Source organism: Ochlerotatus camptorhynchus, unplaced genomic scaffold, assembly GCF_037179485.1.
Source record: "Ochlerotatus camptorhynchus isolate MF236.1 unplaced genomic scaffold, CSIRO-AGI_Acam_v1.1 ptg000361l, whole genome shotgun sequence".
Lineage (NCBI taxonomy): Eukaryota > Metazoa > Arthropoda > Insecta > Diptera > Culicidae > Ochlerotatus > Ochlerotatus camptorhynchus.
In genome coordinates this window covers 1,451,477-1,523,565 of record NW_027040849.1, presented here as the reverse complement: position 1 = coordinate 1,523,565, position 72,089 = coordinate 1,451,477, and the positions used below count along the sequence as shown (strand labels likewise).

The 72,089-nt window shown below is 39.7% G+C and overlaps 2 pseudogenes; one reads left to right on the top strand and one right to left on the bottom strand.

Annotated features, from left to right (window-relative positions):
• The first annotated feature begins 25,821 nt into the window (after positions 1 to 25,821).
• Positions 25,822 to 30,903, top strand: LOC135709626 (uncharacterized; annotated as a pseudogene).
• Positions 30,904 to 30,954: 51 nt separating this feature from the next.
• On the bottom strand, positions 30,955 to 32,127 carry LOC135709625 (uncharacterized; annotated as a pseudogene).
• Positions 32,128 to 72,089: the final 39,962 nt, after the last annotated feature.

The following is a 72,089-nucleotide window of genomic DNA, read 5'->3' as shown; positions in this document are numbered from 1 at the left end:
ACCAGAGCTGAGCCAAAAAGTTGAGCACGTTTCTTCGGGACCTACTAGTCTTAGAGTTACCTCTATGGTTCTATCTCTTTCACTCTACTCAAAATAGAAATGCATAAAAAATACAAAACGATACACTCTTCGCACACTGTCAAAGATCATTGCACACAAAATCAACTTTGTTCAAATCAAAACAAAAATAATAGCCCATCTGGTGGCTGATTATTATTATTATTTAACTGTATTAGGGAGGCTTTCAGCCTTGGGCTGGTTCGCCTCCATGGTGGCTGATGGCACAAGCTTCTATGAAAATTCAATTACAGCGAACCACATTATTTTTATTGATTTCATCGCCAGTTAGTCGCCTGTCACTTCGTTTGTGGTGAAAGTGTGCATTCAACATACACATGACGATATTTTGGCGTAGGACTACGTCTGTGATTTCTCTATGGAGGTACATTTTGTAAAAATCTAAAATGGAACATGCAACAAAATTATGAAAGATTTTGAATGTTAATAACTCAGCTGCCCCTAAACCAATTTCAATAATTTTATCACCAATCGATCAGAAATATTCATACGCATCTTTTAAATTTAAAACATTATCATTTTACAAAAGGCCACTATTGAAAATTCTACGAATGTGCAACTTTTGCTATGATATGTAAACTAATCACCGATTGCCTGCGAAAAGCCATTTCCTTAACACAGATTTCAATGTTGTATTCCATCCGGTCTCACCAAACAGTGTTTATTCAATCACCTCGTGGTGACTGGTGATGTTCTCCAATTCACAACGAAAGGCTGACTGCAAGCAGCGAGCTGCAGCCCACATGAGCATCCATAGAAAGAGGAAGAAGCCGCACCGCTATTGATCGGAATCAGTAGCTCTTCGTGAGTTTCTGTGGGCCATCAATGTTAAGCGCGTCATACTAAAGAGTATAAACAGAGAGAATCCCGCTCAAATTCCTATACCTACACAAAAATCAAGCTCCTGCTGCAATTTATAAATGAGATGTATTATATAAGATCACGTAGTCCTACGTCACCATTGCTTACAACCCCATAGAGCTGTCCCTGTAGTTTTTTGAAAACATTTCTTCTAAGAGTTATGTATGTATGTCTGTGAGTGAAATTTCAACTTCTGATATTGATCGACGCCGGTAGAGAGTACTGTAAATTCAATATTTGCGGAATCCATTGTGGAACTATGAGAAAATTATCTGTGGCGGTTATCAAAACTTGTTTGTGTCAACAAAACAATTTTGACACATGCGCAGTGTTGCCAGTTACTTACTTTTGCCACATGCGCAGTGTTGCCAGTACAGTTTACTACAGTTACTTGCCAGTTACATGTGCAGTGTTGTCAGTTACTTACAAATTTTACACCATGGGTACCAAACAATGCCTGTTAGTCTGCCCATATGTATTTTTGGTAACCTGTGCTGAGTAACCAATCCCTTGGAGTTGACTATATCATCAAACACATTTACAGAAAGAAAACGACAAATACAAATAACAATAACAACATTACATTTATGTAGTACATTTATGCATTTCTAATAATTTACCTAAAAATCCGTAATGGTCTTTTTACAATGAACACCGTAAGGCGTTTACCGAGTTGTACCTTAGAGGTAACTCTAAGACCAAGAGGTCCCGAAGAAACGAGCTCAACTTTTTGGCTCACTCTGGTACTCTCTTCGGTCCCAAGCTAATCAATGCACCCCTCGAAACATAGGAAAATCCACGAACCCCTCATTTTATCTGTCAAACTTTCATAGCGAATCAAAACAAAGGTAGTGTAGTACTAGAATTTATACTAAAATAGTGTACGTTAGTCGATTTGCTTGGGACCAATAGGCTAGTCAAGTAATGAGCCAATTTAAAATCGTTAGTTTCGAATTGATTGTTGGTTGTACCGAGTGCTAAAGCTTGAGTCATCCTAATGAAATAAACATGTTTAGTACCCAAAATGAAGGTCATTTATTGCATTTTAAAGGAAAAATAGCGAAAATAATTATTCCGATTTGGTTTCGATGAAATCTCGAACTTCATCATATTTTGGACACCTGAGCGGTCGTTTTGTTCTGCCATCTCTTCATCACTTTTCCACTCTTCTTCGACTTCTGTTTGGAAATTGCCCAATATTTCTCAATTTGGCGGAATTAAGGGCAGTTCCCAACAAACAATTGCCTATTGAAGAAACGACTTCTTGACGATTTTATTCCACTTCATGCTTAATAATACTTGTTCTATTTTTAATAATAAAAAAGTCCGGAGATGAACCAGCCTGCGGCTGAAAATCTCCTAAATAGAGATAATAATAATAATTTTTAATAATAACTTCTGTTCAGGCTTTGTTCACACAAATTTGGAGAATTTATTCAACCACAACACAAAATATTTGGTGTTGAAATAAGGTATGTTGAGCAGCTTTTATTCGACTTACAAAAGTTGTAACAGAGCTTATTCGATCAAATTTTTGATTATTCAGCGTTTACTAGACATCATTACTTCCTTAAACAGCGATGGTATAAAGGTGTATATATAAGCGCTTGATTATCATGTGAAATAATGTTTAATTAGACAGTATATCATACATTTACCAAACGATTATTCAACTACGGAATAATTAATCCGAAAATAAGAATGGGACAGAGGCATGGTTGTTCTCTCGTTAGTGATTGTTGTTGTCATTATTTTTTGTCGAAGCACGCACCCTACACACACACATAGATCCTAGACAATTTATTACATACATACATACATACATACATACATACACATACACACATGTCGTTAGATAGGATTCGAACCATGACCTTCCGATCACCAGCCGCGTGCCTTACCATCTGAGCTATCCTAGAATACATCATATGGGCAGCTAAATAAGTAATAAAAGCTTGAATCTAAAAACCTATCAGCACTCCCAGCCGTAACTCTAGCTAATTCAAGGAGATGTGAGAATGATTAATTCCTTCATAGTTGTTTAACATGAGACCAACGTTCCTTCTCCATCTCTCTCATTTCGATGGAAAGGATGCTATTCTTTTCGATAGATCTATGAATTGGTTGTCGTTAGTAATACGATCTATGATTACGATTTAAATTATTTAGGCGTAGAAAATAAATAATAAAAAGGGTTGAGACTGGGTTGGAACTCGCGACCTTCTACTTGGAAAGCAGAAACGGTAACCACTATGCTACCAATTTCGTTTTGTTGTTAGTCTGAAGCAGTGTTGTGGAATAATGAATGAATACGCTGTTTGTAACGCATTTACAAAGCATGAAATTAAAACATGGACGCATAGTGGTATAAGAGCTATTCTGCTGACTGTATTCACCTTCATTCATCAATATTGTTAAGCAATGCAATGGAATCTAATAATGGAGCTAGAAAACAATTATTAGACTATAATAAAGCATGTTATTAAATCAATTTAAAACAATCGAATTAAAGCGTCACTGTATGTGCAAATTACACTTATTCAGAATGTTATTAGATCAAACTTCTGGTGTTGAATCAGGAAGACAGTCATCATTTGTATAGATTTTAATAAGTATATTAATCAAATCAGAGCAATCAGCGGAATAAAGGCGCATCATCGATCTCAATGAGGTATTCTGAGCACATAATTTGACAACCCGTTTTATTCAGCATTGTAAACTGTTATAAAGCATTTATTCAATCTATATGCTTATTTGTGACTCTGAATTGTTTGTTGGGCAGTGTTGTGGAATAATGAATCTAATATGTCGTTTATAAAGCATTTACAAAGCATTCAATTGAAACATGAACGCATAGTGGTATAAGAGCTATATTGCTGACTGTATTCACCTTTATACAGCAATATTGTAAAGCAATGCAATGAAATCTAATAATGGAGCTAGAAAACATTTATAAGACGTCTAATAAAGCATTTCATTAAAGCAATTGAAAACAGTCGAATTAAAGCAACAATGTATGTGCCAATTACACTTATTCAGTTTGTTATTAGATTAAACTTCTGGTTCTTAATCAGGAAGACAGTCAACGTTTATAAAGCTTTCAATAAGTAAATTAATCATATCAGAGCAAACGGCGGAATAAAGGCGCATCTATCGATCTCAATGAGCTTTTTTCAGCACATAATTTAACATCCTGTTTTATTCAGCATTGTACACTGTTATACAGAATTTATTCAATGTGTATGCTTATTTGTGACTGTGAATTGTTTGTTGGGTTGGGTTGATTGAAGTCCTTAAGCGGCGCCGGTGGTGTAGTGGTAAGCGTGATTAACTCTCACCCCAGCAGGCCTGGGTTCAATCCCAGTCGGCGCCACCAGGATGTTCTGAGGCATAACATCTCTGGAAGTAAAGCCTTTGGTCCCTGGTTCATGAGTTGATGGGTCGATAGGTAGGGTCCAGGTAAGGGAGTTGCTTCCCTGGCGTCGGTATCATTGGTGCTCAGCACGGAATACAAGATCGACGGAAAACAAATCATGGGGAAAAGAAAGGGATTGATGTCCTTTTCGAAGAAATCTACTCCGCTGTTTCGATAACACTGTAGAACTTCTCCGCTATAGTGGCAGCTTGCCAATTCAGGCCAAAACTTTACAAACTCAATGTACGGAAGAATTCGTTTTTTCAGGTACTCCTGCTTGTACATTTTGGAATCCATAGTCTTGTTTGTCACGAAAACCTGGCTTTTTTGTACGCAGCTATAAATACCTTGCCAGATCATAAGCTTTCTTGAAAATTTATCGGCAAAAACTAATTTGAACTTGCTAGGGACATAACCTCGACCAGTGGCCTTATATTTTGTTTTGTTCGGGAAGCTGCCCATAATGCATCTTCACGTACGTTTCAACGTCCACGAGGATGCATCCTTCGTACTTTGTAAGAACCTCATTGTACAACTTCCGGGCACGTCTTTGGGTCACTAGATTCTGCTTCAGTGTCCTATTTGGTTGCTTACTGGCCCGAAGAGATCGAAATCCTTTTCGCTGACGAATCCTTCTGACGGTGCTTTGGCTGGCATTGAATTTCTTGGCTATATCATAATCCGACAGCCCTGGGTTTGCCCTAACCGTTCTCAACACCTTCAAATGCAGCTTCCGATTCTTAGTTCCACTACGACGCTCGCTTGCTTGATCCTGCCGATCGATAGTATGCCGCTCACGGAAACGTTTGAGAACACTCCACATGGTCAATTTAGGCAATTTCAACGATATTCCAAGTGGGTGTTCAAAATTAGTTTTCGGCTTCCATCAAGTATAACTTCTTCTAAACCAAATGAATCGTGACGAACTTTTCAGCATTGAAAGAGGAAACATTTCAAAACAAACTGCTCTCAAAACATTTCAGATCCTAGCAGCACTGCAGTAAAATAAACAGTGCGTCCAGATATTAAATGACTCAAGCTTTATGCAAAAGTATATTTAAGTGACAAATAGCGTTAACAAACCAAACTGTAAAATTACCGATCTGTTGGGAATCATTTTACAGCTGACGAAAACCGTTAATCTCGGTTATCTTATTACCGACCGCGGTAATCTGAATTGAGTGTGTATGTACCGATGGATTTGATAATGAGCTACAAATTGTTTATATTTTTTCAAACATAGAACACTGCTTCTTGACTCCAAATTCGGCCTACGGGTTTCAATTTCGTAAAAACACAGAAGAAATGGATTCGCTTGAAATAATTCTTTTGTAGGCACTTTGGTAGCCAATTTGTGCTGAAAGCTTGTTGCATTAAGGTTTCTATCAGTCTTCACCTTAAACTGATTTACAACGGAGCAAAATGCAGTGCTATTCCACACACTAGCATGACCGATGATTACCGCAAACACGGCAGAATATGAATTTTTTATCACTCGTCCCGAACAAAAGACGCGTTGTTTCCTGGCTTGTTTACAAAATTGTCGTCTGAAAAGAACTCTCCCCCACCCGGTTCCGAGTTCCGTACCTTCATACATCAAGTCTCCGAGAACAACCTGCCAACTGTGTCATTCTGCGTCGTTGTCGACAAACGGACGTACCAGTAATATCCGTAACCTTTCACTTAGCCCCGATGTGCATGCCACGTGACGTTTTCCGTTCCTTTTCACCGTCCCTTCTGTCCCGTGTCGCGTGTCCTGGTCATAATTTCCCATAAGAAGCAAGAAAGTGACGTTTTCCCTTTCTTCCCGTCGTGGTGGACCCCATCTGACTCGACGGAAGGAGCCCAAGTATCACAGCAAAAGTAGCAACAGCAGCACTTTATAAATTATAAATGTCACACCAAGCTGTGCTTCCTCTTCGTCTTCGTCTCAAGACGAATAACGGAGATCGTTTGTATTTTGCGAGACAGGGGACCACCCCACTCCAGTTGTCGGACCACTTCAGAGCGGTCACTGCATGATGGCTACCATTTCGTCCTGTTGATCCCGTTCCTACTCCGCACTGCTGACTACTTATTGCTTTTCTCCAACGTAGCGTGTCAATTTTCTTGCTCAATGTCCTTCTTCTTGTCGTCTGTGTCCGATTCGTAGATTCCGGTGGGAAGGGTACGTTTCCGTTAAGCACGTCGTACAGATGGGAGACAGGTCACTGATTCTTGGAAAATAGATTCTAGCTTTCCGGAGGATACACCTGTTACACAAAGTGAGTACTCTAATGCTGCAAACCACAGAGTTTCAATTAATTCCCACGAATGCTAAGACGCCTTTATTCTCTCAACCAAAATCCAATTCACGCAGTATACCTCAGAACAAACGACTTTTGGTATAAGCCAGTCTCAGCCCGGATCTCCCACAAAGCCACCGCGCAAGGATAGTAACAGTCGGCGGCAGGTGGGGAAAACTCACTCCAACTAGATTCATTCATCCGCAGCGCCAAATCCGAGATAATTATTTTCACGTTCCACCATCATCATCGCCTTCTTACCTGGCCGTGTGGCGCGAGCAAGCAGCGGCATTGCGTCGTCGTCGTCGTCGTCGTCGGAAAAGACCTCCAACAAGTTTTTCCCTCACCTCTGGTTGAGTCAAATCCACCCCAGACTGCCGAGTAGTAGTTCTATTTTCGCCGCAACCTGTGTAATTAGCGTGGCACAGTTATTTGTATTTATCTTGAAACTTTATGAAAATTTTCCTTCCCTTCCTGGTGGTGGTTGGAGCGCGAGCGCCGCCCCGTTGGCCCGGGTGATGTACTAGCTTTAAACATGGGTGCTCGAATTATCTGAAGCGTAAATTTGAATTCAATGGAGTGAGTTGTGGCAGCTACAGCAACAAGCGAATGATTGCACCTTAAGTTTTGAGTTTATCGCATAGAACGGGAATGGTTTTTTGCTCTTACTGCATGGTGGATTTATTGTTGAACTATATATAAACAGTCCAACCTCTAATTAATCCATCTGTTGTTAAAATGTGCCTTTCGCACAACTTACCGTTTTCAATGCTTTAAAAGATAATCCATAGAAACTAAATTTAAGACTTCATTCTTGGCGGGCTGAAATCAAAAACTCTCAATTAACATGAGGCTTCAAGTGTATTATTCTGAAAATCTCCAACCATACAAAAATTAAAATCTCGATGCTCACTTATTACCAAAATTCTTCATAATGTCCCTCGGATTTTTTATTATATTTAAGAATTCTGGTTCAACAACTATCGAAAACAGAACTTATTTTATAAGAACTATTACGTTTGTGGTATTCCGCTTGATGGTTTTCCCGGAATTTTTTAAAACCCAAAAATGCGTTGCTTTGATACTATTCATCTATATTATTACAAATGTTCTTCCATGAAAAGATACAAAAACTTATGCGCGAGATGTCTTTTTGATAACCCGAGTGTTACACATAATAAAGTCAACATTTGCGGCTCCTGCTATGCATTAGTGGAAAAAATCAGGGCTTTTAAGAATTATAAGGCTAAAGCGAAGAAATAATGTAAACGTTTGAAATATCCGGTGTAGATGTGATGTAAAACGAATTTTGAATATTTTATTTTTGACGTAGGGCTGAGATTTCTATATGGGGGTACACTTTGTGAAAACCGAAAATGAAACATGTAACAAAATTATGAAAGATTTTGAACATTAATAACTCAGCTGCCCCTGGACCAATTTCAATAATTTTATCACCAATCGATCAAAAATATTTCTACGCTGATGACTTTCAACAAGAAACTATTGAAAAAGTGGTATTGTCAAGCATTATCCAATGTACAAATAAAAAACGATAATTTTATCACTGTTTTCATGAAATAAACGTTCTTTCCAAACCCAGTCGTCATAATTGAGTACCACTTGGTTGCACATCATTCTGCTTTAACCTGAAAAGATATAAAAGAGCACTGCTGATGCTGTAAAGCTTCGGCTCATAGCACAGAAGGTCCCCGGGTTCGACGGAATATTCAACCTAGTGTTGAAAAATCTCAGCATGAAGGTTCACTCTCTGTTGGCTGCTGTCTTCAACAGATGCTTGGAACTGCACTACGTTCCAAGCATCTGGAAGACAATGAAAATCATACCTATCCGCAAACCCGGGAAGGACCCAACGCTAGCTTCAAGCTACAAACCGATCAGCCTCCTTTCAGCGCTGAGCAAATTGTTTGAGAAACTTATTCTCAATCGTTTGCTCAAGTTTGTCGAGGAACACAACATTCTCCTACCGGAAAAGTTCGGGTTCAGAAACGGACTTGTGTACTATACAAGCTTTGTAACTACAACTTTCCTTTAAATCTGGTTAAAATCACCCGTAATTACCTCCAGCAAAGGTCGTTTAAGGTATCGTTGAATGGTTGTCTTTCAGACACGTTTTCCATCCCAGCAGGAGTCCCGCAAGGCAGTCTGCTGGGCCCCTCGCTTTACAGCATTTACACTTCCGACATTTCTCCCCTCGGAGACGGTTGCGTGTTCTTCCTGTTCACAGATGATACCGCAATAACCGTCAAAGGTAGGATGCCTCGCGAAATAACAAACAAGCTCCAACGATGCCTTAACGCCTTTGCTGATTATGCCACCACGTGGAAAATTAAAATCAATCCCTCCAAAACACAAGCGATCATGTTCCTCCATCGGCAATCGCCGAAACTGAAACCGGCTCCATCTTGTACTGTAATCATGGATGGCACAAGGGTTGAGTGGTCCACCGAAGTAACCTATCTCGGGATGTTTTTTGACGAAAAGCTCCTATTCCGGTCGCATGCGGAGAAAACCGTAGTCAAGTGTTCCGGCTTGGTTAGGTGTCTGTATCCGCTAATTTGCCGTAGATCCCGTCTCTCAAGGGTGAACAAACAGGCTTTTTACAAACAAATAATAGCACCTGTGATCCTCTACGCAGCTTCGGTGTGGGAATCATGTGCACAGACTCACAGGAACAAAATTCAGGTCGCTCAGAATAGAGTGCTGAGGATGGTACTTGATCGTCCCTTTGACACAAGAATTTCAGACCTCCACCAAGAGGCAAATGTTACAAAACTAGATTTCAAAATTGATGACATTAAGACTAGGTTTGTGCAGAAATGCAATACATCAGAACATGCTTCGATAAGCGATTTGTATATAGTAGGTTAGGTGTATATAGTAGTTATAGATTAGTTGTAGTTGTGAATAGTAGTTATAAACTACTTGTAGCCTCCTTTTTAAAAATCAAAACAAACCAATCACACCAAGGTGGTTATACTCTTAAACAGGCCTGGTAGGACTAGGAACTGTAATTAATAATAATTGAAATTTCACAAGAACTAAAGTTGAAAAAACGCATCTGTGTCACTTGACAATTCATACATGTAAACCAAACTAATACAAGAAATAAAGATCATTTAAAGTAAAAAAAAAACAAAAGCTTCGACTTATTTTCGCTTCTGACGGCGTGGTAGCAGAAGCATCAATAGCAGCAGTAGGAAGGTGGTGACAGGTTAGGTAGTCCACTTTTCTACCTAACAAGCCAAGTAACAATTACTGGTCGTGGCAAAGGAGGAAAAGGTCTTGATAAAGAAGGTGCCAAGCGTCATCGCAAGGTTGTTCGTGATAACCGCCATCTGTCGCCTGGTTCGCTGTGGCGGTGTCAAACATATCTCCGGTCTGATCTACGAGGTGTGCTGAAGGTGTTCCTGGAAAATGAGATCCGCGATGCTGTCACCTACACCGAACACACCAAGCGTAAGCGGCCGTGGATGTCATCTACGCTTTGAAGCGACAGAGACGCACCCTGTACGCACTGGCGTGCACAGGGTGGGGCAATTGCCCCCCCCCCCCTCCCCTTTTATAAACAAGATTTTTATTTCCACACTTACAAAATTATGATATAACCACACTTACAAAATTATGATGTAACATAAATGAATAACTCTGGTGAAAAAATTGAATCACGCTAAAAATTTGGAGGTGCACCTTTAACTGAAAATTTCTGGTGGAAAGTTCGCAACACTGTGGTGAATGTAGAAGCAAGGTTCATTCATTTTTCTGGTGCACAATTTGCATCGTTTTGATGAATGCAAGCTTCATTGAAGATTTATGGTGGAAAATTTGCACCATTCTGGTGCATGAAGAGGCAAAGCCTGAAAATTTCACCATAAAGTTGCATGGTGACACAAACTTCACTGACAATTTTTGGTGCACCCTTCTGGAGCAGCATGCTTTATTAAAAATTTCTGGTGCAAAATTTGTATCGCTCTGATAAATGAAATGAACAGATAATTTCTGGTGGAAAACTTGCACTGGTCTGGTAAATCAAGGCACAAGTTTTATTTAAAATTAAGCTGTATTGAAAATTGCTGGTGGAAAATCTACACCGTTATGGTGAATGGATGGACAAGCTTTTCGGAAATTTTTTGGTCTTAAATTTACATCCATTCAGCAGAAAAACAAATTTTGATAATAATTTCTGGTGTATAATTTGCACCATTCTGATAATTGGAGGGAAGTTGCTTTACTGAAAATTTATGATAAAAAATCTGAAAAAAGGGGCAACCAGGCATGGAAAATCATTTGCATTCATTTACATTCATTTGCCCCTAACTTTTTTCATCAACAGAATTCTACAAAATGGTGCATAGAACTTTTGTAGGTTTTGTTATTAACTACAACTTTTGTTAACAACTCAAATCCGTATTTCTTATGTATGACGAACCAGAGCGAACAGAAGCCGCTTTAATTTGAGATGCATAAGAGATACATATTTGAGTTATGGGCAAAAGTTGTAGCTAATAACAAAACAAACTAAAGCTCTATACATAATTTGGCGGAATGCTGTTGATGAAAAAAGTTAGAGGCAAATGAAAGTAAATGATTGCATGAAATGAACGTAAATGATTTTTCATGCCTGCCAGCTTTATTTGGTGAAAGACCTGCAACATTCTGATGATAGGAGAAGCAAGCTATATTGAAAATGTCTGAAGTGTAAAAAGGAAATTTGCACCAATCAGAAGATTGGAGAAGCAATTCTTATTGAACATTAACGGTGGAAATTTTGCATCGTCCTGGCAATTTAAATTTTCTGGTGTTAAATCTCCTCGGGGCAAGTTTGTATTGAAAATGTATGGTGTAAGATTTGCAACAATCTGCTGTTTGGAGGGGCAAATCTGAATTGAAAATTCCTGATGTAAAAATTGCACAGTTCTGGTGAATGGAGGGGCAAGTTTTATTGAACATTTCTGGTAGAAAAACTACAACGTTTTGGTGACTGGACGGACAACTTAAACTTGACTTCCGAGAAGAACCTCAAGGGTATTGAATTCTGAGGACAGTTCCAAAATAAAAGATTTCTTGGAATGATTCCATGAAAATTCTACGAATAATTTCAAGTAAATCCTGCACATAATTCCAAGAAAGTTTCGAAAAGAATACCGTGAAAATCAAATTTTGGGTGAAATTCCAAAGGGATTTCAAGTTAAATGTCAAGCGAATCCCGAGGATAACTTCTTGTTCATTCCAAGAAAAAATTCTGAAACTCGAAAGGAATTTCAGTTCCAAAGTGTTCTGAGAAAAAATCATGAAAATTTCTTAATATAATTCCAGTGGACTTTTGAGAAGACTATCAAAATAGCTCTTAGGAGAGTTCTAAAAAAAAACCGGGAAGAACCTCAAGGATATTGAATTCTGAGGACAGTTCCAAAGAATTTCTGGGGAGTATTCCATGAAAATTCTGCGAATAATTTCAAAGGGATTTTGAGGAAAATTCAAAGGAGTACCGATAATTTATAGCTCATTCCGGGAAGAATTTTTGAATAATGAAGAAATTCTTCTGAAATTCTAAGGAAATTTAAGTTCCAAGGTGTTATTGTAAAAGTCAAGAAGAGTTCCAAAAACAATTCCAGAGGACTTCTAAGAAGAATTTCAAAAGAGCTCATATATTTCAAAAAATTTCAAAAAGAACCTCAAGGAATTTTTCGCAACTGGATTTTTTTGTGGATGGACTTTTTCGCAACTGTACAAACTTTAAAGACAACTTTTGGATTCCCTAATTCAAAAGTGGCTATAGGTTTTCCATTGAACCTTGGTCTATTGTTGTCTTACTAAGAATTCGTCTAAGAATCTTCTCTGAAAATTTCAAGTCGTTTGTTACCCTGGTGAAAAAGTTTCAGCTGTCTATGTGCGTTGCAATAAACTCGGGTTTGTCCTTTATATCATCTTTAAAACATGTTGAATGTTCGGCATCATTTTCTGTCACCCCGACTGGCGGTACATTGGGACAGGGTTGACATCCTTCACACAAGTCTGTACTCGCTTGTAAAAATAGTTTTGTGCACTTTTGATCCAATCGTTACATATTTTTTTAACCTTTTTAATGATCCTATTAGCCTTGGCATTTAGGTCAAATTTGAAAAAAAAATAGAACTACAATTTTCGCTGAAAACGACCAAGTTCAACGTACTTGCAAAGGTAATATAAAGTGTAACTGCAACAGCATATAGGGCTTACAAAACCTTTAAATAATAGAAAACAAACTGAAACGATGCCTTCAAGATTTACAAAAATGTACTGCAAAAAATTTCAGAAATGTAATTGAAGAATATATTTTCTTTGGTTTATATTTTTAACCTGTAAAGAAGAGCATGACGCAAAACATTATTACAACATTTTTCTATCAAAATATTATTCGGACTGTAACTTTATGTAACTTCCAAGAAATTTTAGAAACTTCAAAGCTATTTTCAATGTTGTTCTGGATTTTCAGAGCCAATTCTACACAATCAAACATTTCGCTGCCGGTATTTTCGGACGATCCAAGTTGTCCGATTCCAGGGTTCAAAAATTGAAAGACAGCGACCGAGTTGCTGGGCAAACACAATCGTAGTGATACCCATGTTGGTAGTATGGAAGCGTGGAAAATTTTTAAAACCAGGAACTTTGTTTTTTCATTGCTTTGCGCACTGTTTGAACCTTGTACTTGTCGACGCAGTTTGCATATGAAAGGAGAATGCGATTCTTATTGGTCATTCATGTCGGTTTGTCGGTGCTATCTATGTTAAAGCCCTACTATAGCAACTGTTTGACGAACCTTTCATTATCGACATCGTCGATGGGATTAAATTGCCAATTTCCATTGGCTGTCTGAAAGCAGTTTGCACTGAAGAAGATGAACCACCACCAGAGCAAAAAATAAATAAAATTAGCTAAATTGAACAGTAGGAAAACAGTGGTGGGTGGATAGCACCATCCACCACGCACTTTAGAGTACTCCCAAGTTGAAAGCACCATAGAAAAAAATTGCCTCTCCTTAACAAGATTCCTGTGCACGCTAGTGTCTGTACGGTTTTGGAGGTTAAATAATCATCAATTTTAGCAACAAAACGGCCCTTTTCAGGGCCAGCAATTTTATTACAGTAAAGAGTTGGAATTGAATTTATCTGCGCCTGTCTGTCCATATTCAGAACCACACGCCCCCAACTACCACACAAAATGCTCTCCAGACTTGTAATCGTGTAACCAAACTTGGAAGCAGGGGTCATCAATCAACTTTCTCTTTGAAACAATTACTGCAAATTTGGTACGCCTACAATTCAAAAGCGGAAAGAGTTAAGGTAATAAATGATCGATCAATTAAAAGAACTAAATCACATCTGTTCCGTCCACTAGCGGTCCTACGACAAGCTTCCGTTCGTGCCCCTAAGCACAGACCCTTCTTCTTTTTTGTCCCCCTCCCCCCTCGACTGGTGCGAGCATCGAGTGACAAAAGAAAAACTTGTGATTTGTTCTGGCTTAATTTTTCTTTTTTTTATATATATATATATTTCCCATAAAATAATATTAAGGCCACAGCTGAGAAATTTTTAATAAATGCATTACACCACTGTTTCATTACGAATATATAGCAAGATTAGGGCAACATTTTAATGCTTATCGGTTACTCAGGTTGTATATATTTTTTTAAATTTCCACAGCGTCAGTAATGCGATAAAATATGAACAAAATTTCAAGAGATGCCATCCATTCCGAGATTTATCACCCACAACCAGTGTTGCCAATTCATATAATTTTCCACCGGTAGGTCTATAACAATGAGTATCTAAAATAAAGATGAGCTTCTTATTCGGGACAACCTTCAGTTGTTGAAAGATTATGGTAATGAGTTGATGAGCTTTGATAAATGTGCATGGGGAAACTGACTAACGTTAGCTGAAAGTATGCTTGCATCTCACGCGTTGGCTGTGACAGGCTTGCGTTAAGAATACATTCCTCAATTACTTTTATGCAGCTCAGTGTATTTCATAAAATCATGTCGCAATTGTTCAAACAAGTGAATTTTGTGTCAATTTACGTTAACGTTTTTCATTTGTTTGTATTTATCGTCGCTAAAGCACTGAACTTTGCTAGTGTGTACTAGCGAAGAGTTTTGTCTTAACACACAATATTAGCTACAAGTTAATTACATTAAATATTAACATCAACATTAGAAGATTTCATCGTACTTTTTTTTAAATTAGCACTAGTTACAATTTGGTTGGTAAACGGCTGGACAATGCGTACCATTGATACTTCACCTATCTGCAGGTATAAAATAGACCCCACTAGCTGTCCTTAGCCTCTTGTCCAGTAACTCCTATCCCTACCTCCCCGCGGTGCCGGCTGGAGAACGAGTAACCATAGGGAAGATCGGGTTACCAAACCCGGTGGGACAGGGAAGAGGGGGACTCTTCTCTCCAGCAGGGTTGAAAATTCTCTGGGAAGAATCACCCGGTTGCGAGAGATATCATCCACTCGAGAGATTGTTAGACTCAGCACGAGAGAGTGAGAGAGTTGACTGTTCACTGTTTGTCTGTTTATACACTCACTTCCGTGAGAAAGGTGGCAGCGCAAAGGTGTTATTGTTTCTCCAAAGATTCCGGGAGAGCTTTACGTGAGTGAGTGAAAACATCAATGTATACAGCCTTCTCACAGGCATATTCGACGTGGCTGTTGAAGTTTAGCCGATCATCGATCATCACTCCCAGGTATTTCAACACGCTTTGAGGTTATAGCGTGTCCCTGATGGTAATATCTGCCGCTGTACCGCTTTACAGTTACTGGCCAATAGCACTTCCGTTTTGTGGTGGGCTATCTGCAGCTTCGCTCCTTGCATCAAGTTACCAATCATGTCGATCACCTCGATCGCCAACACTTCCACCTCTTCCAGCGTCCGCAAATCAAATGATCTCAACTCCTTTGGGCAGCTTCAGCGTTAGCACGCCGTTGTAAATCCCGTTCCAGAGCGTTGGACCAAGGATGGAGCTTTGTGGAACTCCTGCTGTGATCCTAATCAATCTCTGTCCCATGTATGTATGTCGACTAAACTAAAGCAAATTTAAATAATGATGCGCTGATGCACTTCCCGTATTCGCATTTCCAAAATGTATACATTATTATTTCATCAAATTTTAAAATAATTGACTACATACTGTACTTTAATAGAAAAAAATAACCTTTAGAAAATCGTTGTATGCAAAAAACTGACAACCAAAGTCTTCACCACGCACCGGGGTGATTCTCCCCGGTGAAGCAAACGAACTCTCTACGGTGCTCCCTAGTGATCACTCATACGCTCCGATGTGTTGGACTGGTGGAGGTGCGAACGTCAGAAACTGTATTTGTTTGCGAAGTGGGAGAAGCGGTAGAAAGTGAAAAGAAAATAAAAATCTCTCGGGTGAGTTTGCTTTTGTCATAGTGCGAGGTGTCTTGTCTACTGATCACCCTGCTTACACTGGGGGAATGGCATCCCTGCTCTCCGGAGAGTGCAGTCTTCGAGCGTCTGTTCATCATGGAGGTGCGGCTCAAAACGGCGTCTGTGCGCTCCATGTCAGGAGCGGCTGATCGACGTCCTGGTGCCAGCGTGAGACTCTAAACAGTGCTGTGCACGATGGTCCCCCGGCGAGACAATGGGGGTTGGTGCAGGCCCTACAAGCCAGCCGTAAAAAAACAAAAGTACTGGAAGCAAGCAATGTAAATACGGACCGAAACAATCGGCATAGACCCAAGCAACGGAAACGGACTAACGATTGGAAACTCGGAACATGGAACTGCAAGCCTCTCAATTTCTTGGGAAGTACCCGCATTCTTTCCGATTTATTGAGGGTCCCCAAGTTCGACATCGTAGCGTTACAGGAGGTTTGCTGGAAGGGATCGTTGGTACATACGTATAGGGATGGTTATACCATCTACCAGAGCTGCGGCAATACACATGAGCTGGGTACAGCTTTCATCGTGATGAGCGAAATGCAGAAGCGTGTGATTGGGTGGTGGCCAATCGATAGCAGAATGTGAAAGTTGAGGATCAAAGGCCGTTTCTTCAATATCCGCATAATCAATGTGCACAGCCCTCACTTAGCAAGTGACGATGACGATAAAGACGCTTTTTACGCGCAGCTGGAAGGGGAATACGACAGCTGCCCAAGCCATGATGTCAAAATCGTCATCGAAGATCTTACCCAAGTAACAATCTAAATGCTTAGAAGATTTATTCTTATTTTATCATTGTTTTATCATAGCATCCCTTCCAGCCTGTGGTTGCATTACGGTTTTGTGTGCTTGTCATAAAATCAGGCCGTCAAGTCGTCTATAAAACTGTTTTATGACTACTAAATTAAAACTCAGACTTCATAGTTTTAACGGTAGCTGTAAGGTGGTTCTGCATCACTACTTATAACTGAAGAATAAAACCAAAACAAAACATACAATTATGTTTTATGTTACACTTTTTATGACCGATATAAAACTTGAAGCAGTCTTAGACCTTCATTAAAGCTTCATTACAACTATCATCTTTATCAGAGGCCTATGATTCACAGATAAGAAATATACTGCTACAACAAAAAATACTCTGAAATTTTTTGTCATTATAAAAAACAAATCTATTCAGAGATATGAAATGAAAATCCCTTCAGTGCTTCTGAACACGATGAAGATGAAACGATCGACAATATGAAACTCCTGGAGGAACTACAGTTATACGATCCCTACATAAGGCACAGTGCGGTGAAGGAGCTCTTAAAAATATTGAACAAGCGGTTTTCCGATACACTTCCGAAAGATCCACGAACCCTTCTTAAAGCAACGCCGACAGTTTCACTAAATCCGTTTGGAGATGGCCAGTATTGACATCACGGCTTTAAACCTTGTATTGAAAAAGCTTTTAGTGGATCCAATAAGCATTTCTTACATCTTGATTACAAGCGAAAATAGAAGGATCGCTTGGAATGTTGACTTTTTGACAGGTGGTCATGGTTTTTGTTTTGTTTTGATTCGCTGTACCGAATAAAACCAGCAAGCTAGTTATATAGCTTGAATATAACTTAACGCTCTCAATTTGGACTACGAAATGCTAAGATACAACCATTAGGTTTATGTTATGCTATAGAATACCAATCTAGGAGAATATGTTATATTGAGGTATTTTTAAGGAGTAGCAAGTTATAACGAAAAAAAATGTCGCCGTATGAACAAATTTCACACAGTATGAATAATTACGCTATAATTGATAGGCAATAAAACACTTTCATACATCTATGTATAATTAAATAATATGTGACTGGTTATTGCTCAACAGTAGTAACAGTTTTGTACTAAATAGATAATCTTTGAATGACTCTTTAATGCATGGTGTTAATGCAGACAAATTAAAAATATCCCTATATTGTAGTATTCATATGGCGCACTAAATTTATGCTCCTGTTTGGTATAATAATCACCATAAATATTGCACGGCATGCTGTGAAGCATATAAAGATTGGTTTAAAATTATAATAAAGTCGTCTTATTTTCAATGTACAATAATATCAGCCATTATTACCAACTGACAAGGATCATGATTTCACATCAAACATCGAAAGAATAAAACCACAATAAAATATTTCTCAATATTAACTATCATCCAAAAACCCCAACTTAAAACCTTCAAAGTTGTCAAAATGTTTTGCGTATCATGTTTTATCAACTTCTTCAGGAGCGATTTATGCGGTTGTAATATAGTTTTATGGTAGTCATTAGAAGGCTGTTAAAACTTTCTGACCTGGAGGAGGTTTTATGTTTTCATTTTTAACAATCACATCTAGAATGTGATAAAACTGACATAAATCCTATGCTCCTAAAGTAGTTCGCATATCAAGTTTTAATGACTGCATTAAAACTGGGCCAATTGGCCATGACATGGCTGTATTGCGGTTCTCAGGAGATTGATAAAGCAATGTGGTCGTCAGTGAAGGTTTTATAATTTGGTTATATCAACTGCTATAAAACTTAAATAAAACAAAAATTGTTGCTTGGGTAACGCTCAGGTCGGCCAGGAGGAGGAATTCAGACCGGTTATAGGAAAGTTCAGCGCTCACCAGGTAACGAACGCTAACACCCTTTTTTTATACAGGGGGGAATTTGCTCCCAGACACCTGAGAAGATAACTCCGGGTGTGAAGATCTTACCCTGTGCTCTAGGCCCTTGCCCTCCCCGGAACCGCCCGAAAGCATTACATCATGGGAGGGGGCCGGTTGCGCTATGGCGCATCACTAGTGGTGTGTCAGACGTGACACTCGCTTACTGCACAGTGAGCAGCTGTGCAGGGCCTTCCTCTTGTTGTTCGCTGTTAATTGTTCGCCTGAGTTCTAGAGCAGACGTGATAGCCAGCCAACTGTCCACGGCCAAACAGGACAGATGTGACCGCTTACCAGCACTCTAAGAACCCGGTGTCACTCCTGCCTTTGCACAACGAGGGTTTGTGCAGGGCTTATCAACCTCCTGGGACGAGCTGGATGGGGCTCCAGCGTCCTTACTCTGCTGTTGTTCGTTTAGCCGCAATATCTCTCCCTTGGGTTCGATAACTAACGTTTCCAGGGCACACCACGAGGAGGCGAACTACTTCATGCCCCACGCTAACGGCCTTAGACTCATCGATTTCGCCGCCTCTAAGAGCATGGCCATACGTAGTACCTACTTCCAGCATAGCCTCCCATATCGGTACACCCAGAGATCACCGCAGCAGACAGGACCGCAAATCGACGGAAGGCACTTCTCGGACATTATTGACGTCAGGACCTATCGCGGCGCAAATATCGATTAGGACCACTACCTTCTAATGGTCAAGGTGCACCAAAAGCTTTCCGTTGCCAACAACATTCGGTACCGACGCCCGCCACGGTACAATCTGGAGCAACTGAAGCTGCCTGATGTCGCAACTGAGGGAGATCTCACCGAAGCCCTTCTTGAGGACTGCTGGAGCAACGTGAAAGCAGCCATTAACAGCGCTGCTGAAGGCGCCGTTGGGTTCGTGGAGCGGAATCGACGGAACGATTGGTTCGACCAAGAGTGTCAGACGGTTTTGGACGAGAAGAACGCGGCGATGCTGCAGCAAGGAACCCGTCATAATGTGGAGCGATATAAACAGAAGCGAAGACAGCAAACCCATCTTTTCCGGGATGAGAAGTGCCGCCTGGAAGAGTTGAAGTGCGAAGAAATGGAGCAGCTGTATCGTTCTCAAGAAATACGCAAGTTCTACAAGAAACTCAACGCATCCCGCCAAGGCTCTGTGCCGCGAGCCGAAATGTGTCGGGATAAGGAAGGGGGTATCTTAACGGACGAACGTGAGGTGATTGAAAGGTGGAAGCAGCACTACGATGAACATCTGAACGGCGCAGAGGTGGAGGACCAAGACGGCAGGAAGAATGGCTTCGTCGGTACAGTGGATGAGGGGGACATGCCAGCTCCCACGATAGGTGAAGTTAAGGATGCTATCCGACAGCTTAAGAACAACAAAGCAGCTGGGAAAGATGGTATCGGAGAGGAACTTTTCAAAATGAGCCCGGATAAGTTGGCCACTTGACTGTACCGACTGATAGTCAGGATCTGGGATACAAAACAGCTACCGGAGGAGTGGAAAGAGGGAGTAATATGCCCAGTATATAAAAAGGCGACAAACTAGAATGTGAGAACTATCGAGCGATCACTATTCTTAACGCGACCTACAAAGTGCTTTCCCAAATCATCTTTGGCTGTTTATCACCGCTAGCAAGTAGATTTGTGGGATGTTATCAAGCCGGTTTTGTGAACGGGCGATCGACAACGGACGAAATCTTTACGTTGCGGCAGATTCTTCAAAAGTGTCGTGAATATCAAGTCCCTACGCACCACCTATTCATCGATTTCAAGGCCGCTTATGATACTATTGATCGTGAAGAGCCTTGGAAGATTATAGACGAGAATGGTTTTCCCGGAAGCTGACCAGACTGATCAGAGCTACGATGGATGGTGTACAGTGCTGCCTAAGGATATCGGGTGCGTTATCGGACTCGTTTGAAACTCGCAAAGGACTTCGACAAGGTGATGGTCTTTCCTGCCTCCTGTTCAACATTGCGCTAGAAAGTGTTATGAAACGTGTGGGCTTTAACACGCGGGGCACGATCTTCAATAAGTAAAGCCAGTTCATCAACTTCGCTGACGACGTGGACATTGTCGGAAGAACGTTTCAGGCCGTGGCGGAGCAGTACACCAGGCTGAAACGTGAAGCAGAGAAGGTTGGATTAAAGGTGAATACGTCGGAGGCAAAGTATCTGTTAGCTGGAGGAACCGAGCGGGATAGGGCTCGCATAGGCAGAAGCGTGACAATCTTTTTTTTTTTTTAATTCTTTATTTAAGAGATTTTTAGCCTTAGGCTAGTTCATCTCTATGCGTGACAATCGTCGGAGATGAGTTCGAGGTGGTGGATGAATTTGTGTACATCGGATCATTGGTGACGTCGGATAACAACTGCAGCAGAGAAATTCGTCGGCGTATTATTGCCGGAAATCGTGCTTACTACGGACTCCACAAGACCCTGAGGTCGGGTAAACTTCACCTCCGTACTAAATGTACCATGTACAAGACGCTGATAAGACCAGTAGTACACTAAGGGCACGAGACGTGGACGATGCTCGAGGAGGACCTGCAAGCACTGGGTGTTTTCGTACGACGAGTGCTTAGGACTATTCTTGGGCGGAGTATGTGAGAACGGTGTATGGAGGCGAAGGATGAACCACGAGCTGGCGCAACTCTATGGCGAACCCTGTATCCAGAAAGTTGCGAAAGCTGGACGGGTACGATGGGCGGGACACGTTTTAAGAATGCCGGACAACAATCCCGCAAAAATGGTGTTTGCCTCGAATCTGGCCGGTACAAGACAGAGAGGAGCACAGCGAGCAAGGTGGATAGACCAAGTGGAGCAGGATCTTGGAAGTGTGGGACGGTCAAGAAATTGGAGACAAGCAGCCACGGACCGAGTGAATTGGCGTAACATTGTGATGCAGGTTTGTTTTGAAAATCTTCGCTGTCACGTACGAGCTAAATGAACAAATAATAAGTTCATTATACATCGACGAATATGCATTTGTTCATATTTATCAACGCTTGAGTGTCGAACCCAACATTGTCAAAATCGGAAACGATCCTCAATAGCAAAAAAATCAATTTCGGTTTGGGCAGTTTTTATTTGATATCCAAAATCATCCATCCTCGAATGGACGAAAACAAATGTAGACTCGAAACTCAGCTGTTGCCTTGATCAAGAGAATGATTGTCATGTCAAAATTCAAATTCATTCCGACTACCTGGTTTATCTTTTAAGGGGGTATTCCCGATCTTTTTTTTTTTTCAAAAAATCAATTTTTTTTTTTCACGTTTTTTTGTACTTTAGACTATATACTTTCATCCCCCCAAGCCGTTTTCCGATCAACGAATTCGGTGTCCAGGCATAGCTGACTAATGGTAAGAACCCCCAAAATGGTTTTAACTAAAGTCAAAACTTTAAACGCGTTTTTCTCGAAACCACATTTTTTTTATCGGGCGAAGATTTTTCTCAGAAACTATAAGAGATATTGACTTGAATCTTTGCGCATTTTGTTCCTTATTAAATTGTTTGGAGCTTCTCTCACTTTCAGCCAAAAATATTAACATTTAACATTGTTTGAAGCACCTTAAAGCTGCAAAAAAGCGGACTAAAAATCGCCTGTTTTTTCATATGGCCGCCATTTTGTTAATTTGCAAGATTTTTTACAGCCAACGGGAGAAGCTCCAGAGAATCTTATGCAGATTATTAATTTCATCACGAAATCTGTTTCAGATGAAGCCGTTCCAGAGAAAAGTCTTCGCCCGTCCAGGCGTTTGCGGCGAACAGGGGTCTGTTTGCCGCCATTTTGTGACGTCAATAATGTCTTTTTTATGTCAAAAAAAAAATTATTTGTAAACTTTAATGTTCAATAAACAAGAATCCCAAAGAGTTAGGCGCATTACTATTCATTTTCCTTGAAAAAAAAAAATTGAAAAACAGGCCGAAAAAAGGCAAAAGATTGGGAATACCCCCTTAAGGTTGCCTTCATTTGCTGGTAATTTTGGGTTATGGTTATGCTAAAATATCGTCGGAGGTGGAACTGGTTTTCGACTGGTAATCAAATTTACTCATCAAACGAAAAATTAAACCATGTGTCATCAAATTCGTATCAATTGTATCACAAATCACCCGATGCTAACCCGGCAAGCATGATTAAAATCCATTAGATTTATTATCGTTTGAACATGTCACTCGTTGCATCACACAATCATGCCACATTGTCCGCGTCCCCCACCAAAAGCAAAACAAATCAAGCACGCATATAGTGCCATCAGCTTTGGTGTCCACATAAATCCAGCTCACCACACCACCTCAGAAATTCCATATCCTCTATGTCATTTCCTGATTTGCCGAATGAAAATTAATTTAATAACATTCAAAATTCATCTACGTTAATGCCTTTCGCTGCCACATCTGTCATGCCGACCTCTGAAAAGCTCGCATTATGTCACGAAAATTTCCCTATCCCAATCCATGCCTTCCTTTCCCATACGGATCGAAAACTCGGTTCCAAAATAGAAAACAATTTTTCGCCATTAATTTAGAGCTTATTGAAATGAGTCCCTGCCCGACTGAAACCAAAATTGCTCCCTTTCTCGCGATTCCAACTTCCTCTGGATGCTGCATACAACTCTACCCCTGAGAAGGTAGTTTCCTGCAATTCAATTAAAACAACTTCCGGCCGTAAAATTGTTATCCGAGCAGGAAAAGCCACACACATACAAAAAGTTCAACGCTGACATCCCCACGCCGTCTGCCCACCTATCTTTCTATTTGCTCTAGTTCCTAGACATGCTGGAATGGAGGGGGGTGCTAAGCGAAAAATCAGGAGCTCATTTGGGAGTAAATTCGCTCCATAGCACATTGACTGGCGCATCAGGTTTCGAAAAATCCGATGATAACCAGACCTGGAGACCGACCGGGAGGGGGTGAACCGGAAAAAAGACATTTTGAAAAGTTCAACCGGAAGCTAGCCATATCGTCGTTCGGTTGCCGGAGGGGGGCAGGCAAGAATCCCGAAGTAAAAGTTCGAACGAGAATAGATTGTTATCAAAACATGCCTTCCAACCGACTGGGGGCGAACCAAGGAGGAAAGTTTAACAATGGAATCATTTAAAACGGGGTTGCAAAGTTTGAGGTTCGATCGTTTTTGGTTTCCCTTGGAACTTCTATCTGATATTTTTTATAAAATTGACCGACATCACTCAAATCGGTCCAGAGGGAGGGGGGGGGGGGGATCAACTCATTCCATAATATAATTAATACGTAAAAACAATTTGTTTCATTTAATGATAAAGCAATGCCGATTTCGTATAGGGCTGAACATTGTTTGCCTCTTCATTATTTTGTAATAAAATTTGCATCAACCTTAATATTATAGACATTTAAACGAATACTCGAAAACTTAAATCAGTCTTCACTTTTCAAAAAAAAAGCATTCAAACATCTCAAAGGCTCTTCACAACCTTGATTACAAGTATTCGTTCCGTCTCCCATGTGGCCTCACTCAATTCTCTAAACGATCCAGAGCACATCCCTCCCACAACCAAGTCAACCAATCCAGCTCGTTATGAATGGAACTACTTCACTCTGACAGGTGTCATTAGGAATCGATTGAAATGGCGTTTATTACCAAACTTCTCCGGTTAACACACAGCCAGACCATCCGACAGCAGTTGGCAGTGGTGTTGGGGGAGATTCTGTGGCCTTTAGCTTCCCTAAGCGACTGACTGACTGCCAACTGCTGTCTGAAGGTACGGTGGGGCGACCTATTTAGCGAAACAAGGCACATACATCTAGTGCTGGTGGTGCTACGTTTACAGAAGGCAAACTTGTCGGATGGTGGCCCGGAGAGGGCGGTCCACCACCATTGATACACGGCTCGTTGATTTTCGGCCTCGTTTTCACCACCGAACTTTACACACCAGTAGTTACTTGGGGCCGGCTACTACTACAACAACAATTTGGTAGACTACGGCTCATGGAAGCTCCCGCTGTTGGATGGAAACACATGACTCGAATGAAGAAAGGTTAACTTCCGGAAAGTCTGTGATGCGTGTGATTCTGGCACAGATGGAAATTTGAACGTATTTTGCAATCGTTTAGATGTCAATTTGAGAACATGGTTGACGCTTTTCACTCTAAAGGATTCAGTTCCAGATAACATAACAAAATTAATTTTTTGAATCGACCTTCTCCGATTTGTATGAATCATTGCGTAATTGATTGTCAAGCATTAAATTTTTGACGTAAGATTACGTCTTTCGGCAACATATTGGGGGTGCAATTTAAAAAAAAAACCTAAATCGTCCGCGTTACGAAAAATGGTCAGGTTTTGACCACTTATAACTCTCTCAATAGCGGATGGAATTTAATTCTACACAAGCCAATCGATTTAAATGTCAGCTACAAATCTGCTAAAAGGATTTTTTTATCAATTTTCAAAGGGTCACTATTACGGTACGAATTTTTGTGTATTTTTTCTCGGAAAATGATTTAAAATGTCTCAAGCATTGTTTTCCGAGAAAAAAAACATGGCTCTCTTAGTAATAGAACAATCTCTTTTGCTTATTACAGCGCTCCTAGTGGATGTTTTCGGTAGCTTTTGACGTCTATTTGTTGGCCAACAACAATTAAAATAACAGTGTATTTTATCAGTTCATAAAACGCTCTTATTTTGGAGACATTCACCATTCAAGAGGCGCCTAGAAAAAAAATCGTACACAGTCACCTGGAAAATCGTGATCCGCGTTCAAGCTGGCTAAAGTGTTGAATTTGCCTACAAACTATTATTTATTTCACTCTTATTCGCTCATGTCTCACTAACTATTACACTATTGGGGTATTTCCCCAAAATTTCACGCGGCCTATGCCTGACGAAAGGAACGGCCGCGCTTCAAGCAAAGACCGTGGTTGGGCAGCCTGTCAAAATTTTGTAAGCAAACATTGAACTTTTGCGCCTGATGAGAGTCAATATTTATCCATCGAGCACTTTGATTCAAAATTAACATCCTTTAATTAAAAATATTTTTAATCATGCAAGTGTTAATACAGTTTATCATTGCCTCTACGCGTTTTATTTTCTCGGAATGAACCGTGCTTCTCTGGCAAAAATATTTAGTAAATAAAAATCCATCATATGCCAATGGATACGCACGTACGAGCGCGACGGAGTCTTCTCAAGAAAGCACCGAACACAAGTGTATCGACGTTTTGGAACCATGCAACGACAATGGCTGCTGGATTTGTATTACAAGGAACCTGTGATCTTCATAGATGAAGCACGAGATCGCTTCCAACAGCATTTCAAAATCTTTATCAGCGCTGCTTCCGTCATTCGGATTTTGAAAACTGCTGGACTGACATGGAAGAAGATTGAAAGACGAAACATTCAAATTCGGAAGGTGGATATTCTCTGGTATAAAACTAATTAATCGCTATAAAACTATTTTGATGACAATTTCGATATATATATTTCATATTATCAGGTATGCTGACAAGCTAGAAGCTTTCAAGTGAGAGCTTCACCAAATTGTTTTCATCGACGAGGTTTCATTCGATTCTCGTGACATGCTGCGGAACTACGGATATGGAGTTAAAGGAAAAAAAAAGGTCATCTATCGTGGTGAATTTAACAGGCGCCCACGGGAATCCTACTTATGCTTTCTAGGACAAACAGGGCTGCTGGAATCGTATAGAACAGAAGGTACTTTTACTCGTCAAAAGTTTTTCGATTGCATCCGGAAGTTTGAAATTCAAAGTGGAAAAGCAGAAACGTATCCAGGGCACCATTCTGTATGGATAACACTAGTTTACAGCATTTTTGAACTCGGTAAGGTGATGATCATTTCCAATGCAAAATCCTACGCTGAATTCAATGCCGTGGTCAGAAAAAATTAAAGTAGAGCCATTTTTGAGATATACAAAAATTTTGATTTTTTGAATTTTGGACAAAAGTACGATAACTAAAATGTCAATATCTTTGGAACTAGTGCACCAATTTTAAATCTTTTTTTTATGAAAATGAAGCTAAATAAATTAGCTATCGATAGCTTACTAGAATATTATGTCTTAATTAATAATTCAATTTTGAAGTCATTTAAAAATTTACAGCATTTTTTTTTTATTTTTCCTGCGAATTTTCCATAAAAATCTTGTTTTAATCAACATTTTTAATGGGATAACAGATTCAAAAAATCATTCCATAATTTATTCTTAAAGTCCATTCAAAACCGGAGAAAATGAGCCTTTAATGGATGAAATCGGTTGAAAATTTTCGAAGTTATGAGCATTTTTGTAAAACACTTAAAAATGTTGCTGAAACACTACAGCTTTAGAGTTCCTTTTCTAGGTGTCGTTGTAAGCATCCAAATCGCATGTTAAGTTTTTATGGGAGATTCTTTTCTCTACATATCAATTTGATTAAGGCATATCAGGATTTAAAACCGAGTTGATACAAAAGAAATTTATTTAGGTTTTATTAAAAATGATTGAGAATCGAATGACTTTGTCTTCGATGTTTTGAACTTGTTTCTCGAATCAGAAACCAACAATAGTCACCCATCATTGCTTCATCCCAAAACCCTTGGTAACGACGTTCCATCATCTTCATTTGTTGGTGAAAACGTTCGCCGTGCTCATCACTCTCGTCACCAAGATTTTCCGGGAAAAAATCCATGTGAGAATGTAGGAAATGTATCTTCAAAGACATATTCACACCTGTGTTCAGTGAAATAAAAGGATTTGAAATTAATTATATGTAACAAACACAATATTTTTGATTTATACCTATTTTCTCATAATTTTTGAGCAATTCATCGACGGCTTCCTCATAATCTGGGCTTCTGAAATTTCCTAAAAAGGTTGTGACAACACGCTGGAACGATTTCCACGCTTCTTCCTCATCTGGTGTCAAAACTGTATTGAATGCGGAATCATTGAGCAGTTTTTTGATCTGTGGGCCTGATTTCAAGTACTGGAATGCCGGCCCTTTTTTTTTGCAACGCTTTGACGAAATTTTTGAATAGCCCAAGTTTTATATGTAGTGGTGGAAGTATTATGCGAGGATCATTTTTAACGTTGTCTTTACCAATTGTGAAATTATCCCGTTTTGGCCAATCTTTTCGGACGTAGTGTTCCTTACGAGCTCGACTGTCCCATTTACACAAAAAACACATATATTTTGTGTATCCCTGTTGCAATCCAGTCAACATGGCAACCACTTTAAGATCGGAACAAATTTTCCAATTGTGTTGATTGTAATTTATCAAATTGAGCAATAGAGCCATTGATTCATACGTTTCCTTCATATTAACGGCATGAGCTAATGGAATAGAAGGTTTCTCATTCCCTTGATGCAGTAAAACGGCTTTCAAGCTCAACTTGCTGCTATCGATGAATAAACGCCATTCAGCTGGATCATATGGCTCACCAAACTCTTCAAACAAGCCGTTTACGTCATGGCAAAAACATGCCTTGTCCTTTGTAGAATAATATTTGTCAAATTTCTTGTGACGATTCCTGTGACAAGAAATTTTGACCTCCTTGCTCAGCATGTTGTGTTCTTTCAAGCGTGATGCCAGCAATTCGGATTTCTCCTTCGATAAGTCGAGATCTCGCACCAAATCATTAAATTCGGATTGTGTAAACAGTTTTGGGTTTCTTTCCAATTCCACCTCGAAGTCTTCCTCGCATTCCTCCTTGAATTCCTCCTCACTTTTTGTAACGGTCGATTCAACAGAGGGCGCTCGTTTCCGCTTTGGATAAACAGGATACGGGACCGAACTTGAATGTGGAACAGGTTTTGTCATAGAAGCCACTTGTTTTGTTTTGTGACGTCCTTGTTGCTTAACTTTTGTCAAGCAGAAATAACAATCCGTTGCATGACAAAACGGTCGACGCCATATGGTGGGCATGTCAAAGGACAAATAGCGACTGACAGATAACAAATAAGTAAGTTAGTAAGTAAGACATTAACACTTATCAAAAATAGATGAAGTAAGATAATGTCGATCAGGAAAGAACAAAGCACTACCATGCTGTACATAAATTGTTTATATGAAAGTTATTCAAAAAATCAATTTACCTTGCGCCTGACATCCACCTAGCCAAGCACGTTTTGCACGAACTACATAATACTTTTGGAATCCACGGTTCGTCAAAGTCTCCAGGATCAATTTTAAAATAAAGCCTGTATGCAGTTTGCAACGAAGCAGTGAAATCGACCGATTTTGTAAATATATAGTTGCCACACGCGTAACAAAACTTTTGAGGATCATTTTTACACTTGAATTCACGTTTTGTCGTATACATCCTTAAGCAATGTTAAAGAAAGAAAGCTGTCAAATTGAGTTGGTTGCGTTAGGTTCTCGCCGAGCGGCCTCACAAACACTAGCGTAAATTATATTGTTGAAAATATCCCATTTAATTTTGCGTGACAGCTGGTAGTGTTAGTGAAATGCACCGTATGCGTACACGTCCGCAGAAAGGCTTACTGGAAGTGGTGCATGAACCTAGGAGCGGGACAACGGCCAATCTTGGAACATTCAATTTCCATGATTTTACAAAAAAATTCATAACTTCGACAATTTCCAACCGATTTCATCCATTAAGGGCTCATTTTCTCCAGTTTTTAATGTACTTTAAGAATAAATTATGGAATGATTTTTTGAATCTTTTTATCCCATTAAAAATGTTGATTAAAACAAGATTTTTATGGAAAATTCGCAGGAAAAATAAAAAAAAATGCTGTAAATTTTTAAATGACTTCAAAATTGAATTTTTAATTAAGACATAATATTCTAGTGAACGATAGAAAATTTATTTAGCTTCACTTTCATAAAAAAAGATTTAAAATTGGTGCACTAGTTCCAAAAATATTGACATTTTAGTAATCGTACTTTTGTCCAAAATTCAAAAAGTAAAATTTTTTGTATATCTCAAAAATGGCTCTACTTTAAGGGGGAAGTACAATTAGAAGGCCTAAAATGAGGCATATCTTTGAGAGTGGATTGCGAGTAGGGAAATAAATTAATGTTAGCGATTCTTTATGTATGTTATTAAGGATTTAATGAAGATTAATTATCAGTGACATTTTTTTAAAATTTTGCTATTTAGCCCAATTATTATAAATAATGTGAAGTCAATTTTTTAAAGCAGCACTTCGCGCCGTGCAGTCCCTACGTCCATGATCACGTCTGAAACAAAAAAAACAGGACATTAAATTTGAAGGTACAGCGCACAACATGAATTAATTCGTATGTAAAAATAATGTTTTTTTCACAAAAAAATTTGAAGTTGAAAAAAAAAATTTAAAAAACCCTATTTTTTTCGACTTTGTTTATAAAAAAAAAACATGTTATAACAAACAAATCTAAAAAATCTTTCTATTCATGTTGTGGAGAATTTAATTATGAACATAAAACAGAAAACCGGAATCGATTTGAATGAAAACTCTGACCTGTACATTGCACGGCGATTTTGAAAACACTACTTTTCAGTAGAAGCATTTAAAGTTCAACTTTGACATGTTCAGCCATTTGACATGCACTCACTGAATTGCGTATAACTTTTTAAATAAGTTTCGGACGGCTTTATGCTTTTAAAGGCTCATTCCCAGATACATATAGAGTAAATTAAGCCAACAAATTTTTTTCGAAAAAAAAAATTCTAATTGTACTTCTCCCCTTAATTTTTTCTGACCACGGCATTGAATTCAGCGTAGGATTTTGCATTAGAAACGTTGGTCAACCACTAAAGTTCACACTTTTTATGTTGTTTTGTAAACTAGTGTAATGGATGGTGCTAGAATACATTGTGATAAAAATATCATAATATATCTTCGATCCCTGGGCATTCTACCCATCTTCTTGTCTGCATATTACCCGATGTTCAATCCAATCGAGGTGATCTTTGGAATCTGCAAAAAGCACCTGAAGAGAAACTACGTCGAAAACAGTAAGAAGCCGTTATCCACAACGATTACCGAGACATTCGTCAAGTTTGAAAACTATTCGTGTACAAAACTTTTTCATAAATGTGGGTACATTTTCGGAGGCAACTTTGACCCATATATTGGCCTCGATCAGCCACTGAGCGCATTTGGCTTTGAAGACAAGAAATAAACGCATTCTGTGAATATTTGCAGTAAAACACATGTTCTGTCAAACTTTATTTCAACTAAGCATGATCAACATCCATTACGTCCCCAACTTCTTCTGCAACTCTTTGACTTACAGTTGATTCCTGGGGTGCCAAAGAAGTTTGCATACCCTTCAGCATGTCTTGGCACATATTTAGCTTCTCGTTCAAACCTTGAGCCAACAGTTTCACTTCAAAAGCGAAGTTCATAAGTTGTTCCGCTTTATCATACAACACTTGAACACCGGGGGCGAGATTGTCTACGATGTTTTGAGCAACCACCAGACCTTCACGCACACATGCTGATCGGCTTCCTTCAGAGATAGGAAGGGACGAAAACATACCCCTCATTTCCGCTGGTGGCAACTGTGTCATCAACCCAGTCTGAAGATGAGCTGGAGATGCGTGAATCCAGTTGGCCCACTGAATCCATCCAGAATCGTGGCTTCTCAAGTGGGAGTTTTGCTCTTTCAAATGTTGGACCAACTCATCGAGGTTTACGTTGCTTGGTGCTCCAGCTCTGTCTGTTTCACTTGGTTGAAAAAGGCATTTGTTGACTTCTTCCCAGATAGCCACAGAACTGACGGATTGGGAGTAGGCGAATGCAAACACATTGATAGTTTTCTCTCTCCAGTTTAGCATGATTTTTCCCTCTCCTAGCTGGTCCAATTTAATCATGGTCTTTCTTTTTGCGTCCCGTAGGTAGACGAAGTTATTGATATCGCGAATATCTGGATCTTCTTTCGCAGACCACGGAACTTTGATCCCGTCAACTTCATTCACATCAATTTCCCGGCAGAGATGTGGTTTGACGAAGCTCCATGTGCACTCAAAGACATCTGACAGACTGTCTCCGGATACTTTTTCGGGAACGTTTGTTTTTTCGTTGATGCATACACCTTTTTTTGCCTCGTATACTTCTTCACGAAATAATTGGCCAGAAAGTAGAATCGTTTTTGCTCTACTGCTTCCTCAGTTAAATCTCCTGCCTCTCGTGTTGAATCATCAGTTGCGAATTCACTCTGACTCAAAAATGGGTTTATCGTATAGTTGACAAGTGTTGAGCAGTCTGGAGCATCCGACTTGTTTGAAAGTTCGTCTTCGGCAAATGGGTCCTCATCCTGGCCAGCATTATACAGCGGGTCCTCGATTAGGTATTCCACTTCTTGGTCTACTTCCTCATCTGAATCCTTGTCTCGCTGGTCCATTGCTAATGTCCTGTCTAATGTATAAAACTGTGAATTAAATACGAGAGTTATCTGATATGTGATAGAAAGCAATATTTATTAATATCTTACCGTTAATCCCAGCCTCAACGAGATAATTTTCCTCAAAAACATTCGAAACCGAGATCGAATCAGATTTCTATTTACATTTTTGACAACTGTTTGTTTTGGTTCTCAGCATCGAAGCAAGGGTTGCCAGTGGCTTTGAAATATTTTATATTTACTTAATAAATTGTACTGGTGACAAAAAAAAACAATCCGGCAACCTTGATGCGGTGCTTGGTTTCAAAGCTGTGTTCTTTGAACAAGTTTCAGAGAATGACCCAATATTTCATCCTCTCAATGATTCACTTACTTCTCATTCTTAGTCAACTCAATTCTCAGAGATCATTGTTGAATATTTTTCACTGTGCTTACACCCATCACATCGCTTCGGTTTGACTTGACGATTAGAGATCGTACGTGTCACTCACTTGACGGGCGGTTGCGGGGGAGTGCAAATTTCTGAATGTGTTTAGTTTTCCATTGCTTCCGTTGCTTCCCACACTGCACATAAGCACACGCCCATGACACAACGACGACGCCGCCGACGACGTGGACGTCCCCTGTTTGTGGCCAAACAATGAAGAGCAATTTGGGGAAAATATAAGAACCTCGTGCTTACAAAGAAGACGGCAAATCAGCACACTCATGCACTATCGCGCGTATGAAGAGACCCACAAGCAAGCACACATGACCGTTGCCACACGGAAACCCATCAGCAGCAGCACCGATTCGGCCGCGTGGATGGTGCAAAGTACAAAAACAGGAAATGGTAGGTGACAGTTATGTTTGCCTTCGCATTTAAAGGATTCCCGTCCTAATGCGTAAATGGATGGTGCGTTGGCAAGAATTGCTACCGCGTGTCTGCTGCTGCTGTACGTACCTTCCATACCAGGCACAGATTAGCGGATGGAGAAGTTGTCAACCCTTAAATAGGGACACGGCGTGGGGAAATGGGTCGGTCGAGCCGTTTTGTGTGCAATATAGGACGAACGGGAAGTACGTGATTATCAGACGAGACTTTGACAGATTACATGGTTAGCACATTATGGACCCGGTTTGGTGCGAAAGGAAGGGTTGTATCGCTGGTTGCTATCGCTATGAGAGTAGGTTGTGTGATGTGCGCTGGTGGGAAAATACATTTGATCCCCCGCAAATGGCAGTTTGAAATGTTGCAACCATAATGCAATGCTGATTCCTGCGGTTGACAAATGTCATTTTTAATCGAATAACCGATGACCTTCAGCAGGTGACGACTTGACACTTACTAATATAGAGATTATAGGTTGTATTGGTGCGATGTGTGAGTGGAAAAGAAAATGGTTCTGTAAGGAATATGCACAGCAAAAAAATAATTTTGATATCACGTCAAAGTGGATGCACTACAATCATGTCGAAAATTTCATGTAATTTTTATGACCACATAAATAAACAAATGCAGTAAAAGCAGCGTAATGTCAGTTCATGCATTGTATTAATGATAATTTTGTCCTTTTTAGCAAGTAATATTACACCATATTTTCGACATGATTGTAGTGCATCCACTTTGACGTGATATCAAAATTATTTTTTTGCTGTGTGGGATCAGTAAGATTATGTCGAAGAGTTCACCAGTTACAAGTTCTAATGGATAACTTTCGCATTGCTGCTCGTTACCACTCACTACAAAACCTAGACTGCTTATTCGATTTTAGCAATTGAACACATGAACGCCTACCCAACCTTTTAAAACTTGCTTTTTTTAATGGCTGTATCTAAGTTCGGTGAACTTGTTTCAATATGCATTTTGTTTATTTCTCATTCAATCTGGGTTAAAATTCAAAATAATGTAAAAAAATGGGCTAGGATGATATCATTGCTGAGATTTAACCCCAGACACTCATCAAAACACGATTTAGGCCTTAATTGAAGAGATAAACGCAATTTAAGCTCTCAACGTGATTAAATATGTCGATCACAACAACATCCTACAAATAGTGGTTTAGGCCTTAATTAAAGAGATAAACGTGAGTTAAAATTTTGAACCCTAAGACACCCCTCAAATTTAGATTTAAGGCCTTAAGAAGGTAAACGCAATTTAAGATTTCGATCACCAAAACTCCCCCAAATCGTGATTGAGATCTTCATTAAGGAGAAGAACGTGATTAAAGATATCGAACCCCAAAATACCCCTCAAATCGCGATTTAGGGCTTAATTCGAAGATAAACGCGATTTACGATTTCGATCTTCAAAACACCCTCCGAATCGTGATTTAGATCTTAATTAAGGTGGTAAACGTGACTGAAGATTCTAAACTCCTCCTACACCCCTCAATTCACGATTTAGTCCTTAAATAAGGAGATAAACGTGATTAAAGATATCGAGCCCCAAAACACCCCTCACCCCCTTGCGATTAAGGCCTTAACTGACATAACACCAAGGCTGCAAAATGCGAGTCGACGCATGTTGACATGGCTGGTTCTCAGCAATGCAATGATCAATCGTTATGATTCAGCCATCATTCAAAAGGTATGGTTATCTTCTTTTTTTTTGTGGAACAGGTAGACATCTAATTGAACCTATGGTTGGTCAACCGGAACGGAAAACCCCGGAAAAGTCCCGAGCAAAATTCGTGTCGATTCATGTTGACTGGTTCTCGGTAATTTGATTAGCACATGTTAAGATTGAGCCACTACTTGAAAGGTATGACTATCTACTTTCAAACGGAACAGACAAAGAACCGATTGGAGTTGTGGGTGGCCAATGCGAATGATAAACCACGTGAGATGGTGGCTCTGTGGAAATTCGGATTCACCACCGAGAAAATGGTCAATTCTTAAAAGTAGTCCTAAAAATCCACGATTTTTTTCCTAAATTGCACACAATCATAGAGAAAATCTACCATCACCATGTCGATTCTGCTGCCGGGTGGCCAGAAAACTGTCCACTGGATATCCGGAATCAGCGGGAAAATAGTCAATTTCAGAAAGTAGACCTAGAGAGCCGCGATTTTTTCTAGCTTGCATATAATCATTGGCATAGAGGAAATATGACATCAACATATCGATTCTGCTACCGGGTGGCCAGAATACGGTCCTCTGAATACCCAGAATCACCGGGAAAATAGTCAATTCTAGTAGATCTGGAGATCCGCGATTTTTTAGAAAATGTGAAGGTGCGATTTAGGCTTTCATTAACGCGATAAACACGATTGAAGATTTCGATCCTCAAGACACCCCTCAAACAGCTATTTCGACCTTAATTTTAGAGATAAACGTTATTTAAGATGTCGAACACCATACCACCCCTTAACACTCCGAATACGATGCCTCCGAAAAACGTGTAACGGCAAGTTTGCAATGGCACAACTTAGCCATTTCTTAATGAATTTCAAAAATTGTGGTACCTTTAGAATTCCTAGGGTATCTGGATGATTTTGATTGCAAAAAACTTGAAAATAGAGTCGTCTACTTTTTTAAAAAGTGAAAAGAGTTGTTACACGTTTTTTTGAAAGGTGTGTTTGTAGGGTTTTGCAAGTGGCGCAAGATCTGTAATTTAGATTAATGGGCACAAATGTTCACAATTAGCCAGAAAACAGTCATGGTTCCTATATATGGATCCTGGAGACAATGGAACGGCCCTCGAAAAATCCGGAACATCCGTAAAAATGGTCAATCTATGATCCTGATCCTAGAGCTCTGCGGTTTATTTGAAAACATTAGGAACTGTGATATAAACAAATATTTGGGGTCATGACATAAACATGTACCTGGATGGCCATGGGACCGTCCTCCGGAAGATCCGGAACATCCGTAATAATGGACAATCCATGAAACTGATCCTAGAGCTCCGTGTTTTTTTTTTTTAACATTAGGATCTGTGATATAAGAATGAATTTGGGTCATGGACCAAGATGGCCATCGGACCGTCCAGCGGAAGATCCGCAACATCCGTAAAAGTGGTAAATCCACGATCCTGATCCTAGAGCTACGCGTTTTTTTAACATTAGGATCTGTGATATAACAATGAATTTGGGTCATGGACCAAGATGGCCATCGGACCGTCCAGCGGAAGATCCGGAACATCCGTAAAAGTGGTAAATCCACGATCCTGATCCTAGAGCTCCGTGGTTTTCTTGAAAACATTAAGAACTGTGATGATAGAAAGAATTTAGGCTTGTGACATAAACATGAACCTGAATATCCATGGGACCGTCCTCCGAAAGATCCGGAACATTCGTGAGAGTGTAAAATTAACGAAACTGATCCTAGAGCTCCGTGGTTTTCTTGAAAACGTTAGGAACTGTGATATTAGAATGATTTTGGGATCGTTACATAAACATGGACCCAGATGGCCGGAACGTTCTCCGGAAGATCCGAAAAATTCCGAAGTTTTTGAAAAAAAAAACACTAAGAACTGAGATGATAGAATGAATTTGGGGTCGTGACCTTGATGGCCATTTTGGGATCGTGACATAAACATGGACCCAGATGGCCATCGGAACGTCCTCCAGAAGATCCGAAAATTCCGTGAAATTTATCAATGTATGGAACTGATCCTAGAGCTCCACGGTTTTTTCGAAAACACTTGGATCTGTCATATATAAATTAATTTGCAGTCGTGACATAAACATGTACCCAGAAGGCCATGGGACCGTCCTCCGCAAGATCTAGAACATCTTTAAAAATGATCTATCTTCAAAACTGATCCTAGAGTTCTACGGTTTTTTCGAAAACATGTGGAACTGCGATATAAGAAATATTTTGGGGTAATGACATAAATATGGACCCAAATGGCCATGGGGTCATCCTCTGGTAAGTCCAGAACATCCGTAAAAGAGGTTAATCAATGAAACTGATAATAGAGCTCCGCAGTTTTTTTCCCAAAAAGATTAGGAACTGTGATATAAGAATGAATTTGTGATCGTGACTTTAACATATACCTAGATAGCCATGGAACCGTCGTCCGGAAGATCAACAACTTCCGTAAAATGGTCATCCATAAAATTTAGAGGTGGAAGCATTACTATGACGAGCACCTCAACGGTGATGCAGCAGAAAACGAAGGTGGCACGGCAGCAGACCTTGGAGCACGTGCAGAAGACGACAGGCTACTGGCCCCTGATCTTCCAGAAGTTGAGGAGAAGATCGTTCGGTCGACTGAAGAACAACACAGCAACTGGTGTAGATCAACAACCAAGTGAGCTATTAAAATACGGTGGTGAAGTACTGGCTAGAGCGCTGTACTGGGTAATTGCCAAGATTTGGGAGGAGGGGATATTACCGGAGGAGCGAAGCAAGGTGTTGTATGTTGTATGTAGGTGGATCGACCAAGTAGAAGGCGACCTGCGGACCCTTCGCAGACTACGAGGCTGGCGAAGTGTGGCCATGGATCGAGTAGAGTGGAGATGACTTCTTGGGGCAGCAGAGGTCAACAAGGCCTTAGCTTGATTGGTAAGTGTCAATTTCGTCAAAAGGCGCTGGACACGAATGTTGCTGACATGGAAGCAAGTTAGCGGATATCGGACGAGAAAGACCTATTCAGCGCTTTACACACTAATAACGAATTCGTTTATTATCGGTGGTATTGTTAGTGCGAAACCGAACTTTTTGTCAGTGCAAACCTCAACCTGAGGTAGAGATCAAAAACAAAAGATCAAACTGACGTTTGCCAGAAAACAAGCAGATACAATCTTGATACCCGATCCAGGTTGGAACTGAACAATAAACGATTTCGCTATAAGTAAGTAACAATAGTGTTGATCTAATTTCCCATCAGGGAGATGGAAAGACAACGTTTAATGCATAAGTTTATATGATTTGCCAGCGGAGGTCTCAAGTAATGCACTAACGTTGGTGTTGCGTAAATACGGAAAAGTGAAGCATGTTTTTCGGGAGAAATCCTTTGCTGAGTAGTGGCTTGACATGCACACTGGTGTACGCGGTGAGTATATGAACGTGAAAAAGGAGATTCCCGCATCGTTCAATTTGATCAATCGGAAGGGAAACCTATTTTACAGAGGAAACAAAAACATGTGCTTTTCATGGAGGGGCACCGGATAAATTTCTGTCTCATGCGGCAGGCACGCAAGCAAGAATCGAAACAACCGAAGGTAGGAAAATACAAAACGTAGGACAACAACAAAAAACAACAGGGTGAAGAACAGAGTAGTAGCAGTGCGTTTGCGGGTGTGTTGGCTGGGAGTCATCGATAGATGGCAACGACAAAGAACCAGACGGAATGGTTGAGGTGCTTGAGGAAGAGGAAATGGACGTGACGTCCCTGGAGGCTGACATAAACAGTGGAATGGAAGCAAGACCATATGGAGCAAAAAGTATACAAAGAGAAGGTCGCGCGGCTGGCGGTCTGGAATGAAAAAAAAAGTTTAGAAGAGAAAGACTGTTGTGTCGACGCAGAAATCAGAATCAAAACTCAGGCCACCTCCCAGAAAAAATAAGATGAACTAATAAATATTGTTTCTCATGAATATTATCGTTATTATGAAATTATACACGGTTTCTCGGCTCCTTAAAGTCCTTTTGGACATTTGAGCTTAATTAAATACATTAATTGGAGAAAAAAAATCTCATCCTTGGACAAGTCACAAATAACTCAAGCGTGTAAAAGTGACTGTAATAACAAAAAATATGACTAGAATTTTTGATACACCGTCAAATTCTAACTTTTCGAGATAACGATTATCTGTCTTTACCAAAGTTGTTGTTCGGCACGGATGGCAGAGGAGTTAAAACAAGCTGTCCCGAGCTTGTTTAATCACGCGAAGGTTTACTTACCCCGCCGAACGGTTTGGATGGTACACCGTTGCCCTGCCGGGACTGCTGGAGCGAGTGCCTATTTTTTCTCGATTCTATCAAAAACTGTTCAAGACGCTAAGACAGTTACTCTACTAAATTAGGAGACTGTTACAATAGCGTGGTTCAGATTTTGATAGAAAGAAAAGGAGTGCCTTTAGCATCAGGTGTTTGGACTTTGATTGTAACTGAGGACTGAACTTCTCACTAAATTAGAGATTCTGGTCTCATCAGTAATCTTAGTTTAAAACCTGATGAAGCTACTGGCTGGAAGGAATTCGGATCTTAACAGATCGACAGACGTTTTAAGACTAACAAAAACATTCAGTTTATTAAGTTGAAAATTTGCCTTATATAGGGGTTTAAGCCTAGAAAGATTTGTCTCCTGCTAAGATCTTCCTAACGTAATGTTGATAAGAATGAAAGAAACAAAAAGTATTCCTGATCTAAACTTATCCATCGTTCTCCTTCAAGATCATGTGATGCATTTTGGGACCAACGCAATCCTTCCAGAATAATCTCACATGTATGCATACGTCTAGGATGCACTTGACTCCTACGCAGCGCCTATACCAAAGCTAAACTGGTGAAAGCGTATAATTTCCCTATGCTGAGTTTATTGCCTTGTTTTATGCTGCATGCACCCGTTGGGTACATCCTACTGAGCAAACGAGAGTGTACCGCATATGCGTTCTCTTATTACATAGAATTGACCTATAATATTGTGTCATTTTCGTTGCTCTCGTGTTCATTGAACCTGACTAAGCGAAGGGATGATGAAACAGAACAGCTGTTTATATTTGACTTTGAAATTTTACTTCTTTGCATCGTCTTGGGTGATTCGAGAACGTTCTTCAATTATTGCTAATTTATCGCATTCACAACAGTTGTAGAGCTATAAAGTTGAAGAAATTTTGCAGAATGCTCTAAATACATATATGTTTCTTTCAATTTTAACAACTTAAAATTAATTGGGCTATCTTAAAACTAATTTGAGCTTGCATAAACAGTAGTAAAAAATTATCCATATGATTGGGTTCACAGAGTATACCGCACTCAGGGATCATAACTGTTAAGGTTCAATTTACTTTGATGCTTTTTGGAAAATTTCAAAAGCAGTTTTTTCCGACGCATTATTTCAGATTGCAAAAAGCTCGCACTATTCGATACCTTTTGATATTTTACACAAAATGACGCGAGCTTTTTGCAATCTAAAATAATGCATCGAAAAAAACTGCTTTTTGATTTTTGAAAAAATGCATCAAAGTAAATAGAACCTTAAATGAGAAGCATACACCTAGATTTACGCCATCGAACATCCGTTTACATATACGCCGTGTAATCGATTCGCAATCGTGCTGGTGGTAACACATTCAAACCCTAACCAAGGAATGACGCACCTAACAAGAGATAACACTGCCGTGAAGCACTCTATCATGCCATCCACGATGGTTCCTCAACCGTCAAAGGTCGTAGGATAGTTCACTCGTCTCTTCTTCGCTTCCCCAATGATGGTAAGATTTATGGTTCTCTATAGCAAGAAACTCAAGGTTGCCAGATCTGGGTGGTTTAATGTTCAAAACCATACCTTTGCGGGGGCAACACTGCCTCTGCGTTTTTAAAATCGTATCTAAATGATACAGTGATGCTTTTAACTCACTTCCCAGCCAAAGCGATCCGCTCACCAGTTCAGTATACGCTGCTTTTTACATCCGGCTTTCCGGAAATGGCGTGCGTATTTCAGATAAATTACTGGATTTTAACGAAAACGTACATTAGCGCACTCTTCACGCAACCGTAAGCATTGGCGGCTAGATACGATCGGACCTGCAAGCTCTAATTTCCGTTCAACTTTTATTTTTCAAATGGCCTATTTCAGGCATTAGTTGGGTAATCCCCGCTAGCTCGTAAATCGAGCATTGAGTGGGATTTTTATCCATCCCTCCACCGCAAAGCCCCGACTGCGAGGACAACGATTGGGGAAAAAACGAGCAACGAGCCATGTCACTGAGCGTTGGGATTTTCAAGGCTCATTTAGCAAATTTTCATTCAAATTGGAAATTGATTATCGCACTCGAAAATCTCTTCATTATGAAAAATCATAAGCAGCCAAATCCCTCGGTCGCTTGCGTTGATTAGAAATTATCAGGTCGTATCGAGTCGCACTTTTTCCACCCCGCTCGCTCTGAACCGGAGGAGACCACTAATGACAATCCCAAGGGTTTATCAAACTCTCATCAAAGCCCGGGCCACGTTCCCTAATTTACATTTTTTCCATTTTCGATTCACTAATTTTCAATTACTTTAATTTGAATCGGAACGCAATCCCTCTCTCACGTACTCTGCCCAACACCTCTCAAGAAGACGAAGTGGAAGATAAAGGATATCGATTGTAGTAGAGCCCTTTTCGGTAAACTAAAGCCCGACGCGGCGCGGCAGAGGAGCGAGCAACCCCCGGATGAGGCAATCGAAGCCAAAAGCCCATTGTTTCGAGATTTGAATAAATATTGAAAAGCCCTCTGTATGCGAAGACGAGCAAGAGGAAATCCCCCACCCAGGCCTTCGTATAGTTTTTTTTTTATTTGTAGCTTGTGTCCCCTACCACTCAGACCGTGCAGTCTTATCCCTTAATCAAAGGCGACAATAACCTACGCGCCAAGCGTTCGGCAAGTGAGCCCGACGAAATCTCCCAAGATCGATTTCGATTTAAGAGTGAGATTTGGCTTCGTCCCTTCTCCTATGCAGCATCGACGGGTCCTGCGTTCGACAAACTGGAGCAAGACTGGAGGGGACCGGATGACTGAGAGCTGTTGATTGGTCTTTTCTCAATCGCGAAACATCGAGGCGCCATCAGGCAGCCAACACGCCGAGCGACGATGACAGAGACGGTTCGATTCGTTCATTATCTGGCGCTGGGAAATTTTATCGGACGAATTTACTGTGACACGCCTTGCGCTCGGAATGAGGATGAAGGTTTCCCATATCGGTTGGCGTTGAAACACAAGTACCGAGGAAAAAGCGGCTTCAATCAAATTTAGTTTATCATTGAGCATTACCCGGATTGCGGAGCGAATTATTCAATTTCGGAAGTAAAGCTATGCCAGATTGGGTAATTTTAAAATCTGGTGACGGAAAACGATGGAGGATCAATGCGCATCGGATGCGGATCTTTGAAAACTACATTCTCATACTAGAGATTTATACGCTTGTCATTGTTACCTTGGAAAATTCAAATGGGCAATGATCAATCGATGAAATTTCCGGCTCAAAAAATTACATTAGGTTGTTAAGAGGTATTGAGGTAAAAACAAATTCGTAATCTACATTAAAAATGAAACCGAATTACAAAATTTCATAAATTTTGGAACACTGGATCTATTCTAAATAAGTTCGATTACATTAGCAAAAATCATCATCCTACCTCTTGTCGGTAGGACTTTGTACATGGCTAATGAGAATAACTCAGAGCGAGTGTCACTTCTACTCAGTTGTATGAGAAATTTATAAAAACTGCAGGTACTAGGGGACGACCCCGGCCTAATGGTTAGCATCCATACCTCTCACGCCAAAGTCACGAGTTCAAATCGCACCCCCAGACAAGTCACGAATGACCCAAGAGCGTTAAAGTGACTATAATTATAAAAAAAAAAAAACTGAAGGTACTCAGCGCTGAGTTTTTTTGTAGTTCTAAGACATTTATCCATATCTCTGAGTAGAAATGACTCTCCCTCTGAGTTATTCCCATTGGGCAAAATATAATTTTATATAAAATAAAATTTCGTTTGCACAACGAAATCGCTCGTTTGTTCTACGAATTTATTCGTTGTTTTCTGCAACGAAATGGATTTGTACATTGTATGAAGCTAGTTTCGTTAGAACTGCCACACTCGCTATCGCTACACCCAACCAGCGGGCCACAAGTGTTGGTTGTGGAGACCGAAAAATGTGGAGTGTGTTATGTCGTTTTCGTTTTTGCGGTGTAGCTGCACCGGTGTTACACTTTTACACCGAAAGCGTTCGTTTTTGCTTTTCGTGCTACACCGGTGTACCACTCTTTCTGCACTGCTCATAAAAGTGTAGAACTTGAAAAATTCGCGGTGTAGCTCGGAAGACACCAATACATTCAGAAAGTATAGTTGTCAAAAGCCGCTGGTTTAAGTTTCGTCGTTGCAGTCGTGTAGTAGATTTTTTTTTCATCAATTAATTTAAAAAAAAATAGAGTTGAAATGGAAGAATTTTTCAGATTATTGGAGTCATCTTCATCGGAATCAGAGGACGAATATTTCATGCTATTTAATATTCCTGATCAGAAAAGAAAGACACAGATTCGTATGACAACGGCGCCGGTGGTGTAGTGGTAAGCGTGATTACCTCTCACCCCAGCAGGCCTGGATTCAATCCCAGTCGGCGCCGCCGGGATGTTCTGAGGCATAACATCTCTGATCACGCCTTCCTTCGGATGGGAAGTAAAGCCGTTGGTCCCCGGTTCATGAGTTGATGGGTCGATAGGTAGGGTCCAGGTGTGGGAGCTGCCTTCCTGGCACGTCGGTGTAGCATTGGTGCTCAGCACGGAAAACAAGATCGACGGAAAAAAAAAAACAAACCAAAAGATTCGTATGAGAGGATTTGTAGCGGATGTTGTCGATAACTATTCAGACGAAGAGGTATAGTTCGCAAGTTGTTTGTAGAAGTTCTATGAACCAATTTGGTTATATTTTTATTTTTTTACAACATATATTGTGCATGATTAATCTGGTTCATTATCTGAAGTGAACTACAGGATGATTTGGAGAGCCTAGAACATCTGATATACATCTGAATGTTTCTAAGATGGTTTATAAACAACAGACATTGTACAAGTCTTGCTAGATCTTTCCTAATAAAATAGTTATGATTATTTTGCTTAACGATGGACGCCTGAGCTTTTTCACATTTATATCGTTGGGAAGCAACTGTAAACTCTAGAGGGAATTTATATCTGTAACTGTAACCAGTTCGATTTTGTTTGCAAACCTGACAATTTAATCATATTTAATTATCTCAAATCGTCCAGCTCAAACCTTTGTAGAAGTAAGAGGTGGGACCATCATCATCATCATCGTCTTCAACGACGTGTTCGAGGTATCATCCAAACCATTTGTGGTATAGTTATAATATTTGGGTAATCGTTCGTTTATGGTTATTTTTATTAGGGGTTTTTTTTTCTTTTATTTGTTGTCCGTCGATCTTGTTTTCCGTACTGAGCACCAATGCTACCAACGCCAAGCACTGATAAAATTTCAAAGATTGTTTGTATGTATCCCACACATGAATTTTTGCAATGTGATAAACAAATGATACACCGCAAGCGTTCGTTTAAACGGTGTAAAGTGTAGCCCCATTTCGGTGTAGTACACCGCAAAAACGAAAACGACATTAGTGAAGGATGGGTAAAAATAACTTCATCATTGGAAGGAATAAACATGACAAAAACATAAAAATAGGCTCCAGACCGCACTCGAATAATGAACCTTGCGATTGCCTGATCTGTGCTTTTTCCATTGCTCTATCATTGCTCTATAAAAGGCTAAAAGCAAACAAAATGTACTCACGGAGCGGTAATTCGATTTTGTTTGCTTTTTCTGCTGCTTGCATGTATTTTTTTTTTCCTCTGACAAAAAAACCACCGTAACCAGTATTTTGATTTAGAATGGTAGCTTGCATGTATTGGTCAAACCGACAAAATAAAAAAAAAATATCCCATCTCCAACACACAATCAGAACTTTAGGAGACAATAAGCGCAGTTGTTGGTTTAATTGAACGAAGATGAATCTGTATATTATACGAATACGAATACGTAAAAACCGAAACAGAAAGAAAAAATCATATTTGCGACATTTTTTTCTTTAACTCGATTTAACTCGGAATCAGTAGGCTGTGGAAATTTAACGTCTTCACAAGAGTTGTTTATTTTGTCAAGACAAACAACTTTGCCCAAGACATCAAGTCTCCAAATCGTCAAAGAAAGAAGTTAGATTGTGGCGCCATCTTTGCGGAAGAGTTTTGAACTATTTGTTTATGTCAATAGATGGTTCTTATTATGATGAGAAACTTTGCCCGAGACATTAAGTCGCGGAAATTCTTCATTTCGGAGTTATAAATTTTGCTCCGCTAGATTGCATTTCTGGCCCAGTGTGCATTGCAGCAATGGACGCAAAACTTGGACAGCACTCACACATTTATCACGAAACGGTTGCTTTCCAAAGTCGACGACGCATTGACTGAAAGAACTGCTGATGAAGAACAATGAGAAGGACCCAAGGGGTAAGTCACTCAGCACATTGTACCGAAATTAGATTCGGCACAGCTTAGGCACATCCATCGGCACAATCTCGTATGCATTGGATTGTTGTAAAGGAAATGGGAGCATTGCTGGACAACTGTCATTGAAGTTGTTTGACTGTATATTCAGGAACTTCTTTTGATTAAATATACCAGAGGAACTCAGACCAGCAGTACACTTATAGATCAAAATACGAAATGTAGGTTCTAGAGTAGGCTCAAGAGAAAGACAACTGCCTCAGACCACATTAATACCCTTAATTTAAATAATCCTGCAACTCACACAAAACAAACTGTAGAAGTCTATTCATCTTCCTTTATAGTCGGTCTCCAACAATGTTCCCCACCGGTTCCAATTTGTTTCCGGCTGCTGATAGACTGTTGCTTTTCACATCACGAAAGGCTAGCTTTCTGGTCTGCCTTTGAGGGCAATATAGAACCCTAAAACGCAGGACTTCTATTATCCTATGAATACAAAACACCAAAATTTCACACACCCTCCACTTCCCGCGTTATCTTCAATCCGATTTATCCTTGCGATTTCAAACCAAAACATTCAAGGTGTCAGAAATATCGGGTTGCCGGGATGGATATTTTACAAACAATACACAGTGGTCCAGAATGCAGATTTAGGTGGAATGATATGTTTTGAGCTTGAAATTGAAACTTTAGACTAAAAATCTCTTTTACAAATTTGTTCCTTATAGTTGAGCCCTCATTTTTATGACAATGTATTCTAGGGTGGTTCTTATTATTATTAAAATCAAATATCTAACTTAGCCGGCGCCGGTGGTGTAGTGGTAAGCGTGACTGCTTTCTAACACCCCAATGGGTCTGGGTTCAATCCCAGCCGAGGTCGGTGGGATTTTTCTGAGGCATAAAAATCTCTGGTCACGTCTTCCTTCGGAAGGGAAGTAAAGCCGTTGGTCCCGGCCCATGTGTGTTGTGAATGGGTGCGATATCCTACGCAGGTGTGGAAGCTGCCTTCCTGCACATTCGATTGTCTTCAATGATGGCAATCGATGTCCGTCGGTGATTGGCACTAGATTGTGGAACAGACACCGACGTTAAATAAAGGAAAGATAAATATCTAACTTTTTTGTTTGAATAAATTAAGGTATACATTCTTGGGCAAAGTTATATCTGAGCTGATTTCAAGCAACTTTGTACAGTACAACTTTTTTGTATTTCTAAAATTGGCCGATTTAGAGCTATTTTCTTGAATTAAGTTAGGGTGGCTCTAAAAAAAAACCTAGTAAATCATGAAATATTTTAAATTGGAATTCTCGGTCTCTTAAAGGTAATGAAGACGAGCTATTCGACTTTTTGAGAGTTCATACCGCATATTGCCGTTATTACTGAAACGTTGCTTAAACCTGACCATAAGGTTAAAAGGGACGAAAATTATTTCATTTATAGAAATGATCGTTTTGATGGAGCCGGTGGTGGCGGTGCCATCATTGTTCATGGACGAATCAAACTCAACATTCTTTCTTCATTTGAAACCAAAGTTTTTGAAACTTTGGGAGTTTCTGTTGAAACAAAATTTGGACAACTTACGTTTATAGCTGCCTATGGAATGGCAGATAGGCCAGCAGAAGAATTTTCTCAAGGGTGACCTTCAGAAACTTACCCGTCATAGGTCTAAATTCTTCATTATTGGTAATTTTAATGCAAAACACCGCTCATGGAATAATGCTCAAAGCAATTCCAATGGTAATATTCTATTTGATGATTGTTCTGCAGGTTATTACACTATTCAATATCCTAACAGCCCAACATGCTTTTCTTCAGCAAGAAATCCCTCAACTATTGATTTTTTCTTAACTGATTCATGTCAACTTTTTAGCCAATTAGTTACTCGTGATGACTTCGGTTCTGATCACCTTCCCGTAACTTTTGAAATATCCCAAGAAATAATTTCTAATCCCAACAGCTCTACTATCAATTACCATAGAGCAGATTGGGAACATTTATAGAATATAGCTTCGATCCAAACATTCCTTTGCAAAACAAAGATGATGTTAATTATGCTCTTGAATCTCTGACTACTTCTATAGTTGAAGCAAGAGCTGCCTCAGTACCAAAATGCGAGGTTAAATTCGATTCAATTATAATAGACGACGATCTTCAGCTCTTGATCCGTCTTAAAAATGTCCGTAGGAGACAATATCAAAGAACACGCGATCCTGCCATGAAAGTTATCTGACGGGCTTTGCAAAACAAATTAAAAAGCGATTCTCTGCCCTGAGGAACAAAACTGTTGAAAATAATGTTTCTAGACCCGAGTTCCAAACCCTTTTGGAAACTCACAAAAATTTTGAAAAAAAACCTTAAAGCCTATTCCAGCGCTTAAAGAAGGTGGTAAAGTTTTGATCACAAATTTGGAAAAAAAAGCTCAGAAACTTGCTAAACAATTCGGGAGTTCCCATGCTTTCAGTTTGGATCTTACTAGTCCTATTGTGAATCAGGTTGCTATATGAATATTTTCTCTCGAGAAAGTATTTTTAATGATTCCTGGGGGACTGAAGTAAGATGTAGAACCGAAAAGTTTCATAATATGAAAGCTCCAGGTGATGATGGAATTTTCTATATTCTCATCAAAAAAATCGCAGAGAGTACCTTTTCTTGGTAACATTATTTAACAGATATTGCCATTTGGCATACTTTCCTGATAAATGGAAAAATGCAAAATTTGTTCCAATTTTGAAGCCTCATAAAAATCCTGCTGCCGTCCAATAAGTTTGCTTTCTTCAATAAGTAAGCTTTTTGGAAAGATAATTTTAAATAAAATGATGCTACACATCAATACGAACTCAATTTTTGCAGATGAGCAGTTTGGATTTCGCCATGGGCATTCAACTGCTCATCAACTCTTAAGAGTTACAAATTTAATTCGTTCAATCAAATCTGAAGGCCACTCAACTGGAGTTGCTCTTCTAGACATAGAAAAAGCATTCGACAGTATTTGGCATGAAGGTTTGATTGCTAAATTAAAAAAGTTTAATTTTCCACTCTATATTATGAAATTAGTTCAAAATTATTTAACTGACAGAACTCTGCAGGTAAATTATCAAAATTCCAAATCTTATCGACTACCTGTTAGAGCAGGAGTTTCTCGGGGTAGCATTCTTAAGCCTATGTTGTATAACATTTTCACTTCGGACCTCCCTGATTTGCCTCAGGGTTGCCACAAATCTTTGTTCGCTGATGACACAGGCATTTCAGCTTAAGGAAGAAGTCTTCGTATTATTTGCAGCAGACTGCAGAAAAGTTTAGATATTTTCTCTTTTTTTTTTTCATTTGGTTTGTTTTTTCCGTCGATCTTGTTTTCCGTGCTGAGCACCAATGCTACCGACGTGCCAGGAAGGCAGCTCCCACACCTGGACCCTACCTATCGACCCATCAACTCATGAACCGGGGACCAACGGCTTTACTTCCCATCCGAAGGAAGGCGTGATCAGAGATGTTATGCCTCAGAACATCCCGGCGGCGCCGACTGGGATTGAACCCAGACACCACCGGCGCCGTTAGATATTCTCTCTTCTTATTTTCCAAAATGGAAAATTTCTCCCAACGCTTCCAAAACTCAACTTATAAAATTTCCACTAGTTGTTGCACTACCAGGAAAAAAGCACTTCAAAAGATTCAGAACAAAGTTCTGAAGATGATTTTAAAGTTGTCTCTCTGGTACAGTTCTACCGAGGTACATAGAATTTCGAATGTTGAGACTTTAGAACAAATGTCCAACCAAATAATTAATAATTTCTGGCAAAAATCGTTGCAATGCTCAATTGCAATGATTAATTCCCTTTATTAAGTTTTAAGATTTCAATTGTTATGCTGACATGCAGGTTTAAAAACAACCTGTTTAAAATACTGAATTGCCAAGGCAGGAACAATTTTAAAAACACTTAGATATATATATCATAACAATTAAGGCTGGTAAGTTACTGTAGTAGCTGGAGCACCTAGGTTAAAATTAAATGTATTTAGAATTAGGTATTTGGAACAAATAAAGAGTTTAAAAAAGGTTATATAGAATATATTATATAGAATATTCAAAGTGTGCGTCGTGTATATCAAGTGTTAAGCCAAAATCTGCGACCGTGATTCTTCCCATATACAACAGTGCCAGCTGTTTACCACCCCTTCTGCTTATGCTAGTGTCTATGACGACCTAATGATCGATTTTCATATGGATGCATTGTGAAATCTCTCGTCAATTATCAAGAAAGCGAAGACAAGCTAATATTTTCATCCATTAATGCCTCCGGAGAGTAGTATTTCCGAAATGAATATGCATTCTTTATAAGAATGGACATTGGGCACACTCCAGTCGTCCGGTCCAGAAATTAGCTCCCATCAGATTATTAATAGAGTTGTTATCAAAACATCAACCAACTTTGTCCCCCAGCCACCCCTCAGAGCAGACGATATGTTACGCTGCGGCCGGCAAAGATATCTATTCCACTTAAGAAAAACGGTCGTCGTAACAGGACAGGAAGAGACCGGCGAAAAAACAAGCCTGTAATTTATTGCTAATACCCTAGTGCTTTAATATCATGGGAGTGGCTTGGTCTAATTAAATTAAACAAATTCCTTCCACTCTGCGTTTGTTTTCTCCGGCTGGGGGAAGATCTGGTTGTCCATGCTGAGGATACGCTCACAAAACCTCAAGGAAGAAGGCCATATGGATGTGTGCGGTGGAAATGCGTGCGTATATATATGATCCCGATGGCCAGCAGTCCAATCCGCAACGCTTTTTCATTCCTGCCGCAAATTGTGGCTTTCTGACTGAAACCGAATATCATCCTCCCACCACCGGCACCAGCATCTTTTTCATAACGACGTTCAAATTTGATGCGGTTTTTTGGAAATTTCTAGTTGCCTATGTATTCAATGTCTTACAAATAATTCAATAACTTACGTAAACATATTTAAGGCATGGATTTTTCGTTACTTTCTCGGAAATTGAATCACCGCTCCTAAGGGGATATTCGATGAGAAGTATTAAACACAAACTCATGAGACATACAAACAAACACACACACACACACAGATCGCCTGTCCCAGATTGCGTCATCTTCGCCGCGCAAAACGTTCTGCTAGTCCACCAAATCCCCGTCCGGCTTAAGGATATGTGAATCTTAGGAAATTGGGCAATGCTTTTTGCCCAAGCCCAGCCAAATTGACACAGACAGCAACTTCATACAGTGCGAGCGAGATTGAAATAACTATGCGTATAAATATGTCGCATATCAGCAATCAACTTTTATCGAGCGAGGCGCAAGGACATCTCAGCATCGCTATTACTTTCTCCGGACGGTTGGAAACTGTGTCTGCCCATCCTCCGGAGTTGCTCTGCAGGACAACGAAAGTACAAGTAGTAAGCATACACAATGCTACTGTTGAATAGATCGCGGTCAAATTATTTGGGGTAGAGTAGAACAGTCCAAAATGCACCCCTGGGATAAATTGGTCCCACGTGGTTTTGCATTGCTTTCCCTTTAGTAATTTTGGGATTGTAGGTGCCAGCATGCTAGTTCCAGTAGTGCTGCTCATCACATTCACGAATTGATAATCGAAAAGCTATGAAAAACAGCGTGACGTCATTTTACCCCAGGGGTGCGTTTTAGACCATACTTACCTACTGTTGCTAGTGGGAGCCAGTAGTGCCGATGTTGCAGAATGAGGGGACACAATGATGACGAGCAAGGTCATACGCGACGAAAGGATTTTGGATTGGGATTGAAACAGAAAGTTGATTCACCGATGGTTAAACCCTCTACAGCCAAGCCCACCTTTTGGCTGGGTCAAAACGACATCGAATTTGGTAACAAATGGTTTTTTTGCAAAAACTGCTCTAGACAAGCAAAATTGATCTTGATCAAAAACATGTCCATCGTTTTTTTTTTCATATTGCCTTGGAGGCCTTTTGAAGGAAATCATGCATGATCAATAAAATATTGGACAGAAGAGGGTTAAATAGGTTGCACAATGGGACAATTAGTGTCCACATTAATTTACCTTTGTTAGATCACATTTCTCCTCATGAACCATATTTGTACAACAGCGTAAAAGAAACGCATAGATTTGAGTTAGGCGGGGTGCAAAAATTAAAAATGTTTTAAAACCAGGTCATAATTGTGTGTATAAAAGATGGATTTTTTTTCTAAAAATACAAACAAAAATATTAGATTCCAATTTCTCATCAAACTTTCAAACCCATGAACTCATAATTGTTTTTCCATTTTACGAAATATCATGTTTCATACAGGATATAAACGATTCAAACTATTACACCGCAACAGAATTCAACTCAAAATTAAGTTCCGTTCAAGCAGCGCCGTTGGTGTAGTGGTAAGCGTGATTATCTCGCAACCCAGCAGGCCTAGGATCAATCCCAGTTGGTGCCGCCGGGATGTTCGGAGGCATTATTATTATTATTATTTAGCTTTATTAAGGAGGCTTTCAGCCTTGGGCTGGTTCGCCTCCAAAAAATGTTCTGAGGCATAACATCTCTGATCGAACCTTTCTTTGGAAGGGAAGTAAAGCCGTTGGTCCCCGGTTCATGAGTTGATGGGTCGATAGGTAGGGTCCAGGTGTGGGAACTGCCTCCCTGGCGTCGGTAGCATTGGTGCTGAGCACGGAAAAGGAAAGAAAATTTATTTTATTTATTTATTTATTAATTTATTTATTTTTATTTTATTTATTTAGGGGACTTATTCTCGGCAACCTAAGCAGCGACCTTCTTTCTATAGCCTTTTTCTCTATGGAACGCACACATATGCAGTATTGGTTTGTTTACAATCTTTTGCTGCCAGCTGCTCTAACAATTTCAGTCGAAAGAATTGTCAAAAACTGTTTTGAAACGCTTTTACAAAGCTCCAATCTTCTCTAGTGAGAGCGAGTATTGTCGGAAACCAGTTTTTCTTCGGCAACCGTTCCATTTGAACTGCATGTAAAGGGTGTCCACGATGAAATTGCCACACACAAAATTGATTCGCAAAATTCGAGTTTTCATCCGATTGCCATCAAAATTTCAGGGATTGAGAAATAACTATTAAACTTCATTTTACCATTTTACTCGTATTTTATTTACAGTCCATACGCAAATGCCCGCACCTTGGCCTTAACTCCGGCCATAAGATTCTGCACAACCTGTGAATCAACCGTTTTTTGCATGTAAACCCATACTTTCTTCAGTTCCTCGACTGTCTTCACTACCTTAGGTCGTTTAAGAAGGTGCTGCTTCATAATCGCCCAGTACTTCTCGATGGGGCGGAGCTCCGGAGTGTTGGGAGGGTTGAACATTTTCGGCACGAAATTTACCTTATTGTCCGCATACCACTTCAGCACGTCCTTGGAGTAGTCGCATGAGGCCAAATCCGGCCAGAAGATTGTTGGGACTTTGTGGGCCTTCAGGAGAGGAAGCAGCCGCTTCTGGAGGCACTCTTTTATGTACACCTGTCCGTTCATCGTGTCCTGGGTCACGAAAGGTGCACTCCACTTCCCGCACGTGCAGATGGCTTGCCAAACCAGGAATTTCTTCGCAAATTCGGACATCTTCTGAGTGCGGACATGCTCCGGAACGCTGAACTTATCCTTGGCCGTGAAAAACAGGTTGCCGGGGATCTGTTTGAAGTCGGCCTTTACATATGTTTCGTCGTCCATGATGCAGCATTCAACTTTCGTCAGCATGTTGAGGTACAACTTCCTGGCACGGGTTTTGGCGGACTTGTTCTGCTTCTCGTCGCGATTAGGGGCCTTTTGTACCTTGAACGTTCGAAGCCCAGCCTTAGTTTTGGCCTTCTGGACAAAACTTCGGCTTAGGTGCAGCTTCTTAGCCACATCCCTAACGGAGGCGTTCGGATTTCGGTTGAAGGCCCCAACTGGTGTTGTACGGAATACTTTTTCCTTCACTTCTGGGCTTCCGATCGGTGGTCAACCGTTCCTCGAACCGCTTAATCACTCGCGACACCGTGGAATTCGCGATTCCCAACGTTTTAGCGATGGAACGATGCGAGAGATCCTTGTTCTCGTGATGAATGCGCAAGATTTTATCACGCACGAGCTGTTCTTTCGACTCCATTTCCGCGAGTTTTGATCACAGGACTTTAAAACTTGCAGGATGTAAATAATGCACTATGAACTAAATCCACCCAAATTTTCATTAAATTCTACCCAACGGTTAAAAAGTTAGAGTAATTTCATAGTGTGGCTATTTCATCGTGGACACCCTTTAAATCAGCTGTTCTATTATCGGCAACTCGAAATCAGCTACAATTTGTAGTGCGTGTGTTTCATTTCAAGAAAACCCTGCTAGATTGCTTTTTCTCAGTGGTAAAAATCTAGTCAAATTGAAGCTGAAAGCATAAAGAATCGATTGCATGCATTCAGCGAAGTGTTTTCGTAAGAAAATTCAGTGAAAATAGTGTTTCAATTTGGGTTGCCGAAAATAGTCTGTCATGCCGAAGCCGTCATTTCCTAATTATTTTTTTTTTTAAATTAATTCATTTATTTTATTTATTTTTTTATTTATTTGTTAATTTATTTATTTATTTATTTATTCATTCAATCATTTGTTATTTTTAATATATTTATTGGTTTATTTTTTATTTGTTGATATATATTTTTTTTTTTATTAATTACTTTATTTGTACAGGCTCAATCGAATAAACTTTACAGAGCCGAGTTATCATTTTTGTTATACATTATTGATTTCTTATATTTAAAGTTAAAGGAGCTGGACCGGATACTCGCGGTTGTCTCGAGGTTAGTGGGGATTTACAAATTTTTTTGGATGGGAAAAGGGAAAGGGAGGTTTGAAATGTGGTTTACGATACAAATATTTAATTAATCCTAAAACATGAACTAATTTCTATTCATCTTGAAAACAAACATAAAAAAAACCCACACGTACAAAATACAAACTAAACACAAGGTTAATAAAACTTACAATCTAATGTTAATATTCTTAAAGTAAACATATATGAGTTTCATAAACTCCAGATCGCTTCTAGCCAAAATATCCCGAACTGGAACATTAGGTTGTCTACCTCGAGCCCGAAGGGAATCATAAAAATGTGATCTGACTCCACGATACTCCACACAAGACCAAAGGATGTGATCAGCGTCCTGGTAACCTTGTCCACATTCACAGAGACTGCTGTCCTTCAGCCCAACACGGAACAAGTGAGCGTTTAACGAGTAGTGATTGGACATGAGGCGAGACATCATACGAATGAAGTCTCGACCCACATCCAACCCCTTGAACCAAGAACTCTTCGACACCTTAGGGATGATCGAATATAGCCATCGTCCCAAACTCCCTTCACTCCACTTATTCTGCCAGCTGACGAGTGACTGTTGACGATAAATGAAGAAAAATTCGTCGTAGGCGATTTGTCGATCGTAAATATCGCCTTCCATAGCGCCCACCTTTGCAAGCGAGTCCGCCTTCTCATTGCCCGGAATCGAGCAATGAGATGGGACCCATGCAAAGGTGATGACAAAAGATCTTAAAGATAAAGCACTTAGAATCTCTCGTATTTTCATGAGAAAATACGAGGAGTGCTTTACCGGCCTCATGGAGCGAATAGCCTCGACAGAACTGAGACTATCCGTAAAAATAAAATAATGATCTGGTGCAAGTGAGGCGATCGTTTCTAGCGTATAATGTATTGCCGCCAGTTCCGCAACATATACGGAACAAGGAGCATGAAGCATTCGAGAGGCGCTATGAAATTCGTTATAAATACCAAAACCAGCGGACGCCTCTATTAGTGATCCATCTGTGAAGAACGATCTTGCGGAATCAACTTGGCCAAACTTTGCAGCGAAAATTGACGGAGCAATCATGGAACGATGATGCTCTGGGATTCCGCGAATCTCTTGCGTCATTGATAAATCAAAATGAACAGAACTGTCGAAGTCGGAGAAGCAAACACGATAGGGATTATGCTGCGAAGGGCTGACATCCTGTGTTATGTACACGTAGTACAATGACATAAAACGAGTTTGAGGGTTTAGCTCAAGAAGCTTCTCAAAGTTTGCAATCACCACTGGGTTCATAATTTCACAACGGGTGAGGAGCCTGAGCGATAATTCCGAAAATCGATCAGAGAGTGGCAGCATGCCCGCTAACACTTCGAGACTCATCGTATGAGTCGAGTGCATGCATCCTAACGCGATACGAAGACAGCGATACTGGATCCGTTCCAGCTTGATGATGTGCGTTTTAGCCGCCGACTGGAAGCAAAAACTACCGTACTCTAAAACCGATAAAATCGTTGTCCGGTACAACGTTAGAAGATCTTGCGGATGGGCTCCCCACCACGTTCCGGTAATTGTTCGGAGAAAATTGATCCTTTGTTGGCATTTCCGCTTCAGATACTCAATGTGGGATCTCCAGGTGCATTTTTAATCGAACCAGACCCCAAGATATTTGAAGGACATAGAATGAGTGATCGGTTTACCCAAAAGTTGAAGCTTTGGTTGTGCTGGGCTATGCTTCCTAGAAAAAACGATCAGCTCAGTTTTCTCCGTGGAGAATTCGATACCTAGCTGAATAGCCCAAGTAGACAAATTGTCTAAGGTATCCTGTAAGGGTCCTTGCAGGTCGACCCCTTTGGGCCCTGTCATAGACACTACGCCGTCATCTGCAAGTTGTCTCAACGTGCAGTTGTCACTTAGACAATTGTCAATTTCTCTGACGTAGAAATTATACAAAAGGGGGCTTAAACATGAGCCCTGGGGGAGACCCATGTAACTAAATCGAGAAGCTGTAGAGTTTCCATGAGAAAAGCTCATATGTTTCTCTGACAGCAAATTGTACAAAAAGTTATTTATTAATGGAGAAAGGCCACAAGCGTGGAGTTTGTCTGAAAGGACTTCAACGGATACTGAATCAAAAGCCCCCTTGATATCCAAGAATACAGAAGCCATTTGCTCTTTTTTAGCAAAAGCCAACTGAATTTCTGTGGAAAGCAACGCGAGACAGTCGTTCGTTCCCTTGCCCCTACGGAATCCAAATTGAGTATCTGAGAGTAGGTGGTTCGTCTCAACCCATTTGTCAAAGCGAAAAAAGATCATTTTCTCCAACAATTTTCGAATGCACGATAACATCGCGATGGGACGATACGAGTTATGATCTGAAGCGGGTTTTCCAGGCTTTTTAATGGCTATCACCCTCACTCGTCTCCAATCGTCGGGAACAATATTGAGCTCCAGGAACTGGCAAAACAAGTTCAACATGCGCCTCTTAGCGACGTCTGGGAGGTTCTTCAACAAGTTGAACTTGATTCTATCAGCCCCCGGAGCCGAATTGCCACACGAAAGGAGCGCGAGTGAGAGCTCCAGCATTGAAAAAGGCTGGCTGATCTCGTCTACAGAATTCGTCGTTTCGCGAGGAATCATCTATGCCGGCACGGAATCAGGACATACTTTTCGCGTGAACTTGAGAATCCAACGATCTGAGTACTCCTCGCTCTCGTTGTTCGAAGACCGGTTACGCATCCTTCGCACCGCGTTCCAAAGCGTATTCATCGACGTTTCGCGCGATAATCCGTCCACGAATTGCCGCCAGTATCCGCGTTTCTTGGCTTTGATGAGGCTCTTGAGTTCGCGTTCAAGAGCCGAGTACGCTTCGAAATGTACGGGTGTTCCACGTTTCCGGAAAAGCTTAAACGCGTCGGACTTTTTACGATAAACCTCAGTGCATTGGTGGTCCCACCAAGGGGAAGGAGGTTTCCTACGCAAAGACGTTCCAGGAACCGGCCGAGTTTGAGCTCGAAGCGCGCTGTCCAAGATCAGATTGGAGAGGAAGTTATATTCCTCCAACGGTGGAAGCCCTTCTACCGACGACACGGCTTCCTCTATCGCGGTCTTGAACGTTGTCCAATCGATATTACGGGTGAGGTCGTACGCGACGTTAACGGATTCCGACGGATTGAACCCACTGGCAATCGAAATTTTGATCGGCAAGTGATCACTACCGTGGGGATCCTGGATCACATTCCACGTGCAATCCAACGATAAAGAGTTAGAGCAAAGTGTAAGGTCTAATTTACTTCCATTCGAAGATGGTCCAGCCAAACGTGTTACTTCTCCATTGTTAAGAATTGTCATATTGAAGTTATCACAGAGGTCATATATAAAAGTAGAACGGTTGTCATTATACAGTTCCCCCCAGCCTGTACCGTGGGAATTAAAATCTCCCATAATCAACCGTGGAGCAGGAAGTACTGAACATATATCTGAAAGTTGTTTTCGATTAACAACGGCTCTAGGACGAATATAAACAGAAGCAATACAAAGGCTCTTACCTTTAATAATAGCCTGACATGCGACAACTTCAATACCTGGAAATTGAGGAAGATTCACTCTATAGAAAGAATGGCACTTTTTGATCCCCAAAAGTACTTCTCCTCCACGCGAATCCTCACGATCCAGTCGAATAATGTTAAAATCATGTAAATCATTTTTTACTTTATTTATTAATTTATTTTTCTATTTATTTATCTTTTTATTAATTTATTTATTTATTTATTTATGTTTTCATTTATTAATTCATTTATTGATTTATTGATGCATTTATTCAAATTTTTTTTTATTTATTAAATTATTTATTTATATTTATTGAAACTTATTAATTTATAAATTTAATATTAAATTACTTGTTTATTAATTTTTGTTTTTAATTTATTTATTTATTTATTTATTTATTTATACTGATTTACATATTTATTTATAGTTTTATTTAATAATTATTTTATTTATTCATTTTTAATTTTATTTATTTATTAATTTTTTTTCTTATTAATTTATTCATTTACTGATTTATATATTCAGTTATCCATTTATTTATAAATTTACTTTTCAGCTTATGTATTAATTTATTTATTTATTCATTCAATCATAAATTTATTATTTAATATATTCATTGATATATTTATTTATTTGATTATTTGTTTATTAATGTATTAATTCATTTATTTATTTATTTATTTATTTATTCATTTATATATTTATTTTTTCATTCATTTTTAACTTTATTTATTTATTTATTTATTTATTTATTTATTCATTTCTTTATTTATTTATTTTCTTATTTATTTTTATGCACCTATTTATTTATTAATTTATGTTTTTAAATTTTTTTTATAAATTTATTTATTAATTAATTTATTTATGTATAGTTTTCATTGTGATTTATTTATTTATATAATTATTTATTAATTTTTAACTTTATTTATTTATTCATTTATTTATTTATTTATTTATTTATTTACTTATTTATTAATTTATTTTTTATTTTTCTTTATTTATTTATTTATTTATTCATTTATTCATTAATTCATTCATTCATTGATTTATTTATGCATTTATCCATATTTTTTTTTATTTATTTATTTATTTAAACTTATTTATTTATATATTTATAGATTCAATATATTTTTTATTTTCTTTTATATTTAATTTTATATTTTTTTATTCAATTATTTTTTACTTTGTTAATTTTCTTATTTACTTATTTTTTGATTAATTTATTTATTTATTTATTTATTTATTTATTTATTTATTTATTTATTTATTTATTTATTTATTTATTTAGTTATTTATTTATTTATTTTTTTATTTTTTTATTTATTTATTTTCTTATTTATTTATTAATTTATGTATTTATAAATTTATTCATATGTTTATGTATTCATTTACTTATTTTTTATCTTTTTTTTGCTTTATTTATTTATTGATTTATTTATTTATTTATGTTTTATTTGTTCACCGTCTTCAAAAGTGTCACACAGAATCCTATTTTCAAACTAAGATTTGAACACATCAAAACCGAAAAAGTCACAGACGGTGTTGAAGGCTCTGAGGCAGGAACTGTTATAGCCATAACAAGTTCTATATCCGGGAACAGCAATGAGTGCAGAGTAGACTGGCCCACATTTATATGGGGAAAATTTTATATATAGGGGAAATGTAGGTAATGTCGACCTACGTGTCCCTAATTTGGGCCCATACATAAATTCAGCAATCGACTAAATTTTCAATAGTGACCAAAAATATCCATTAGTACCGTCCTAATGACGCGTTCATCTAGATAAAATTGATAAGTAGCAGACTTTTAGCGATGGGCCCAAATTAGGGACATGTACCTACATTTCCCCTATATCTTTTTTCAACGGGCCAACAACTCTCAAAATTTTAGCTCATTCAGATATAGCACAAGCTGGCGCTTTTGATTTAAAATTTATATGGGGATATTGGTTGAAATGTATAGAGAAATAACTATCCTTCATTCTTTCTTGCATAGAACTGGTTCAGCAGACTCAATTAACCTCAGAATATCAGCACTCGTAGCTTAAACTATAAGATACAACTTTACTCAAGACAGCATCACGATTCAAGTTAGTACTATGCACATATTAATTAATAATGTGCATTCTGCTCATATATTGCAACAAAATACAGGCAGCTTATGCAACGTATCAACTAGATTACCACTAAAAATTAAAGTTTATATTTTTCACTGGCCAATATCAAGATTCGTGGTTTTTGATGTGATAACCACTATCTAAACGTTTCAGCTCTTTTTGACGCTACACGGGCTAGCGCATTTGGTTAATGTTCATATAGGAGATTTGGTTGAAATTTTAATATACAAAATGCTCACATACATTCAAAAGCGAATATCTCAGTAAAACTAACTGGATTCAAAGCAAAGTTGTTACTCATTGTTTGAACTACATGTTTTGAAAATCTGAATCAAATCGAGAATAAGGAAACCTTTCTATGGTCGATAGAGTGTAGGAGTATCATATTTTAATGTATGTTATCCAAATTCCCCATACAAAATTCAAACTAAAAGCGCCAGCTAATCTAAGAACCAAATGAGCTGAAACATTCAGGGAATGGTTTTCTCATCTAAAAGTACCAATCTAAGGGTTGCCCCGTGGAAAATTTGAATTTTTATTTTTGTGGGCCAGTCTAGTGCCGAGTGCCACAACTGACGCTGAGAAACGTTCCACACATTCCACGAATGTCCTACTTGGATGATAATTTGATGAGCTGTTGTTTGAAATTATTTTGGAAGAAATTAGTAAAACTTAGTATCCATTTCTTAGATTTTTTGACCGTTATCCAACGGTACCTCACAGTGCGGACCAAACATTGGCGGGAAAATTGATGAGATGAGCACCCAGCATTACATAACCAAGGCGATTTATTCACCAGCATCATCCGTGCCCATGTTTTGGCACGAACTAGTGTGAGTACTGTGTAGAAACGACGACGAAGCAACTGACTGACTGAAGAGCTGGGAATCTATTCACTGAATGGACGGGTGACAGAGAGTGTATGCCGTCTTCTCCAGGCTGGTGGCGACCCAGGGAAATGGGATAACATAGAGATAAGTAATTCATTAGATAAATAGATGGATGAACTCAGCCTTTTCCATTCCAGTTTTCTGCGAGATTTGGTCAATTTTGGATTTTTTTTTTTCATCCCTTCTAGACATGTTGACTAGTGGCGGAACGAAGGGAAATGCGGTCCATACAGATCAATTCCAGGCAAAGTAAAAAAATACGGTGAAATGCTACCAGTTCAATTTCTGTTCAATCTCAGTCTTACCTCCCTTACCCGCCCATGGAGAAGCCAAAAGACGCGCCAGAATCAGGGGGTATCGAGCAGTTAACGAGAAACGATAATCTCATGTTCAAAAGCGGCATCACATACCCCCGAGATGGGAAGCTTGCATGCAGCCGAAAGTAAAACCGAAGATATGGGATGATGGTTGTCCTAAGTAGGTATAGGTAGAGTATGTAGTTTTCTTGCTCGAAAACCCAGGGCATATAATATTTGTAACTAGAGGCTAAGACGATGGTTTGCGTTATGCGGATCAATGCCGGGGCTTCGCTTGTCTCGTTTTGTGCTGTACTTATTGCTGCAAATAGACTTATGTCGACGTCGTCGTCGTCGTCGCTGGAGCGGGGGGATGCTGCAGATACAGAGAGGGCTGCCTTGCTACCGAGTTTCCAATCAAGTAAAGCGATTCCAGCAGTGGGCGATGTTGGTCGGTTGTCAAGCTTAATGAGGTCATCAGAGTCTGTTGTGGCATAGTTGCATTGACTTTGCTCTAGGTGGAGATTTTTTAGCTTTGAGTTCGTCCTACTAACATTTGACAATTTCGTTGTGAAATAAAAAGAGAAGTTTTGTTTTGATAATTGAATTCCCATGACAGAAATACCTTTAACATGGTTTGGAATAATTAAATAAATAAAAGTATTTTTTTTCAGAAATTAATGTTACACACGTTTTATTTCAGTTGCTATACATTCGGTTCTATTTCTTTAGCCAAAAAGGGTATTCTAGGCCACCGAATCCAAATCCCCCGTATGCGGGGAGCAGCAGTGGTTATCGTTGGTGCAGCCCTTGTAGTCGGGGCAACAGTAGTTGACGTCAACGAAGCAACAGTGGTGGTGGTTGGTCGCACCAGCCAACAGGTTCTGGATGTAAGCGATGACCATGGACAGCATTGCGCTCGACGGAAAGGTAACAGTGTTTTTTAGCAGACCACACTTGTGGGAATATGATGCGTAGCTAAATCACACCCAGCATTGAACCTTCAGTTCAATGCTTGTTCAAACCTACTCAGCATTTATGACGACAAATAAAGGTGTCGTATGATATAGCATTATATACTCGGTGCATCAAGTGTCTCCAACTTAGACTCTATATTAAAAATAGGAATCAGAATAAATTAATTCCATTTCAACCTTCAAACGTGACGTGTCGTGGTTAGTAAAAGATATCACGGTCATGAGTCCGGGGACCAGGACCCAACAGTAGGCACATGTTGTATAACGCGCGCGTCTTGGTTTACGCGGTAACTGTTCAATGCGGAAGTGGAGTAATGTGACCTTTTTTAAAAGGTCCGCTATGAGTGATGGAATGTATGGTTTAGACTTGTGATATCAGTGAGCTGATGAGCTGCGGTTCCTAAAAAATTAACCGCGTTTCATCAGCTCACTTTAGAGAATCGGGTCTATAGAACAGCTCGGGAGCGGATCGCTCATCTCTACTCCTGACAGCTTGCTCTGACTCGTTGAAATAGCCGCCTGATCTTCGGGATCCGGAATGTTTGCCACAACTCGTTCACGACGGTAGTGTGGTTTTGATGATGGTACCGCTCATGATGATCCTTTACTATGAGCCATGTGACATGATGATCTTTCGGGAGAATTATTGGATTCCTAGCGTCCATGGAAGCGTTCTCGCATGCGTTGATCCTGCCATGCATCCGAAGTACCTTCTGCTCATCCATGAAAGGGTTCAGCACTGCGGGTGCTGGCAGCACCCGCGCTAAGCACACTTCCCTCGTCTGGAAAGGCTTCTGCCTGAGCCAGTCGAAGCAGATAGTTAGTTGCATGCTTCAGTTCCTCATCCGATAGCGGACCAGTGATGTGTTCTGTGTTGTTCGCGTTGCTGCGCATGTTGCATGCGGCTCTAAATATTGTAGCTGTGACTCGTAACAAGCGCCCCCAACAAGAATATTCTCGAACGTTGATGATTGGTTGAGGTTGCACCTGATGGTAGAAGAGATTTGCACGGAGTTCTTCATCGGGGTCAGCTTCACGGTACGGATTAGATGGCCAGCGGTCTTGACGTTCCCACAAGTAACTGGGTCCTTCGGTGAGGTCTGGCATACCCTGCCACTTGGTAGCATCGTCAGCAACATTTTCCTTCGACCGCTTGTAACCCCAGTCTGCTATGTTCGTTGTTTCCAGAATTTCACTGAATTGCGAATTGCAAATACCGCCGATGATCTGACCGGATACAGCACAGGACGTCACGCGAGTCGCTTCAGAAAAACCACTGATGAACCTTGAACGACAAGGACTTCGTAATCCTATCAGCCAACCTGACTCCGAGGACCGCGGCCTGTAACTCCAACCTCGGTATGGACACAAACTTGAGGGGAGCCACCCGAGTCTTCGCACCTACGATAGCACATTCCACAGTGCTGCTCTGCTCAAAACGTAGATAAACGACCGCTGGCTTGCGTCGACAAACGTGTGCAATTGGATGTTCGTATATGGAGTCAGTTCCGTTAAGGAACGGTAACAGCGAGATATGCTGATGTCCTGCACCTTCGGTAGAACCTCCAACCACACACCTCCCTTTCCACAGGTAACAAAACATAACCTTGAAGAATTTGTAGCATTTAGAAAGAATAACACCATGACATTTCAAAATTAACGATAAAGAAGTTTTGACTACAACTCCAAGGCAATTGTGAAAAGAGTCCCAAGGTGATTGTGAGACGAGCTCTTCGTGAAACGTAAGGAGAATTCTGAGTAGGGGTTTGTGTAGTTTTGAGGAGAATTCCATGACTATTGTGAGGAAGTTGGTTAAAATCTAATTAATATTCCAAATAAGCTTTAGAATGGAATGAATTTCGAGATAAACATTGGGACTATGGAATTCTTCGGAATGTCTTTCCTTTATTTAACGTCGGTCTCTGTTCTGCAATCTAGTGCCAATCACCGACGGACATCGATTGCCATCCATTGACGGCAATCAGCTGTCCACACCTGCGTAGGATATCGCACCCATTCAACACACATGGGCCGGGACAAACGGTTTTACTTCCCTTCCGACGGAAGCCGTGACCAGAGATTTGTATGCCTCAGGAAAGTCCCACCGACCTCGGCTGGGATTGAACCAAGACCCATTGGGGTGAGAAAGCAGTCACGCCTAACACTACACCACCAGTGCTGGCTTTCTTCGGAAAGTGTCTAATTTATTCTAGAGTAAATTCATAGGAAATTTAGAGGATTATTCTTATTTTTTCATCTAGTTCTGAAGGAAGGCTCAATTGTGTTAGCTTTACGGAGCCGATAATTCATTTTAGATTGTTTGCAACAAAAATCACTTAATTCTATGTCTAGTCAGAGTTGGGCCGATACTCGCGGCTTACCCGAGGTTGGAGGGGTATATTTTCGAAGGATAGGATAAGGGAAGGACCTTGGGAGTGAGGTTTCGTTGCCTCATTGTGAGGATAATTCCAAGTGTGGTTTAAAAAGAATTCTAAGGGAATTCCGTGGATAATGCCAAGGGCATTCAGATACAAATTTCTAGAGAATTCTGAAAAGAATTCCATGTGAATTTTGAGAAGAATTCAGAGAAGAACCCCAAGATGAATTTTAATATATTTCAGAGGAGAAATTAAGCAATTTTTATTTCTTTGGAGAGTCATTAAAAATTCGAAGAGAATCTTAGGGTGACATTAAAGAAGTTTTGAAGTGTTGGTATAGTAGGTTTCGTTATCTTTCGGAATCATATCAAGTGACATATCAAATTACATCTTATCTACTTGACGAAATATGACCATATATGGTTCTAAATGGATAAATTTGTTATTTATCCTTACCATATCAAGCAACATGTCAAACCACATCTATCCGACAAAATAGGACCAATAGCTCTAACTATTAATAACAGTCTAATGGCCACCATAGAACCAGTTCCGGATATTCTGAGTTATGGCTCCACGTGTTTAAATTCGTTATCTTTCATTTATCTGAGAAAATCAGTGATGATTATGAGTAGATTTTCAAAAATGTAGTAACTTTTGGTGACCTTTTAGTATACATTATCTGAAAAATAAATTGAGCTATTTATGTACAAAGTAAGTTACTTTCAATACCTTTCAAATTACTTAAGGAGAACGAAAATTGAACGCAAAATAATATAAACAAAACACATTTGCCTGTTTTTTTTTTGGTGTGAGCCCAATGTAGCATGTGATTTTCACATGTCACCAAATCATGCATGTTCTCGTTCTTCAAAATTAAACTTACAGTGTCAATACTCGCAGGCTGTTTCCAACTAGCACGGAGTGTCACAATGCTGACTAAGTGCTCTCTCACCATAACTCTTTCTCTCAATTAATTTGGACCTCTCTATCTGGTAATAATCGGTGATTGGTTAATTAAGTTATGGTAAATGGAAGTTAGAATAAGTCAGTAGAAGTCAATAAAAACACATTCGTTAATCAACCTACTAAGCGTGAAGTTCGTCGTCCGATATCCATACGTGGAAAGTACTACACCAAACCTATTATCGGGGGTGTAGATACACATTTATTGTGATTCGGCTAAAATTCGTCGGGTTTTTTAATTAAATATGGTTTTTTACACAAACAAATCGCATATTTTTAACTTTAGATGCCATTAGATTGACCAAACCATGACCCTACCCCTCTTGTTCTGTATGCAATATTGAGTCGAGTATTAGTAAAAGACGCTGAAGAAGTCCGCACACTGTAGACGAAATACCTAAAGGGTGTCCACGATGAAATTGCCACACACAAAATTGATTCGCAAAATTCGAGTTTTCATCCGATTGCCATCAAATTTTCAGGGATTGAGAAATAACTATTAAACTTCATTTTACCATTTTATTCGTATTTTATTTACAGTCCATACGCAAATGCCCGCACCTTGGCCTTAACCCCGGCCATAAGATTCTGCACAACCTGTGAATCAACCGTTTTTTGCATGTAAACCCATACTTTCTTCAGTTCCTCGACTGTCTTCACTACCTTAGGTCGTTTAAGAAGGTGCTGCTTCATAATCGCCCAGTACTTCTCGATGGGGCGGAGCTCCGGAGTGTTGGGAGGGTTGAACATTTTCGGCACGAAATTTACCTTATTGTCCGCATACCACTTCAGCACGTCCTTGGAGTAGTCGCATGAGGCCAAATCCGGCCAGAAGATTGTTGGGACTTTGTGGGCCTTCAGGAGAGGAAGCAGCCGCTTCTGGAGGCACTCTTTTATGTACACCTGTCCGTTCATCGTGTCCTGGGTCACGAAAGGTGCACTCCACTTCCCGCACGTGCAGATGGCTTGCCAAACCAGGAATTTCTTCGCAAATTCGGACATCTTCTGAGTGCGGACATGCTCCGGAACGCTGAACTTATCCTTGGCCGTGAAAAACAGGTTGCCGGGGATCTGTTTGAAGTCGGCCTTTACATATGTTTCGTCGTCCATGATGCAGCATTCAACTTTCGTCAGCATGTTGAGGTACAACTTCCTGGCACGGGTTTTGGCGGACTTGTTCTGCTTCTCGTCGCGATTAGGGGCCTTTTGTACCTTGAACGTTCGAAGCCCAGCCTTAGTTTTGGCCTTCTGGACAAAACTTCGGCTTAGGTGCAGCTTCTTAGCCACATCCCTAACGGAGGCGTTCGGATTTCGGTTGAAGGCCCCAACTACGCGGTTGTGATTTTTGGTGTTGTACGGAATACTTTTTCCTTCACTTCTGGGCTTCCGATCGGTGGTCAACCGTTCCTCGAACCGCTTAATCACTCGCGACACCGTGGAATTCGCGATTCCCAACGTTTTAGCGATGGAACGATGCGAGAGATCCTTGTTCTCGTGATGAATGCGCGAGATTTTATCACGCACGAGCTGTTCTTTCGACTCCATTTCCGCGAGTTTTGATCACAGGACTTTAAAACTTGCAGGATGTAAATAATGCACTATGAACTAAATCCACCCAAGTTTTCATTAAATTCTACCCAACGGTTAAAAAGTTAGAGCAATTTCATAGTGTGGTAATTTCATCGTGGACACCCTTTAGGTAATCTTTTTTGTGTGAATAGGATAAATTTACTTAAAAGGTCTCTAAAACACTCAAACATTAAACGAAACTTATGAAATTTAAACCACAGTTACTTACCAATTTTAGCTGACTTGTTGCAATGCTACCCTTAGCCTTTTGAGTGCATCAAACATGCCTACATCTACAGTTACCTCATCAATTGAAAAAAAATCAAAAATACTTGCAAATGAATGAACCCTATGAATCATCAATACCGTATCAATCGAACACATCAGCATTAACAAACACGGATTTCATCACCCAAAGTGACTTATCATACAAACATCATTAGCTGCGACCCATCCTGCGAGATGGGGCTTGCTTTCGTCGAGTCAATTTACGTAACAAATGGATTCGAATTAACACAACGGAAATCTATTAATCAAAAACACCTCAACTCTCGACTCATCGTCCGGGAGAGTCCACGCTACAAAACAAATCCACCCGGCCCGAGTTCGAGGGAAATCACTCACCCGGACGTACCAGCACAAAAAAAAACAAGGCTTAGAGATAACCCCACAAATCCACGCGAACCGCACCAAATGAACCGTAACCGTCGGGAATCGGCAGTTTGGCAAAAGTCTCCCAACAATGGAATCTCCTCCGGCTGATGCCTCGTGAGTGTATATTAATCATGACTGGACCTGTGTCATTGTTTGAATCCCCCTTCTGTCCACCATTCATCACTCATGCCATTTGCTGGCTGAATGGAAGACAACCGAACAAAACACCTCCAAAGGCTTCCTCCACGGAGCTAAGAAAGGATGTGAGAAATTGAATCCTCTCCATTATCACACGCTGACCAAGAAATTACCATTCCTATACCTACGTTTTGCTTCTTCGAGTTTGACACCCACTCGGTCGGGTTCCATTGAGCCTAGAAGAAAGATGCTGAATAGGAACCATTCCTTCAATTCTTTTCATTTACCGGAAGAGCAATGGTATTACACCGAAAACAGAGTTATCCCACTTTGGGAAATAAAATGAAGGGTGGCAGCATCCCATCCCGATTTGGTTCGAAAATAAAAAATAACTTCATATTCGTACATTTGATCTTGGCAAAATAAGTCATTTTTTACCTTTCGTTATCCATTTTCTGGAACTTGCTTTGAACTGTTATAGATATGGGAAAACGGCAAGCTGGATGAGAGCAACACCAAATAGCACCGACTGGAAGTGCTTTGTGCAACTCGATACCGCCAGGTAATCCTTAATGCAAAATATGAATCCCTTGCCGGAGTCGTTTCCATTTTTTTGCCTTTTTTCTCACTCAAGATTGAGTAGTCATTTCTTTGAAAGGTGGGTTCGGTTTATTGATATGTATATTTTGGCCGAGATAGGTGGGTGAGTTTCACGTAGGCTGCCATCAATCACTTTCAGTTGGACGCTGGACAGCGATGGTGAAAACGGGCACTGTACTTGGAATAACAGTTAAATAAATAAAATTAAGATAGGCATTTAGGTGGGTTTACATAAAGCAACATATTTTAAAATTCTGTATATTCAAATCACCGTTGATCAATGTTAACTTTCCGCGGATATTGAGGAAAAGTAACACATAAGATATTAAGGTCATATTGATCAGGATTTCACTCCGAGGATCAAAGTAGGCCGCTCTGCGAAAATGACGTAGTTTTGTTTTGCTCCGTCGTTTTGGCTCTTGCATAAAATAAAATAATTACAATTGTGATCTAGAAAAAAAATTAACTGATAGCACAGAAGTAGTATTAAATACCCAACTAACATTTTCAGCTTTATAAGCCAACTTTTCCAGCGTTGTGCTGTAAAGTAGCTAAAATAAAGCTACAGATACAGCTACAAGCAGAAGCTAACAAAATAGTTTTGTAAAGAGTTTACTAAATTTTTTCACAACCATTATTCATTTTGTCAGTCACACTGAATATTTAACAGCAGCCACTAATGTCACTTCTATATACATATCCCAGGTACATATTAATCAACTTTCAACTTGTAGCTGCAAAGCAAAGCTAATAAAGTGAATATAATACTAATTTGATGCTTTAACTATTTGTTTTGTATTACTTCTGCGTGAAGTCAACGATTTACATAGTTGAAGATGCTAATTTCAAATAACAGACTAAAGTGGTAATTCTTTATACGATAGATGAGGAGATGAAAGTATAAAGTAGAGTCGGTGTATAATGAGTCACGCCAAGAGAAAAACAGTTGAACTCGCATCACGGTTTTCGGAAGATTCCCATTCTTTTCACTTGGCAACAGAGGACTTCTACAACAACTTCAAATGACTTCTAGCGAGAGAAAAAATATTGCGGCTGTAGTAAATCATTATATCAGTGATTTTGTCAAATTATCTTAACAAAAAATAGTAGAAATTCTCATTACTAATCATAACCGAGCGTATCCCATGACAATTTAACGCTCACTGCGTGTTTATGCTCATTTCTTCGATTATATTTTATATTTTATTGCAATACCTTTCGTGGACCTTTCATAGCATCGTAATGTTTATTTACTTTGCACGATAGGTAGCCGGTTTGACAGTTCAATAGGTAGACTTGGCTTCACTTTTGGCTTGACTCATTATACACCGACTCTAGTATAGAGTTGATAGTTCCGTTAGAGTACGGCAGTGTGAAAATTGTATATAGAGAGTATAAAGCGAGCAAGGACCACTTTTATGAAGGTACAAATCGGTTTGATCATCTCTCTTTACCAAACTCCCCCATTGGAGAGGGATGGTGAGGGGTATCCCACCCGCCACCACTGGCAAAAAGAGACGTATTCGAAGGCTTCTACACAACCAATTATTTTTGCTGAATAACATAAACATCGAAAGTGCTTTTCCAGCAATTAAACAACCTTGTCACTCAGTTAATAAATTGTGTTAGCGCTACTTTGAAATCATTTTTACAGCCAACTAGGTTTATTTTTAGACGTGTGCCATTTTACAGCTTTGACTCTGCTCCTTTACAATGCTGAATCAACTAGTCGGGAAAAGTGATTCATGTGCACTATTATATAGTCTCTACTCAGCGATCTTGTAGTAGAAGGTCATGTAGATTTGTTTACGTTTTGATTGAGCATAATCATGAGATATGAGTGACTTGAATCATTTATAACTTAAATGGCCAAATAAACTTCAAATTGTTTGAACCAAGTCAGTTTCTTACTAAATGAATTCAAATTTTGGAAGGCTAATCAGGACCCAATTTAGAACTCTTTGAGCACTGTGTAGAAAAAATTTAAAATTTTGCATCAGTCTAATGAAAAGACATCCGCCATCATTCACTTTCTCGTAAGCAGGGCCCAACAAAGTCACTTTCAATCGAAAATCGTCAAGCGACGACGAAGCTCTCAACCATCACTTTCACAACCATCAATTGAAAGTCATTCTGTCTTCTCTTCCAGCAGATTCCCTTCAACATCAACAGAACCATTTTCGATCAGTTTTCATGCTGTTTGTTTTGGCTTCACTCACGTGTTCATCTCGTCTTTCATTGTCAAATGAACTTACGTTCGCATTGAAGCAAAGCTGTTCGATCCTAATTCGCGCAGTTTTCTGACTTTTGTTGATTGTTCACTAGGTTCATGCGCATAGATCTGTACACGTGATGTCAAAGTATTTTTGAAATCGGGTTGACGTATAGAGGCTGGAAATCGATGACCGACACCATTTTGAAATTCAACTTCAGAAAAAAAAAATGGGAAATACTGACACCGTCCCATCAATAGGGTATTTTTTAAATTGGGGTGATGTCTAAAGATCGAAAATCGATATGCGATGCAATTTTTAAATCCAATATGGCGGCTTCCGTTTTCAGAAAAAGAGGGACATACTTATGCTGACCCATCAATATGGGTAATTTTTAAATCGGGTGTGGTCTACAGATTGAAAATCAATATTTGACGCCTTCCGATTTAATAAATACTGTAAAATCCCGATCAATGTTGACACTTTTTCTGAAACCTGATGGCCACCATATTGGACTAAAAAATGGCGTCGAATATCGATTTTCGCCATCTACGCGTCATCCCTGTTCCGAAAATACTCATATCGTAGGGTATTTGACACTTTTTTGAAACCCGATGGCCACCATATTGGATTCCAAAATGGAATCGGATATCCAATTTCCGAAGCCGGCGCCGGTGGTGCAGTGGTAAACGTGACTGCTTTCTCACCCCAATGGGTCTGGGTTCAATCCTAGCCGAGGTTGGTGGGATTTTTCTTAAGAATAAAAATCTCTGGTCACGTCTTCCGTCGGAATGGAACTAAAGCCGTTGGTCCCGGCCCATGTGTGTTGAATGGGTGCAATATCCTACGCAGGTGTGAAAGCTGCCTTTCTGCACATTCGATTGCCGTCAATGGATGGCAATCGATGTCCGTCGGTGATTGGCACTAGATTGCGGAACAGAGACCGACGTTAAAAAAAAATCCTATATCCGTATCAACGCGTTGTTCCTGTTCGGAAAATACCCATATCTTAGTGTATTCGACACTTTTCTGAAAACCGATGGCCGCCATATTGGATTTTCGGCATCTTTGCATCGTTCCCGTTCCGAAAAAAAAATCATATTTTAGGGTATTTGGTACATTTTCTGAAAACCTATGGCCGCCATCTTGGATTCCAAAATAGCGTCGAATATCGATTATTTCGTGTCGTTCACGTTCTGAAAATACCCATTGTAGACTTTACCTGAGCCCGATGGTCACCACCTTGGATTTCAAAATGGTGTCGTACATCGATTTTCAGCATGTTCGCGTCATCCCCGTGCCAAAAATACCCATCTTGGACTTCAGAATGGCCTCGTTAATTTAATTTTCGTTTAATATAAAATAAAAATTTATATTGTGCAGATACTATCCGGATACTATATTTTGATGCCTGAAGACGCGACGCGTGTCAAGTCGAATGAGTTCCGAATTGAAGTGAAAGTGGAAGAAACGAAGGAAGCAGTTTTCGAGTCATTCATTGCGTCAATTGAAAAAAAACTATATTTGTTTCAAATGAAATGAACTGATGATCTTGACGAACGAAACAAACGATAGCCATGTCATGTTTGACAGGAGGAATGTTCATCGTGACTTGATAACAAGAAACACAATGACTTACACCAAAATGATATGGCTCGAA